The 67,377-nt window shown below is 39.3% G+C and overlaps 2 protein-coding genes and 2 long non-coding RNA genes across 11 annotated transcripts in view; 2 read left to right on the top strand and 2 right to left on the bottom strand.

The window, feature by feature from the left end:
* Positions 1 to 643: 643 nt before the first annotated feature.
* LOC135300380 (uncharacterized) lies at positions 644 to 41,784 on the bottom strand. Of its 7 annotated transcripts, XR_010362265.1 has the most exons (11): positions 41,639 to 41,784; positions 39,823 to 40,605; positions 34,668 to 37,687; positions 34,046 to 34,126; positions 28,230 to 28,346; positions 22,523 to 22,678; positions 21,322 to 21,572; positions 16,129 to 16,182; positions 12,789 to 13,074; positions 7,954 to 8,088; positions 644 to 1,092 (listed from the first exon to the last, which is right to left on the bottom strand). It is a non-coding gene; the product is annotated as an uncharacterized LOC135300380 (long non-coding RNA). The 7 variants fall into 7 exon arrangements; XR_010362264.1 differs by lacking the exon at positions 16,129 to 16,182 and having other exon boundaries at positions 12,894 to 13,074; XR_010362263.1 differs by lacking the exon at positions 16,129 to 16,182.
* Positions 29,583 to 34,209, top strand: LOC135300383 (uncharacterized). The gene is made up of 3 exons (XR_010362272.1): positions 29,583 to 29,689; positions 31,113 to 31,386; positions 34,060 to 34,209. It is a non-coding gene; the product is annotated as an uncharacterized LOC135300383 (long non-coding RNA).
* A 53-nt stretch (positions 41,785 to 41,837) lies between the features above and the next one.
* Positions 41,838 to 59,282, top strand: METAP2 (methionyl aminopeptidase 2). Its single transcript, XM_064419766.1, has 11 exons — positions 41,838 to 42,095; positions 42,861 to 42,962; positions 46,312 to 46,377; positions 46,702 to 46,804; positions 52,075 to 52,236; positions 53,908 to 54,089; positions 54,172 to 54,266; positions 54,352 to 54,448; positions 54,980 to 55,083; positions 57,259 to 57,374; positions 58,490 to 59,282. Exons 1-11 carry the CDS (start codon positions 41,939 to 41,941, stop codon positions 58,740 to 58,742), a joined length of 1,437 nt encoding a protein of 478 aa, XP_064275836.1. The 5' UTR covers positions 41,838 to 41,938; the 3' UTR covers positions 58,743 to 59,282.
* A 4,384-nt stretch (positions 59,283 to 63,666) lies between these two features.
* Positions 63,667 to 67,377, bottom strand: part of USP44 (ubiquitin specific peptidase 44) — an 18,559-nt gene continuing 14,848 nt past the window's right edge. For both annotated transcript variants that reach the window (XM_064419765.1, XM_064419764.1), the window contains exons 3-6: positions 67,056 to 67,254; positions 66,481 to 66,589; positions 65,462 to 65,667; positions 63,667 to 65,072 (exon numbers count right to left, since the gene is read on the bottom strand). In XM_064419765.1, coding sequence (XP_064275835.1) covers positions 64,873 to 65,072; positions 65,462 to 65,667; positions 66,481 to 66,589; positions 67,056 to 67,254 — 714 coding nt within the window. In that variant the 3' untranslated portion in view covers positions 63,667 to 64,872. The remainder of the gene's footprint in view (positions 65,073 to 65,461; positions 65,668 to 66,480; positions 66,590 to 67,055; positions 67,255 to 67,377) is intronic.

The following is a 67,377-nucleotide window of genomic DNA, read 5'->3' on the forward strand; positions in this document are numbered from 1 at the left end:
GGTTATTGGCAGCTAATCAGAGCAGAACTTGACTCAACAGGGTGAGCGCTGTTAGCCCATGTTACACTGCCTGTATCGGACACAGGATTCTGAAAAAGACTACAATTTACAAGGAAAAGGTTTCTCTGTTACAAAGTGGCTTATTGTAAAAGGGTTGAATGGGACCAAAACTTGAATACTTTCATGTGATCAGCATATTTTGACCCTTGTATCTTCTCAGCTTTAAATCTTAAAGGTCTCGTGGACCTTCAGTTTAAAGTTTGCTTTAGAGGATGCAGTTTTATGACAGCTTAAATCACTTCATGGCCATGAAATCCCAGTCCCTCCTCTAGGCTGGCTTTTGTAAGCACTCAGTGATCTAGGACATGGATAGGACTGGAACTGCATCAGTGCTTTAACTTGCAGCTGGCTTCCTCAATCCTAATGAGGATGATGCCACTCATTATTTTCCTCACTAATTTTTATTTCTTTTGTCCTAGAGGCCTAGGCTGCCCAAAGACCATTTGTGTCTTATTCCCCAAAGTTTCTAGGAACTGTTTATGATACTGCCAGTAAAACTGAAATTATTGTGCATGATTTTCTCTACTTACTCATTTCACCCTTCTGGACCCTTTGACACACATGGTCTTCTCCCTTTACCACCACTTAGGTTCAGATTTTAAAATAGCACACAAATTCTTTTTCCATGTGTTTGTAACAGAAATAACTAGATCTAGAGTTGTGTACTGACTTTCTCACTTGAGAACTGAAACAGAAGGCAGGCACCATAATGGGGAGCATATAGCCAAAACAGAAATAATGTATAGCAGCTCAAATTTATACCACACTTTTGATGCATATTTACTCTTATAAATAATTCTGGCTTACTGAAAAACATTTTAAAGTTACATTTTAAAAATAACTGCAATTCTATAACAAGGTCCCAAAATAAGTGTCATAAGTTGGCTCGATTTGTGCTCAAATCTTAATATTTAAAGATTGCTTCCTGACCTTCCAGCTGCATGGATGAGAAGTGAAAATAATCTCAGATTTCCAAAAGAGAGAGTGACCAATCCTTTCCGTTATTTTGTGCTATTAAAGAAAGGTCCATTCCTAAACAAACAAAAAGAAAAATGTCACTGCTTAGTATCTTCCATAGCCATTACTGACAGAGAATCATACATTTGATCTCAATAGAAGCACCATAAATGCAGGCTACTTATAATGTTTGATATCTGTGTTTCAATAATAATAACAATAATAATAATAGGCTCTAACTGTATTGTGGGATGAAAGCCAGAAATGTACAAACTGTCCGGCAGATCTTTCATCCAAAGGCACAGCTGGTGAAATTTAAACAAGTTCATGTTGGCTGTTCCTGCACTGCTCAGTATGACATTGCAGTCCAAACTTTTCATGTCCCAGCGTGGATGTTCACGGGTGGTCTGCAGGCACCTGTGTGCTTGAGGTCTGCAAAGCTTGCAGTGATCACAGAACAGAGCTGAGAGAAACCTAAATAGGAACAGGATGCTTCACAAGCATTTTGGATTTATTGTCTGTCTTCCTCTGTTGCAGCATCCCTGCCATATGCAATCCCACTCATGAACGTTTTCCTTCCCACTTTTCATAGGCCACACAAACCAATTGGGGAGGATTTTATAGTTTATTTCTCACCTATGGGACTATCTGTAATGCACCAGGTAAGTTATCCACAATTTAAACATTAGTGGCCAAACTGCAAAAGATGGGGCCTGGAGAAGCTCTTCTGGTTTGACCAATTCTGCAAAGGGTTCTCCTGAGGTGGGTGACCACAGGAGTGCTGAGCTACATGCAATGACTCTGCAGGTGTCTTTCAAAGCTCCAGCTTTTACTAAGTCTGTCCTTTTCTCTGATTCTCTCTCTCTTCCCTCTTAGCTGCCTTCAGCTCTTCTCCAGTATTCTCTTGCCAACTGCTGAGGAATTTGGCCACTTTTTTCCTTCAGTTCTGAGGCCTTTGTCTAAACTTTATTAAATTATAGGCTAGAGGGAATCCACACCAAGGTGCTGCTGTGCATTCTCCGTCATAAACTCATAAACAGAAGGGTTCTTAGGGCTGGTGCAATGTCTCTCCTGACATTCCTTCCAGGAAGCTCTGACCTACATTTCAACCTGGCCTCCTATTTCTTCCTGGACTTCAGAACATTCACTCCCAGGAATTTCCTTCCCTCCTTAATGATTGTAAGATGCTAATGCCTCCTCAGCAAGACTGACCCTCAAACACATGTTCCTCATTACATGAGCCTTACTTGTTCTTTCCCACAGGAGGGTGGCACAGTTATGGCTGAGTCTGCCTTCCCCTAAACAAGTTTGCTGCTTTCAGCAGTAGGGGCTGAACATGTACTGTCCAGCTGCTATGTCAGTGTGCTTTAGCTCCCCAGCTGCCTGATCCTGAGCTCAGGAAGCACTGGGATCTAGCAGTTGTGCTTAAACCTTTCCCACTGGTAAAGAGCATGTGTTTTCAGAATACAAGTATTACTAAATCTCCCTGAATTGAACCATTTTGAATTTTTATTGAGGAGCATAAACAAATTATTTCTTAATTTAATGGGTTTGAATAAGCTTTATAAATATATATATGTGTGTATGTATACATACATACAGATGTAGAGATATACACACACACACACACATATATATATACATATACACACATGCACACCCCTTCATTATGTAAATGTGTATTGCCACATATCCCACTGCAAGGCTTGTCTAGCAAAGAGTTTGTATTTTTTTCATAGCAAACTATCCAGTTACTTACTTGAAAGGTAAACAAAAACTTAATTCTTGTTATCCAAAGGCAAAAGAATTGCATTCTACCAAGCAAACTGTGGAAGTATTTCAAACCTGATTTTACATCTTTTATAGAAAAGCTGCTTCACTTTGCCTTCACTTATCAAGTCTTTGCACCTGAGCTGCTGTGAGTGTCTGTATGGCCATTTGCCCTGTCTTAAACATGTAAACAATACATGTTCCTCAACATCTCCTGCCTGCTAAGTCTTAACATTTCCCAAAACGGGCCTAAAGGCAGCATAGACTGTCAAGGAACCACAGGGAAGGGAAAGAAAAGAATCTTGATAAGCTGCTGCTTAATTGGCTAATAAATGAGAGCTAAAATGTAAGAGGAAATGTTCAAAAAAACAAACTGCAGCAAAAGACTTCTGGCAGGGCTACAGAGGGAAATCACATGATACATTCTGAAGTTTGCAGACACTGGGAAGGATCCACAGTTTCTTGTCCATGTGGAGACAGGAAACACTCACCAGACTGGTAGTCTTCAGCAGCTTTTTTTAAAAAAGCCTCTATTTTATCTATGTTTCGTTTCCACAGAAAGACTTGCTGCTTTCTGTGCTGTGTGTAATCAATCTGTGCATCTCTTCCTTTAAGTTCTGTGTGAAGTCAGTCTCCTTCCTTCCTTCCACTGCACTGCAAACCTGTGTGCTTTGGCTCTGGAGTCTCCCCTACACCTGCCCTAACCGTTGCTGATGCTGCTTTAAACAGGGTTCATTTGATCAGCCTCAAGGAGGTTTAGATCAGCAGGTCCTTAAAGCAGGAATGAAGCCTAGGGGCTGGCTGTGCTAGGGCTCCAAGAACTCCAGTTCTGGGTTGGATGTAGGCAGTAGCAGGAAGACATTCCTGGATGCTGACCTTTTGTTGTGATAGGGTTTCCTGCCTATGGTATTTTCCCAAATTATTTTGTTTCTCTTTTTTGTACTTTCATTTACCTCCATTATTTTTCTGGATACACAGAACCTGAAGTCTTCTTTACATATTTAATAGTGTACATCATTAGGATTATTTTTAGGCCATTTTAAAATTTGTGCCTGGGTTTCAGAAGTAGCTTTACCTCAAGTGTAATGCTATAACCACTTTTAAAGACTTTTTGGCTGCTATTATTTCTTCAGCATCTGTATTAAAATTCTGCCTCACTAATTCCTGTATCATTTTTCTCTTTATCCTGTATCCCTGACAGTTGCCTAGGTAGAGTAGATGTGGCTTATCCATCCTCCAATTAGTAATGATTGAATGGAATAGAGAATGCTTATACAGGGATGCAAAAATGCTGTATGAGCACTTTGCTTGATTTTTTGTACAGAATTTTATTTATAATTCCACTTTCATCCTGAAGATGGAATTAATTTTAAGCAATCCTGGCAATGGTTTCTGCAGTATTTTTTGCTGACTCCTTGGTACAAGCACTTTAGTAATGAGCACTTGTTACTCTCTTCTGAGTAAGTGATGACTGAAGAAAGAATGTTTTTCTGTGTGTCGTATGCTTCTCGTTGTACCTTCCCCTCATCCTTCAAAGACCTCTGTGCTGTGACAACTGTAAAACTCCTTTTAGCATCACGCAAATGCCTGTGTAGGTGGGGCTTTGGAAAGAAAATAATGTGTCAGTTGAGGACACTGGGAGCAGGTCAATCTTTAATCCAGGAATGGGGCTTAGGTGCTCTGCAGGAGATTAATTCTATCTATTGTGTGTGACTCCTAAGCACAGACTTCCTTTGTAGGCCTCAGAAGTGCCAAAAGAGCAGCAACAGGACAGAGTCACTCCTTTTATCTGGAGCTTTTTCATTCCCTGGTAATGCTTAGACTTTTGTATCAGAACTTTTCAAAGGCTGTTCTGCCGCTGTTAGGAGTTGTGGCTGATGCACACCTCTCCCTGTAAACATTCCCTGATTTGGTTTTAGGGTTAACAGATATTTACCCCTCTTCCCACTTAGGTATGACCCACTGTCACCTAATTCACATCCCCAGGAAGGCAGGCTTAAAAGGTTACTGGGAAAAAGGGAAATAATTTGATAATGAAAGGCAAGAGGTGAGGCAGGAGTATTTTTTCTTTTCTTTTGACTCTTGCTTCCAAACTGGTGCATAATTTGTTGTGCAAAAGGTCTTGCTTACTGTTTGCTGTTTTCAGGTTTGTGTCTTTGTTTTCATATGGAATACTGAACAGATCAAATTGCTGCTGTTAGAAGGAGATGTCTGTAAAGGAAAGTAAAGGAACATCCTTTAATGTTTTCCTTTACTTGGAGACTTCTTGAATGCTAATTGCCTGTGTATACTTCATAATGTACAATATGCAAATATTCTTCAGGAATTGATACTACCACTTCAGTCAATATTTTCTATGTTAGGACTGTATGTTTCCTATACTGCCAAGAATGTATATATATCTATGAAGACTTAAGATTGTATCTTTTTGAGCAAGCCTCTTTCTTCAGCCATCTGAAACTTTCTTCCTGTTTCTCAAGTTTTCTGCTAATTTATTAGACTCTTGTGTTATATTGTGTACTTTTTGTATCAGTTGTATTGCTGTATTTCTTCTTTCTCTCATTAAAACCTGTTCTTCTCATCCTTCTACTGTGCTGCTTCATATTTGAAGTACTCACACAATATCAAGTAACCAGATTTAGTGCAGTGGGCCAGCCTGAGGTGGATCCAGACCAGTCCTAAAAAGCCAGTCGTTCAGACTTCTATTATATTGTTCCATTGATCCCAACATGTAATCCACTTTATTGTATTAAGCTTAATTTTGCAGCATAGTCTGTACTTTTATAATATAGTAAAGAAGAAACCTGGAATGGGACTCTCAAGGTATAAACAAATGGACAAGACACAAAAAATGTACTGAATTATGAAGCCCATAACTCTTATGGATGGATATTTCTGCTTACATTTGTTAAGATATTGGTGGACTTCCTGAGGGAAGGAAATTTTGAGGAGAGATTTGGAAGAGGATCCCAAGGGCTATTTTGTCCTAGAAATATGGCCATCAAGTTAATCAGTTATCTGTGCCATCTCCATGCTTAATTCATCTTACAGGTAAATTAAGAGGAAAAAAATGAATGCAGGTTAGGACCTGTTTGCTTACTTCCATTAAAGAAACAGCTGATTTACAAACAAGAAAATGCTCTCTCACAAGAAATCACTCCATGAACAGATAGAGAAATAGACAGACAGTGCTTTTTCATCCTCCCAGTAAAAAGCAAGAATTTCAGTGTTTCACTGGTGCTAATTCCTTTTAGCAGTGCAGTATCTTCCCTAACCTGGAGCTCTCAAAAGGCTCTCTTCCCCTCAGAATGGTATGCAGGAGGAAAGAGTTCAAAGGTCCTGTACAGTGGGCCCAAGGTATTGAAAGAAAGAAAGTGAACAGAACATGCACATGCACCTGTGTGTTGAGTATCTAGCAATTTTTGAGGTTAGGAAATCAGCTGTCAAGATGGGAAAATACCAGAAGCTTCTACTCTTGGAAACTTAAGGATGCTCATCTTTAGCACCATCTTTATAATTATGGTAGAGTATGTGGAAATAGCTATGTCACCTAGCCTTGGTTTTCACACAGACTCTTCGTCACCCTCTCCTTCATTAAAACTATTCCTGTGCCACAGTTGCACCTGTGCATGAAAGAACCCCATGGAGTGTCCCAGTCCATTTAAGGATTTCTTGTCATGGTGTTGTGGTAGCAAGAAGCAGAAACACACATGTAGAATAACCATGCTGGTTTTGATCACATTGTCATGGGTTACCTGTAGGTTTAGATTAGGCAAATGCCTGTCTGTGCAACTGCATACATTTGCTATTTGCTTCTGAAGTTGCATTTAGGGATGATACCACATTGGAAAATATTAAGGAAAATTCTAGTGTAGAGAAGAACTAGCACAGGGAATTCCACAGACCACTGCAGCCTATTCAATCACTCACAGAAGTGTTTGCAAAAACACCCAGCCTAAAGCTGATCTGTCCAGACTTCAATCAAGAATGCTTGACTTGGAGAGAAAGCATGACTGGCCAGTAATTAATATATTTGAAAATGCTACTGTTAATTATCTGTTATATTTAATCCCTGACTTCCCTACTGCTCCAGTAATTGTTTTGTGTGCACATGAAGTGACAAGCTTCCTTCAAAGATGAATGGACTGCAACTATAATATGTGCCATTGTTTGATATAAATGAAATACATTGTTTTGTTAAGTTAAAAAGAATTCAAAGAAAGGGACATTCCATGACCTGTCTAAGCTAGCTGAGTGCAGCTCAGCAAAAGACTGCTCAAATCATTTTGGCCTATATTCTGTGTTCTTCTTTGTTGTCACTGTTAACACCTGCTTCCTAGCTATTAACAATAGCTTAATAGATCAACACCATCATCATCATCGCCTGCATGATGTATTGGTTAAACCAAGAGTGGAAAACAGTGACCTTTGCATTCATTCCAGGCACTCTTGAAGTTTCAGTTTGATTACTGGCTTGCATCAGCTTTAAATTGAAAATAAATATATGGTTCCCAAAAGCCAAAAGTTGCAATTATTTCCTTTTCCTGCCTGTCTTTATTTCTGCTTTGAAAACTTCTGTGAGAGAGCCAGCTATTGCAGGACATGCTTTAGCTCCTGGGAATGCTCCCTCCAGGAGCTGTATGCTCAGGATAAGGATGTGAGGTATTTGACTATCTCCTGCTATTTCTCTAGATCATGTTTCTAAAGCTTCCCTGTACTATTAATGCAATGAAGAAGCTAATTGCTAGAAGACAGCTGGCAAAAGTAATTGCTCCTTTAATTGTAATTAAATTTTTATGACTAGTGCCAAAATGTGTATATAACAGCCCATAACACAAGTAAGTCTTGGTCAGACATGCACAAATAAACAGGGGATGAGCCCAGGACCTTCCTCTCTTTTCTTGTTTTCCCCTTGACAGTAACCACCAGTAAAGATTCTGTGACTCAGCAGCTGGGTTTAGACAGCCCAAACTGTTGAATGGGACAGGAAGGAATATACAAGATGGAGAACTTGTAAACACACCAAAAATGTCCAAGTACTTTGATACTGAGACTGCTGTACTTGCTGCTCTGAGTCACAGTGCTTTATATATAAGAAATTAAACAAAGAAGCCAAAGGTCTCAGAATGAAATTATTAAAACCAATGCTGATGGAAAGTAAAATACCTGAACGTGAAATCACTTGGAAGTAACCCATGTGATAATCACTCTTTGTCTTAGCTATTTTTTAAAGTCTTTAGTAGAATGGCTGTACCAAATGATAATAGAGTTGGCAAAGAGCAGCTTTCCTTGGATGTACATCTGCCAAAGAAGAGAACAAAAAAAAAAGCTGAATTGGCAAGAGCAACCTCTTAGTCTAAATGAAGATGATAGACTGAAAAACAAAGAGGATTGTTAGGTAGCCTGACTTACTTTATTATGGCTTTCAGCTTTCACAACTTTTTTTATAAAGTATTTTATTTTATTTAAGAATTAAAAAATAAAACTCAGATTCTTCTGATCCTTCCAAAATTTCCAAAGAGCATACGGGACATTTTCCATACAAGAGCACAAAACAACATTTTCCATGCTGTTTCAATGACCATCAAAACCCACCATCCATCCTGGTAACATTTCAGTTTAAGTGTGTCATAATACAATGTATTTGAAGATGAACACAGGAAAGTACCTTAGACATAGGAAAAAACAACTGTTTGTTTGGGTTTTCTCTTCATATGTTAACAATTTTTTTTGCTTTAATTTGTTGTTGCTTTATCATTTTACCAAGAAGGAGTAAAGTAGGATATCCTGCTTCTACACTTTTGTAGGTAGCAATTAACTTTCCTGTTTAAATACTGCATTTCTTAGGAAACTTTTCTAGAGAAAAAAGGTGACCAAGGTTATTTTGACAAGTGATTATAAACCTATAGTAATTAACTATGCTTGATATTCAAAGCCATAAGTTTTCAAAATGTGGGCAAAATCTGAAACTTTAGTAATTTTTTTCTCTCTAGAAAAGTGAACCACAAAATTAAAGCTAATTCAGGGCTGTTCAGAAAGATCCATAAAAATTTCCCTACTCTTATTTCCACAGTTTTGAACTTGACTTTGATTCTGAAGTGAATTTCCTGATATCTCAATCATTTGAATATTTCCTGAAGCTGGTATTTATAGATTACTCTCACATCATGACATTCTCAACAAAGCAGATGAGTTAAAAGCCAAATTTTGTTTTGTGCTAGAATTCTTAAACAAACTGAGTTAATTATGTATATTGTAGTAAGATGTCAACAAATGAGAGGAGGCAGCCTTCTGGATTTTTAGAGTGTTTCTATTCTCTTTGGGTTTTAGTCACAATATCACACACTAGTCTATGTCCTCAGATTCAAAATTACCAGAGCAAGTTCAAATAAGATAAATAATTTTCCAACATATGGCAAAGACTGTTCCACATATATAACATATGGATAGATATAACATATGGATGATATGTCATATGGATGATAGATAAGTCAGACTTCGGGCTTGAGGAAAAGCCTGCTGAAATACTAGATACAAGAAGGAAGGTGAGAGCAATAGACTTTTCTTGGTCAGTGACATAGTTGGGCCAGATTCATGCTGACATGAAGGCCCATGTCATTGTTCTGGCAGTGTAAAGGAGCCTTTGTTTCAGAGAAAATTGGATTAATTGAATTTGAAACTGTAAGGGTCATTTAAGCTGTTGTACTATCCAAAGCTGCTTGTGTTGTGGGATGTTCCTGGTGTTAAACAACTGGAAACCTCTGGCTTACTTCAGGGAAGCTCAGCTTGCAGGACTCCATGAATACTTCAGGGTAATGCATATTCAAGCAACAATGGATGTATTGTTCACTGGAAGGAAATCCAGAGGACCACTGAATTTCCTTCATCTTTCACTCATACCAGTATGTGTTAATCTGTGATACAACCAGTAATGAATGTAACATAGAACACTGCTTTTACTTATGGGTAATTGAGAGTGGGGAAAAAAGCATGTTTCAGTTTTATAGGAAAAAAATTATTATAGCAATGTTTTACTCAACTCTGAAACATTTTTCTTTCAGCTGAGAAGCATTAGTCTCATTACTGTGAAGAGCTTTATTTACCTGTGTGAGAGCAGCACTCAGAGCAGCACAGATTTGGAAGTGATGAACAGTTACGTCAACATAATACATGTCACATTATAGCAAAGGTCCTCATTTCCCTGTCCTCTTGTTTGAATTCACTGCTGGGAGCTGTGTCAGCATCCTAACAAAGGGAATCCTATAAGCTCTCCTTGGGGTATAGTTTTGAGTGTACGGCAGCAAGTGGAAATGACAACTAGCACTTGGCTTCAGCTACTGATTCTCTGGCTACATGGACCCTTTTATGTCTGTGTTCTTTCCCTTGAGGCAAATTCTTACTCATTTATTCTAACTTTCCTGACTCTGTCTTGATTTTCCTATTCCTATTTCATTCTCTTCCTCATATCTTGTACTATGTTTATCTCCCTGCTTTTTTTCCTTTTTGATAATGCCTCATCCTGCTTCCTATAACTTCCCCTTCCCTGCCCTTCCCTATCATGTTTTTCCTTACACAGATCATCCAGTCTCTTAGTTCTCTATCCCTCTTATCATTCTCCCTCAGTTCTGCATGTTCTTTCCTTGCCTATGGTGGGAGCACAGAGAACATGACAAGAAACCCCCAGCGACTTCCAACCCAGCCTGCTGCCCCTGCTTCACACACCAGGGATTTGCACTCTGGCTTGATCCTTATGTGTAGCGCTGTCCAACTGAGCCATTCACTGCCACATGGATGAGGAAGCCCCAGCACTGCTCCCATGTTGGCATTATCCATAACCATGGGCATTATCCTACTGCCAAAACATGGTGGGCTGCACACTGGTTGTGCTGTTGCATTCGGAGCTCTGACAGTGTGGCTAATGACAGAAATGATAACAAGCAGGGAAGCAACCTTTGCCACTGTGGGATTGCCTGCAGAGTGCTTTGCAAGTAGCACTGCTGTTCTCTGGTACATGGGGTCCATAAATGTACAAAATGAAGAGGCTGATAGAAGGGGTAGGTACCTCTGTTCCAAAAATGATCTGATGCATGAATGCACACTGCATTGAAACTTTTCTAAGTGAATATGAATGAGAAGGCTGCCTCTGGCAATCATCATTGCTGTCAGAGGAATGTAACCCTTTCCATTACAATTCACCTGGTTGATTCTGTGATGTTATGACATTGAGGAATTTCATTATTCTTTTCACCACAAGCAATCATTTTGTGCCTTCAAGCATAAAATTCAAGTATGCTTGAAGCTTTGCTTTGCTTGCATGGTACATAAATGTTACCAGTCAAAGTTTTCCAGTGTTGTTTAAACTCCTGTCACCTTTATTACAGCCTTCTGTAACATATGACTATCACAGGCTGGCATTTTAAGGCATAAGTAAAAGTTTTACCTTCTACAGGACACCTTTCTGGCTTCCTTCACCTCTAAAACACCAGGAACTTATAAGAAGATTCATTAGCAAGCAGCTCTCAAGGTCAACTTTTCTCAGTAAGTATAAACTGGCATAGCAAAGCTTTTACTCCCACTGGGATAAATTTAACCCAGAGTGTTTTAAACCCCAGGTCTTTAATAAAAGCTGAGAGATAAATTTGGATGGTGGCATTTTGGAGAGGGGGGGAGATTTTTTTTCTCCCCTCAGAGCTAACATAGTTCTGGCAAATAGCCCCAGACTGAAATTCTTGAGAGAGTCATAATAAGCAAGCCAGGGCAAAGAGGAATATTTTTTTCTCCCTGACTAATTCTTCCACATAAAAAGGTGAAAGGTCAAAGATGAACTTTAATACTAATGCAATTCTGAACTTCTATGCAGTAATATGTCAGATCATTAAAAAAAAAGAAGTCAAAATAAAAAGTGTTTTATTGTTGGCAACAGTAGGTTGGTTTTATGAGCATATATATCTCCATCCTGATTTCTTTTAACCTTTGGGAGAATGGGAACTTTGAGATATTAAATGCAGACATTAAGCAATGCACAGTAGGGGTTTTGTGAGTTCAGCCCACCCCGTACTTTTCCTCTTATGTGCCCTTCTCCATCATTTTGACAAAAGGAGTCAATTAAGGCTGTCTTCAAGTTATCACAAGTTCTCTTTCCCTAGCGTTTTTTGACCGAGACAGTTATTCTTGAGGTTAATTTCCTTCTGTCGAGGAATATTTAATGTGGATTACCAAACTTCACATGCTCTTATCATAAAAACAATTCTGTTAATTCAAACTGCCCCTTAGAGAGGCAACTGGACAAATATATATGTGGATGTGCATGCACATTCAGATGTTCAGTTAAAAAAGATTTGCTCATGCTGAAACTTATTTAAATTTAATCACTATAGCTGAAATACATTTAATGAAAGCTTTGTTATCTCTTTGGGTTTGTAGTACCACCCTTCTTGGGCTGGTAATGTACAAACAAGATGGTTGAGCTGTCCTTTTCACATTATAGATTATCTGTGCTGATGATGCTGGTGATGATGGCATACAACTTCTAATCATTGTGGAATGTGCAAATAGCAATCTAACCTGGGAAATAAAAAGTATAACTTTTAAGTTCAGCACTGCTGGAGTGGCCAAACGCGTATCAACCAGCATGAATCTGCAGGAAAGTGAGGGGAATGGCCAGAGCTCCAGAAGATATGACCAATAAAGAAGGGTTGCATAACCTGGGCTTGTTTAGCATACAGACAATGAAGACTGAGTGAGGGAGTACAGTTATGGGAGACAGAAAAGGACATAAAAATATGACCTTCTACAGAAAGAGAGAGAACAGTCTGTTCTCCATGTCTATGTAAACAGAGCAAGAAAGAATGGGTTTTAACTATAGGAACTAAAACCAGATAGGAAAATCTGCCAAGCAATGAGAGAATAAAGCATTCAGATATATTTTAGTAGAGACATTGTGGCTTCTCTATCACTGAATCTTTACAAAACGCTTAACCGGAGAGTGGATTTCAACTCACCTGAGACTGAATCCCTCAGGAGAGAAACAGGCATTTCCAGCATGTCATTCATTTGACCCATTCCCACTGTACATTGGAAGGAGACAAATTCCACAGCAAAAGTACCTGTTTTCCTTCAGGGGCTGTGAAGGACTCTAGAAAGTCAATTCAAGTCTAAATGTCTGTTTTGTAGATGTCTACAGCACTGTAAGACTGTACCATCTCTTGTCTCTGTAATGCCACTGACAGTTGATTTTGTACTGGCAAAAACAGCAAGGCTTGATGACCTCTTCAGATTATTTCTAGACTGTGGAGAAAGTAAAGAACTGTCATTACAGGTTTGCCTAAACTAAAGGCCTAACTGAAAACCAAGCTGCCTGTTCAGTAGGATGACAGTAACAAAAATTTGTTATTGATTAATGGCCGCTTGGCTGAATAATTGGAATGAGATAGTGAAAAATGTAATGGTTATAAGCAAACAAGCACACTATCACCACAAAATAAACAAAATGCCTTTCTTAATCAAAGAAACCAAGAGTAGAAGCAGCATAGATTTTCCTCTAAGTTCCTGACTGGCCTTTTCAAGATACCTTTTGTGAACCGTAAAACTGTACAATACTGGGTGTATTGCTAGGTTCCCTGTATAAATAGATGATTCCACATCATGGGCTTATTTCTTAAGCATTACTTTTACTAGAGGAAAATAAATAAAACCACTGTCATCTTGATTATCTGCAGCAAAAAATGGCAGAAACTATTTTGAATTATATTCTCAGAAGACTCCCATTCAACCCTTCAATCCAGAAAAGTCCACATTCACTGCACAAATTCCTTCCATGCTATTGATAAGCTGCTGAATCAGCTCAAAGCATTCAGCCTGTCTCACAATGAGTGCACTTAAGAAGCTGGCAAGGCTGGAAGGCAAATGCAATTACAGAACCTAGCCTTCCTTTTAAGAGTTCTGGGTCCTGAGAATCAGCTGAAATAAAATGAATTGGTGTAATTTTCCCTCACCTTTTTCAAGGCAGTACTCTATTTTTCAAGGGAAAAGTGTCACGAAAACTTCACCTATGAAGTTCCTCATGCTGAAAAATTAGCTTGGCTGGTACAACCAGTTATAAATGTGTACTGTGCCTTATCACTATGCTGTCTCCATATTTTCAACTTAGACTCATGTAGGAACAGCAATGAAAAGTTACCAGTGGATTTAATGAAATTTTTGTTAGGTTTCCCATCTCAAAGCTGCTGCTAGAACACTGGCTAAGGATGGGGAAGTTCGGGATTAGTTAAAGCCTGACTGGTTTCACGTGACCTTTTATGGGAATCTGGTACATATTCATATCATGGGGGAGAAAACCCATGCATTCCCCTACTCTTCATCCCAGGCTTTGCATCTATGCTTGGATGGCTGATTCCCCCACAGATGTCTGTTTATAGGTGTGTGGGGATTTCACCACTAATGGCAAATGCAGCAGGTGTTACTGAGAGCAAGCTTTCTCCTCTTCCTACTTTGTTTCCTGTTCATTTTTCCTCTTCCACTTTCCTCACACATTGGGTGAGCTTGTGGTTGGTTTTCACACTTAGCAGGTTGCCAGTGGCACAAACCAGGCACTCTGCTGCTTGCTGGAGAGGCCTCTGTCATTGTTTGAGATAAATGGAGAATCTGGACCAATGGGCCAAATCCATCTGTGCTTACACTAAGTAAACACTAAGTGTCAGTAACTTTCACAGACCTTGTTGCTTTCTTCTAGCATGGGAACATGTTTCCAGACCCATGGATATGGGTTAGATTTCAGGTTGCTTTCCCCTCTCTATCACATCATGGTGTCAGTTTGACATGTTCCAGAACTGGAAAATACAGTTGTTGAGAATTGTGCTGCTAGAGATGAGTCAGTCATATCCAGAGGTGATTATACATCTAGAAATGTAATCATTTAATGCCAGTGCCCCTCGGCCAGCTCTCATGATGTTTAACCATTGTTCCATGCAGTTTGGCACTGATGGGGAAAGGGGTACCTTGGCTTAAGTTCATTCTTAAACTGGAACAGCACTGTGTATGCATGTAAGCACACCATGTTTTATTACTGTAGGGTTCATACGTTATCCTTGTCATTTCTTCACAAATAGCAAATGATTATCGAATTGTAAACTACACAACTATACTTTGGAAAAAAAGAGGAATGAAATCCTATGGTAAAGAAAAGTGAAGGAATGTTTGGTGGTTATTTTAACACAAACAATGCTTTTGAAAAGGCACTTTCTATAAATAAAATGTTGGTTCCCTTCTGCCTCCTACCCCTCAAACACACAGCTCCCTAACATTCTGAAAGCACGGGAATTAAGTCCTGGCTGAAGATCTTTAGATGGGGGCAGGGGGAGAGAGTGGGATTGTCCATATGGCAGGAAGTACATGCCACAATCAGGAGAAACAACTGCCCCTGGGAGCAACTACGTTATTGTGATGCTTCTGTAAAACCATTTCCTTTAGGCATCTAAGAGACTACATGGAAAGCTGTCTAAAGGCAAATGTTTAATATCATACAGCATTCCCTTCTTGCTTAACATGTTCATTAAAACTTGAACCTAATTCTTTCTTTTTTTTTTTTTTTGAGGCCATGAATTCCTTCTCTCAAACTTATTTGTATTTATTTAGCTGAACAATAATTTTAGTAGGAAATTAAGGATAGACTCTGTCCTAAGTGTACTAAGGGTAGCCTTTTAAATTATTAGACACAGACACAATTGTGTTTCATTTTGAAGGGTTTTTTCCCTGATCATCTGAGGAAATTCCAAGGACCAGAGGAAATTAGTTATCTGCCTCCAGAAGAAAGTATGTAAAATTAAGTAGGTTTTTAATATTTTACACAGTTTGAGGGAAACATTCCCCTCCTGGGAACATTAGTTTTCCTTCAAGGCTTTAAAAATTAAAATATATACAAAATTGTTTGATATATGTTGCCAAGGATGACTTCAGAGGTAAAGAACCTTCTTCTCATGAACTCTGTGCACTTTCCTCCCTAATCCTAAAATTTTACTCCATTTAAAGCAAAAACCTTGCACATACTGGTATAAAAACAGACATGCAGGATTATACCAAAGGCTCATTTAACTTGTCCACCATCCTGTCCCTGTGAGTGCCTGGTAACTGGGGGAGGAATGGAATAACATTTAAAAGAAGATCCTTCTTTTTGTGATCCATATCAGCCATAAGCATTTAACAATTCAGTGGACTTCAATTACCAGGGGATTAACAATTGAGGGGTTTCCTCAACCAAAAATTGTGTCTGCACCATGACTTTTCACAGTTGCCAACAGAGCCAGCCCTCAGGAATGTATCTAATTCCATTTTGAACACACTTACACTCTTCGCCTCTGCAACATCCTGTGGCAAAGAGTTCCACAATTTAATGATGTGCTGTAAGAAAAAGAACATCCTTTTGTTTAAAATCTGCTGTTTATCTCTTCCTTGGTGCGTCTGATCAGTCTGTGTGTTCAGCAATAATCAATAATTATTTCTTATTCCTTTGCCACAACATTTTTGCTTTATAAAGCTCTCTTATCTCATCTTAGCCTCTTTTGTAAGCTACCTTATTTAGTCCTTCATTATATGAACAGCCATTCTATATTTACATCCCTTATTGAGATGTGATGAAGACAGTCACGTGCTGTGTACCAGAATCTCAAGAATGTTTTGTTTACCCTTTGACTAACATTGTGTTTGCATTACAAAGAATGATCAAAAGTTTTCAGGAATTAGTCAATGAATGAGTTTTAGACTCGTATTTCAGTATTAAAAGCTATTGTATCCATTTTGCATCTTTATGAATAATTCTGAATCTTTTTCCCCATGTAAATTACTCTGCACTTAGTGACTAGCAGACTACTAATTTCATACACCAACTGATTACCAATTAGTTAGTATTGCACAATGCTTCTGGAGCTGTCTGTAACAAGCTTTGAACATTCCAGACAATCAAGCATGACCAATTGATCAATCAATTTTGTCATCTCTGGCATATGAAAAATTTTTCAGAAATACAGAAAAGGGGAATTTTAGTCTACCCTAAATGTAATGACTTCATTTTTTATGACTATTACTTTTAAACTGCAATTGGGCCAGTCTCAGATCTTCAGCAGAGGCTGTGCTGTTGTCCAACAGAAAAGTACCATAGCCTATTTTAGAATCCAGAACTTCTGAGTATTATTTACTACTTTGCTTTTAAGCTGCTCTGGAGATGACTGTGACCCTTCCCAACTTGTGACTTCTGGCAGAGCTGCATTTGAAGCTTCTTATCTTTCTTCTGGTATTTGCAAGTCACTACTGTATGCAATAACACAAGGAAAGCTGGAGCTGCTACTTCAGGCATGTTTCCTTAGTGTTCCCCTATCCTCAGAGAAAGTCGGTATCCTGCAGTACAGCTTTGGTCAAGTGTAACAACAAGGCAGTCCTGGGAAACTGTTCTGAACTGCTACTGCTCTTGGTAGGCTAAAGCAGTTCCAGCTGAGCACAGCAACAGCTGGGTGAGTCTGTCAGGGAATTGTTTGAAGATGGGTTGAATACCCCCCCTGGAAACAGCAGAAAGAGCTCCTTTTGTATGGAATGTTCACTCTATCAGCTGAAAGGCCATAGGAGGGGTTACCAGGTGAAACAGGCTCCCGGGCTGATTATTTACCATATGCGAGACATTAGGAGTGTTGACAGGAAGGACTATTAACACATTCCTTCTAAAAACAAACTCCATTCTTCCTTAAACAACAGTTAGTTTCTTGTTGAAGCAAAAGAACCAGCCACCTTGTTTTCACCATTCAGCTTTTAAAACAATTAAGACCACGATGACAGTCTAATTAGGTTTTAGGTTTTACTCCTCATGCATCTTTTGTTTCTATCTGTATCAGAGGAGGACTAAAATCGAGCATGCATTGGTGGCTCATCTTTGTAGCAGTGAATTACAGGTAAAAGAAAAGTGACAAAACAACAGCAAAACCAAACTAAAATGTTGCCCATATATGAGAATGTCTTTGTATGAAAAAGTAGTTTGTAAGCTCTTCTAAGGATTAATCAGTTTATCAGCCAGAAAAAATTGCATGTTATCATGATCTTTCTTTCAAAACTGATAAATTATTTCCATATGGGAATGCAAAAAAGGTAACATGGGACAGAATCAAACTGCATCTCAGTAATTTGTTGCCTAAGACTCAGAGCTGTTCACAATAATTTTCATCAGCTGTGAATCATTCATATTAAAGCATGTCCTCTTAATGAGTTTGTACAACAGGCCTTCAGTTCATTGTGTATTTTATGGAGTATTTTCTCACTTTGTCTCCTTCAACCTTGTAAACTACATGTAGTCAGTTTGGAAGAGGTTTTAGTTTTTTTCCTGCATTTCAGTTTTCCTATTAATTTAGCTCACTTTTCCACCAGAGAGGAAAGACAATATTCCTAGTGTTACCAGGAAAAAAGCTCTGTGGTTAAATCTCCTGCAGATATGTGTTCTGTGGTGCTATGCACAGCTAGCAGATGTCAGATAGGCTGCTGGTGTCACCCAGTGGACAGAGAGGTTGATCACAGATAGGTGTCATGTAGAGAAATTTTTCTTTCTGCAGGAATAGCTTATTCCTGAGTGATAAAAACAGCGTTAATTTTGCTGTAGCAAAGATGACAGGATTTAAAAGTACCTCTGTTCTACTGCCATGGCTGGTACTAAAATGTACAGAGCAAAGACAGGAAGCAGTGAATGTTCCGTTAGTAAGAACTGAGCAAAGAATAACCAAACAACAATTAGTGGGTGCTCTCTCCTACAGGGAGAAAGTAATTTAAAAAAACCAAGCAAAACAGTATTTGTGCTGGTGTTTACAGAAAGGTGTGGGGATTATCAAAATCCAATTTAATGCAGTTCTGTGCAATGCAAAACACGATTGCATTTTTGTAGCCTAATGACAGCTTGCAAGAGAGGTAAACAGCTTGTCAACAGGGGTGAACAAGATCTGGAGAATCCTCTCCTCACAGTGTTACAACAGTAATGTATTTCACAACATGCAATGTACACCTTGCATGCAAAACTTCAATGGAATAAATCACCTAGAAATTAATCTCTTACAAAAAAAATTCTAGTGTTTCCAGATCATGTATGAAAACCAAGTATGTGCTTAAACTAACAGCAGTGCATGTTCCATCTTACACTTTTTCCTGATTTGCAAAGCGTACTTCTCAATGTTGGAAAATAGGTTTCTTATTTTTTAAAGACTAAAACATGCTGTTGTGTGCTGTACATCTTTTTGCCAGAGATGAAGCAGAAATGGGGTTAAGTGCATATAGATTACTAGATCATATAAATTATATTCCTTTTCTATTACTGTGGCAACTGGCTTGTGCTTCTTGCCCCATGCAGGTGGAATGAGAATGACCTGATGCATTGAAATTCCTGAACTGCTCACAGGTAAAGAAGAGTGGATGCTGCTGGGTCAAGCAGTCAGTACTCCTGAAGAGGAGAGATGAGCATTCTGCTCTCCTGACAGCTCAAATGCTCTTAAAACGCAGTCACCCATTTGTAACCAGACCACAGAAGTGGCACTGAAAGTTAAATAATGACTGTAACAGTTTTAACATCCCAAAAACCTGCCAGGAGCTATGTCAGGTCTCTTTTCTAATAAGGAACCATTATGATCTGTAAATGCACCTGCAGGACATCATGTGGGAGGGGGCGAAGAGAATCCAGACAACCCAGAAGCAATAAGGGAAGTACAATTATATCTAATTAAGTAGGTGGTAAATTTTGCTTGACCAATTAAGCTAGTAACATTCCTTCTAAATAAGCCCTTATGAACTCAAATTTCTCTTTCAGATCAGATAGCAATGGTTATTTTACATTGTAAGTTTGAAGACAGGGGCTTCTAAATGTCTCAATTTCTTTTTGCTAATCTATTTAACTCTTTGTAGAATTAACAGCTCCTCTGATTTATAAAGCTGGACTTCATAGTTGCAAGCACAGGGGAGGTAGTTAGAACCTGTGCAACTTTCTTATGGATTTGCCATAACCCTCTGGAACCCAGGCTTTCAAAATCTTATGCTCCTACCATTAGTGGCCAGGGGCCAACTGGACCAACAGGACCCGCACTGTGAGTTGAGGAGGCAATACACAAACTGTTTTTTCCACTTACTTCCCAAAGTCAGGCTTTCAGGAGAAAGGAAAAATATGAAAATTTACACCTGAAAACATCCTTACTTTCTTCCTCTTAAAGGTAGATATTTAATTAAGATTTAGCCCTTGATTCTTAGGCTAAAAGTCCTGTTAGTGCTGAAATGTATGGGAATTCCCTCAATTACTCAATGAAGGCCAGGTCACTTCTTCTATGCTAACTTTCAAAAGGCAAATCAGAAATGATAGTTGTTGTGTAACTGATTTCTCAAGAACTGGGAAAATAAGAACAGTGAAGGTAGTAATTTCAATGCCTTAATTGGTACTGAAGCTGCATGCAGACTCAAATCCTCTTAACATTTAAATTTCAGTGCAGCTCCACTCATATCTAGTGGCAGGTGGAATATTTGAATACAGAAGTCACTGATGTTTATTGTTGCGCCCTGTGTGCCAAGATGATAAAAATGCCTGCTCAGTCTCTACTACCACTTCTACTGTTAACCCCATTAAGAAATTTTCAGGTAACAATGTTCCCATTCAGGGAACATTGACACAAAAAAAAAATCCCATTCCTTATTTTAAAGTGTTCATCATATTACTTATCTTTTGCTTTTCTGCCTTTCCAAACTCACTCATATTTCCAGTCCTTCTACATACAGACTTACCTACACAAATACACTATGTGTTGTGTATTTCTTTAGTACTTGGCCATGTGAAAGGAGGACGGTGTATTTTATTAAGTGACTGCTCACTAAGTTTATACTGCAAGGAAAATGATCTGGTTTGAAATTTTCTAGCAGCACGCTTCCGTGTGGAATGTTTTTCACTCAGTTTTATTAGAAAGTGCTGATTCCTGGAAACCAAAATGTTTCAATAGCAACAAAAAGATACTTTTTCACACTGCTACCAAATGACAGATTCCTGCTCAACTGAAGCAAAAGTTTCTTGTGGTTACAAATCTTTGGGCCCCACAATGCCACAGAGTTTCCTGGTACTCTGCCACAGGGTTCTCAGGTTTTAGGGCCCTGCTTTACCTTAAGCAATTGTTCAGGGTTACTCCCTCAGCTGTTTCAGAAAAGAGAATGATGTGAGGAATTAATCTAAGCTAGGAATGGCAATTATTCAATCTTCAAAGATATGGATTCAAGTAATATCTAGTTTTCAGAAATAGGATTTTTTTTTCCCAAACTTTTGTTCTCTTCTGGAATTTTTTTAAAATATGAATTTCCTAATTTCCTGTAGAGCACATATTTGGAATTGGTGTCAGTTAGATATTTCTGGTGAGACAACTTTATAGACAGTTTAGCAATCAGATAAACATAAAATTATTTTTTAAAAAACCTCTTTAAAGTTTTTTAACATGTGTTGGAAAACTATCTACCATCTGGTAAACCCCCCCCAGCACAAGGCATACTTACTGATTTTGTTCTTCCTGCACATAGCTGCTATGTTTTTTCTTCACAAGGGTCCTTGTTTGTTTTTGAAGATGAGACAGACTGTTTTGATCTGCTCCTTAGCGGACATTTGATTGTCAGTGAGGTGATCATACTCCAGGTGTGGCAGATAGGGAATCTGATGATTACTTCAGCTGCACATCTTTCCTTCCTTTCCCATAATTCTGTGAAGCACAGTAGATTAAGCAGCCTGGGATGTCACCCACAGTTTGTCCCTGCCATGAGAAAGATAAAGTATCAGAGAGAGTGTTACCAAGTTAGATTAACAAATAAATCAGGTACAGATTGAAGAGGAGCAGAAAATTGTCTCTATAAATGAGAGGCCTAGGCCCAGTTATCCCCTATTATTTAAGGTGTGCAGTCATCTCAGCATTTCAGGTGTTTCTTAAGGCCTGATGCAACCAGGAGTGCTGCAGATCTCCTGGCTTCTGCCAAAACAGCCTCTGAAATCCAGCCAACAGGAGAAAGAAGGATGTGCTTTAACTAGATGAGCTAACCAGGCGGGCTTTGGTAGCAGCCAAGAGCAGACTTCAAAGGTTACTCCCTAATTATTTGAAGGTCTAATAGGTACTTCTTATCTCAGGCAGTGATTGTAGGATACTCATTTTATATTCATCTGAATATGCTACGTGTGTCGGCATTGTTTGTCTTTTACAAGTGTGGTGAAGACTGATTTGTTTAAGAAGTCCATTGTAAAATGGGGGGATTCTGTAGGTTGTTTGGTCCTGTAAAGCAGGCAGAGGAATGCCAAATCCAGAGCCTTATCTTTACACCTCCAATGAAGACATCATCAATAAACACCTGCCACTCTGCTCTTGTTCACTGCTCTCTTGTTCCTTTAATTTTGCTCATTTTTAGAGATTGTGGAGTTTGTAAAATACCACTGCTGCTATTCACCCATAGGAAAGGTATCAATAAAAGCAGACTTGCCTCAAAGACACAAGGGAACCTTGAGCACCACAGAGGCAGTGAGAAATCATGTCACCTTGTCCTTTTAAAAGAAACTGCAGACACAACACGAAGGACAGTTGAGGATTGTTTAAGTTTGAAAAGCTCCTACTGCTCTTACCCACACACAATTCACCCCATGCAATGGTGTAATGGCTTGGAGGAACAGGTGAAGTACTTAACTATATGCAGAAATGAACTGCTTGTAAACTCTTACCAGCAGTGCTTGCATTGGAACCATCATTGTCCAGCCTTAGTTTAGATTTCTCACTCTGAATTAACAGCATACAGCACATTCCTTCTTTTATTTACATGGAGCCCAGCCAGAGGCAGCTTCTCTGATTTGATTTTACTATTCAGTAAAACAGAAAGCCTGCATGAGAAAACAACAGTAAGTAAGGGAAGGTTTAATGGCAAAATGAAACAGATAAACAACTTGCATTAGCAAGATGTTCCATGTCTGGGTGAAGTCAGGTTTCAGAGGATTGGCAAGGGTATTGCAAACCTCTTTGCTTTAATGGATTGGATGAAAAGACATTCATCTGAGACTAGCAGATTATTTAAAATCAAATACAGACCATCTTGTACTTGTAAAGGAAAGGACTCAGGAAAGATGCTGTAAACAATATTCCCTCTGTTTTTCTGGCTGCCCTTACACATTTTTAAAAAGGCAAACAAAGAAGTATGACTATGACTCTAAACAAACTCTGAGAAAGCAAGTCTGATGCTCAGATTTTCTATATATTACACTTGTCAGGTGGTGGCACTTGAAAGGGCAGAGCATCAATCAAGCACAAGATATATAGGGCTTGTGTCTTCATAAGTGCTGGTTTAGAGAAGCAGTGCTCTCAAATAGAGTTTTCTGGAGGCAACTACCACATTATGTGATATAATGGTTAATAATACAAAAAAAATATTTGTATAAATTTTTTGTATAAATATTTGCTAAAATACTATTTAAAGATCTAAGATGGGCATTTTTCCAAACCTTCACAACTGCAGCTTCATTGTTGTTGTTGCTTTTAGAATGTCGTATGAAGTACTGATAAAAACAAGTCATGAAAAAAAAGTATGAATTCTTACTGTGTGGCATAAGTAAGCAGTCAGAAAAGGACCAGTTAGTGACCAGGGGGATAACAGTTATTTTACCTCTTCTCCTTGTCCCACTCATTCACCTGACAGGATATGAGTATGGTGCCTACTACATGCTGTGAGGAGGAACATCTGATCTATAAGGAGAGGAGTTTCTTACTTGGGAGCTTGTTCTCTTTCCTCTTCCCTTGTGATCTCTGCATACCTGAGGTAATTGAGAGAGCATCTGCAGACTGAATTATGCCCTTCCTTAAGAGCTGCAGAGGAAGGTCAGACATTTTCTGAAGGTGTATGCAGCCAATTCCCAAAATACACCACCACTGCCAAAAGCAGTGACAAAGTAGGCCTCGATTTGGGAACTGACAGTGGTTTTGCATTTATAAATGTAATTCATCTACTCTGTGATACAAAATGGAGAGCTAATAGTGACCATTAATCACACAATTACAGAATCACAGAAAGTATAACTATTTATTGCTTCTCTTTAACAAAATCTTGGTTTGCATGCCAAGATTCTGTATTCTCTAAAAATGTTAGAGATTCTACCATGTGACAGTGTGACTAGTAATTAAAATCCTGCAAATAATAATATTTTTCAGATTTACATCTATGAATTACATCTTATATAAGTCCTTTCAGAAGAAATTAATGCAAAGATTCTGTGGCTAAACATACTTAAGGGCTACGTAGCCAAGAATCAGAAGAATTTTCTCATCATGAACTCTAATCTCCTCTAAATTTCATTTTTTCCAATAGTTTGTCCAAATAATAGCAGTTTTGAAGGAAAGTATTTTCTGCTAATAGAAAATATGGATGCAAAGAACTACTAAATGACTGCTAATGGCAATATATCTGATTTTTATGATCTCTGATTATGCTATGCTTCCTTAGGACAGAGGGAATTCAAAGGATTAGCCGGTATCTAAAGGTGCAGCCCAGAGCAGGGTATGAATTAAGTTGCCTACTGCCCAGCTCTTCATAATCATGACCATGTCTAGTGTGGGAGAGTCCTTGGGCTGCAGAACCCTCACAGACAGATGTGGAAGCAGACACTAATGGGACTCCAAAACAAAAGGTACTAATCTTAGAATCCACCTCTTGAAGAAAGACAATCACCAGCTATGTGTAAATTTAAAGAGAAGATTTATCATTCCTGTTACGGTTACTCACTGGTTTTATTGTAAGGTAATTAAATATTTGCTGGCTTATGAGTTTTGCTGTGTATTATCTTTGACTGTTTGGATTGCTGACAACTGAAAAAAACCCTAGAGCTATTTTATTGCTATAAAAAAAAGGATTATTTAATTTTTGGAATAGAAGAATATAAATTGAGAGAGTCTTTCTGACTATAAGTAAGAACCACTGTTTAAAATTCAAAGGGAAGATCATTAATAAGAAACAAAAGGCAGAGAACAAAGACAAATTCTGATTTATCACAAAGTTTAGAGCATTTTTGGTGTGTGCAGCTAATCAATCATGAAATAACAGTTACAAGTATTTAAAATGTCACTAACTACAGACAATATTATGATGTAAGCAAACATCACCTTCCATATCCATCTTCAGAAAACTAAAGTTTAGCTTACGAAATATACTCTGAATTTTTGTTTCCAAACAAATAGAATATAGGTTAGATTTTGAATATGTTCATTTACTAGTTTATCTTCCCTCATTTATACTGTTTCCTTACCCATACAAGCAGAAAGCTGTGCAAATGAGAAGTTGGGAGATTTTTAGCTAAATATAGTGGTGTTAGTAGTAGCTTCAAGAATTGTTACACATTGTGGACAACTTACAAGGTGTCATTTAATAACTGAAAAACTGAATTTCCCAGAAGTTCAGGAGTAAATCAAAATTCCTCTTCAAATTAATAAGATGCATACATGCTTCCTATATACAATGCATGCTTTTACCTTTTCTAGGCTAAATGCTTTCATGCATAACAGGGAGATGGAAATAAAATCTAAACAAACAGAATTCTATTTTTGTTCTACTTGGTTCATAGATTTCTTCTGCTTTTCCAACTGTTCCATAAATATATTTTTCCTGACAGGCAAGTAACTCAAAAAATCTATTTCAACAAAGCATGTTTCAATCTAACTATAAGACAGCCTTTGTCATAAAGATGTAGACTTTTGGCTGGATAGTTAACCTAAATGGACAGACAGCAAGCTGCATGAAAGTGAAGACCAGAAAGGTATCAATCAGGATTTCTTGGAGCTTCATTTAGTACTCACCTTCTACATCACAATAAATTATAGCTACCTCTGAATGGGCAGCCAGTATTCTTAGTATTTTCTCTGGCGGGTCAGAGAATTCTAGATAAACTACAGATAATATTTAACCATGCTTTCAGAGGAAAAAACAATATTCAGCTGTGTTCTGGCTGCACCTAAATATACTGGATGTAGGGTGGTAAAGACTTAACCAAAAATTGTGACTAGAGAATAATTAAATAATCAAGGAAACTAGACTGAAAAAAGGCAGGAATAGGAACCTAACTGCATAAAAATAACTGTCCCTTTGGGTCAGACCTGTAGTAGGTGGACACTGGCATAAATCCACAGGAGTTTATATTTAATCTCTAGAAGCTCTTAATGTCATCAGTCAGTGGCAAGGCAGTTAGCACATTTAAAAGGAAATAAACCTGGGAGGTGTATTTATGGGAAAGCTCATCAATTCCAGAGTTTGCAGTGAAAATAATGTTTTTAAAGGGCCTTCACAAAATGCAGTCCTGTAGCAGTTACAACACACCAACCCTTCAAACTGGAAGAGCCGCACCCAGCAGCGCTGCCAGAGAGGAGCACACACCTTCATGTTGCTACTTGTGGAAGCTAATTGCAAAGCACCCTGCAATCCTCACTGTGATGAATTCATTAACTTTAAAGGGCAAAAAGGATTATCTGACTCCAATAAGCTTTCATATATATGTTTGCATGGAAGAAGCAGACTGAAGTCTCAAAGAGTGATCAAAGACAGTTGGTTATAGGTGAGGAAATTATCAATTACTCAAGGCTGAAGTCTATAAACAAGTTTTAGTGCTCTCATTCTCATTTAAATCCTGCAAAGTTAGCTTGTAGTTTAAGAACTGTGGACAGAGACAGCTCCCAGACCTTTGTCTGATGACTTCTGCCTAAAGTAAATGTAGTGAGACAGTGCATGTTTTGGAAGGTGTGCTGCATAGCAGGAAGACCTGACCTCTCCTACCTCTCAAGCCAGGTACACTTCTGAGGCAGAGGCTGTGGAGTCAGACATGGACAGAATTGGGAAGCTCTAGTCCTTGCTTTCCCTTTAACTACAGTGGGAAGGATTTGGACAGTGTTTAGACTCCAGTAAAAAAGTAACATCTTAGTGCATACAAAGTTATTTCTTAAAATTGTGGGCACTAAGGCCTTTAGCACTGTCTGTGCACATGGACCATGAAAAATGCCCTGGTGACACCAAGCAGGGGTCTTGGAACTGTTGCCATTTAATCCAAAAGTCAGTTTGCATCAGCCTTTCCCAGCCTCTGACACTCCTATCCATTCAAATATTGTGTTCAAAAACTAACAGCTTTACTAGACTCATTAACATTTATATAAGGCTTCTGAAAACATCAAATTAATTTGATATATTTGTTAAATTCTATGATCTGTAGCATTCTGTAATTTGTATTTGATAACACAAATGCTTTCAATAATTATATGCTTCAATTTTGCAGACTTAGTAAAAACCAAAACTGTAGATGCAGCATGGTATTTTGGAGTATCATGAAGATTTGAGTATGCCTGCAGATTTTACAGAATAAACAAAAGTCAGTTTATAGGGAAAAAACCCAAAAAAATAAGTCCAAGTAAGAATATTTGCCTATATGAAACAGTCATGGCAGCTCTTCAGAATTTTATTGCCATTTATTTGAAATTATTCCTTTGTATCAGCTGCCAGCCTGGTAATATGAGCCAAGTAAAAAATTGGGCAGAGGTTTGGATACCTGTCATTCTGACAGGGCCTTGTGTAGGCCTTGTATAAACTGCTAGGCAGGGTGCCAGTAGCTCTGTAGTGGATAATAGGAATTTAAAAAATCACTGATCCAACCCCTGTAAATAATGGGTTTGTTTACAAACTCCATGCCTGAAGGCACACTTACTGACCAGGGTCACAAATGTTCTACCTCTGTTTCTGGAATTCTTGCAGCATGTTAGGACCAGCCGTGGTAACTAAAAAGCAGTGAGAGCCTTTGCACAGACTTCTGTGGAAAATGGATGAGGCCTGAAGTAAGGCAAACAACTGCCTGCTAGTGAATATGCCCGAAAGCAAAATAAGGAATGGTTCATTTTCCTTGTTCATTTTCCCAAGCTCGGAAAAGACATTTACAAGATGCTTCCAGCTGGGAGGATGGACCTCTCTTGAGATTCTGAATTAAAACAGTTCCAGGCAATTTGCTTTTCCTTCTTCTTGACAAGATGCTACTTGAGTAAAACAGAAATAAAGATACCCACTCATGTAGGTGCTGTCAAGAGAGATGTTTGTAAAGAATTCTTTGTAAAGAACAAGCTGACAAGAGAAGTTGTGGATGTCCCATTCCTGGAAGAGTCCAAGACTGGGCCGGATAGGGGGCTGAGCAACTAGTGAAAGGTCTAGTGAAAGGTGTCCCTGCCCATGGCAGGAGGGTTGGAATTCAATTTTTAAGGTTGCTTCTAACCCAAAAAATTCTCTGATTCTATGACGTGCTAAAGAAATACAAGCATCATGTTCCCTGCAATTAAGACACCTTAGAGAGGACAGAAGATGTGAAATTGAAAACAAAAGAAAGAAAAAAAATTAAGAAAGAAAAGTAAAGCAATAAATCTTACCTGTGCTATACCTGGCTGGGCATGCCTGCCATCCCAAGGCCATTTCCATTCTCTGACCATTCATTTATATTAGTCACCAGACCTCCTTCCTGATTAAGCATCACTGTTATGCTGCTGCTGTAAGCAAGCAGAAATACAAAACCTGTTTTTCCTGGTGTAGCTCAGTGAAGCCACAAAATCCAAGAAGCTCTCTTTGATCTACAAGTCCTTAATTAAAGAGCAAGAGTCACTTCACATATCTGCTCCTTCATCTGACTTTCCTCATGGTACAGGCCTGTGAGGAAGGTATCAATTTTATCCCTGTGATACAGACTAGAGTTGAGTTAAATTCTTGGTTTAGTAATTCAAATTAAAAATGAACTGTGGTTAAATGCTGTGATATTAATCCCATTTCCAATTCTAGTAAATTCCTGGGAGTTCTAAAACACTAAAAAATCTATTGTAAAATTTAAAGAGAGAAAAAATAAGGTCAAATGGCATGTAGATGTCATGCATGTGTGAGCACTCAGCTGGCCATTTCAGGAACATTTTTATGTCTCTATATTTAATATTTATTAAGAATAATATGGATGCTGATAACATTATCCAGAAGAAAAATGCTGATGTTCAATTTAGAAGGTCTGGTGGGCCTGAATCTGAAGAAATCACCTGTGTGCTTGCTTTCCCACAAGAAGGGATCTGTTTTTACAGCTGCATTTGAAATTGACACAGAGGATATAGAAAATATCAGTGTTCATCCTGCAGTTTAACAACAGACCCTTTTAGATAGGAGATCCACCCTTAAAATGAAGAAAGCTGTATAGAAGGATAAGCATCCAAACAAATCCTTGCAATTGTTTTAGCAAGATGGCTTAACACAAACCTAGGAGAATTAATGAAACCCAGTGGAAGAAACAGAACCAAAATGAAAATATAAAACCATGAGCAACACTTATTTAAATGGTTTTTTTTAAAACAGGTATCTACTAAGATCTCAAAAAGACAATTACAGACTTAATTTCTATCCTTATTAAAAACAGACTGGAAAAAAGAGCTGGAAGAGGTCAGATGCATTTAACTAGAAGTCAGATGCATTTAACTAGAGGAGCCAAACAACTACAAGTATTTGGTAGTGGTCACCCACAAATGTCAGTTCCTTGTTACAAGTAAACTTTTCGGGGTTAGGTCAGTAGCTTCACTTTCTCTGTTACGTTATGCCAATTATTTTTAATGTGAAAAATCATAATTATGATTGAAGAATACATAGAACAAATAGCATTTCATCAGCTCTTTTTATGACCTGTATAATGCATTGTGCCTCACTGCATTGTGAGGCACTAGGAAGTGGTGAAGGAGACAAAAGTGTGCCTTCAACTTGCCCCTATGAAAAATCCATCTGCAGCTCATGACACGTATTCCAGGCACCCAGAAGGCTGGCTCCCAATTGCCTGCTGGTCTCCTTTGCATATTTAAATTTTCTAGTAAGCCAAAGAGCATCCTGTCCTTACAACAAATGGAAAGTTCAATTTTCAAAGTGATTTCCATCTAGCTTAGCAATTTAGATAACACAGTGCTTTGGGGCTGCATTTGACTAGTAGAAGAGACTTGTAGAGGGGACAAGGTCCTTCACCTCCTTGTTTCTTCTCCATGGTCCTTCATCTCCATCTGACTTGCACACAAGACAGAAGTGGTGTTTTTCCTCTTCCCAAGTCAATATTCTACAATGCCAAACTCTCCATGGACTATTCATCTGTTTGAGCAAAATTCTGTCCTTCAAAGACTGTGCCCAGATTTATGGTTTTGAGTGAAGAGGGTAGATGAAAACCAATCAACCAAAATAAACCCAGCCCATTGTTAGACACTCAACTAAAATATGACTCCAGGCTGCAGAAAAAGTTAGGTTGCACAACATCTCACCTCTCTCATGTCCATTATTGTTCACATTGTTCATATCCTTGTATAGTTTCATGCTCTCTGCACTAATTTGCAGTTTCAAGGAAGTGCTCATAGTGCACTTCCCTGCCTGCTAGGAAGGCAGATGCTGCCATGTCCAAAAGAGGTGCAAGTTCCAATTATCATCAGACCTGGATAAGGGCTAAATATGCTGCTATAGAAACACCCCATGGGAGTTTACAGAGCTTTGGCAAACAGCAAGATGCTCAGAGGACAGCTAAAAGGAGAGTCAAGGAGTTCTTATTCTCCACTTTTATGGCTTCTGTTACATGCCTCTGCAGAGGACACAGGAGCTAACGCTCTCTATCAGCTCTGTATCCTGGGTATTGGGTCCAGGTGCATAGAGATAAGAGAAGCCACTAACCCAGTCATGTCATTCCTTGAACAAGCAGGTTGGGAGAAATGGAAGATGAGCAGAGCCCTCAGGACAAAATCCACCCACTTGACTAATCACAACTTGCTGATCACCCAACTCCCTCCACAAGCAGTATCAACCTTAAGTGGCAGATTTCTGTTTTGTTTCATAATTATCCTTCCTTAAGACCTCTCTACAGGGAATCATATGATTTTGCAATCTTTTAAATTGCGTTTCATGTGAGAATCCTGAGGAGCTTTGTAAACATTGATGGTAAATATTATTCAATACATTAGTCTCAGACAGAAGGGGATCTAGTAAGATGTCCAAGATCATGTAAGTTGCCTGTGGTTAAGCTGGCACCAGAAATGACCACACCAACCTACACAGGAACATAGCAGAGATCCTTTGATGTGAGGAGCAGTCAACTTTGAAAGACTATTGGATTTTTTTACTTCACCTTCACCATCTTATATTCCATATACCTGTTGTGCAGCTCTTCATTGCTATTGCTTACTTCATCCTTCTAAGAAAGAACAATAATTTAAATATCTTAAAATTTCTTTACGTAACAGCCAAATTTATATCTATTTCAGTACCCCAATTGATCTTGAGAAGGAAGCAGAGAGAGTTTGAGGCTGGCTAAACTAACCCAAACCTAGGAGGCATGTATTTAGCCCTGCCTTTGACTGACATCTTTTTCAATCAGCCACTCTATGTGCACTGTTCTACATGTATATATGGGCACATGCTTCCAGTACTTTTATCTGGTCCTGAAGCAATTATAAAAATGTGCAAGTCATCACAGTAGTATTAGGGAAACAAAACCACCAAAGGAAAAAATGAACACAGAAGCTGATCAATTTTGAGGTAAGCTAATTAGGTAAAACATCAGCTGATAAAAATCAAAGTGATGTTATTTTTTCAAGCCAATCTTTCTTGCTGTTCCAATTTTGCCATAAAATATTGCTCAGTATAACTTTTTGCTGACCAGGCTAAGCATAAATATTTAAGAACACTAAGCCAACTCTCATGGCAGTAACACAGGACAGCATCAGCATATAGCACTAATCAGAAGCAGCATTTTACTTCCAACCTGATGGGCCAACAGGGCCTGCAAATCCTTGCAAACATGCTCAGGTCCTATAAAAGGGAATGCTCTGCTTGTAGGGAGACCTCATGATCTATTTGTGCCATATAAGTTATCTTCAACGAGATGATTAAAGCAGCTGACTGCAGAGCTTTGGGGAATGTGGTAATATGGAAGATCCCAGAGCAGCTGCACCACAGACAGTCTCAGGTGTTCTCAGTGTTTGGATGAGCTCTGTGCTCTTCTTATAACAATTGCAGGCCAGGATCCAGATTCCATGAGGGTAAATGACAAATTTCAGACAGTTCTCTAAAACAGGCAATGGTATGTCTCATAGGTGGGAAGGCAACAGCACTTATTTAAATAATTAGAAAATATGATGTTTCCTGTGCAAGCCCTGAACAGTAAGTTTTTTTGTTGCTCTTCTTTTTCTTGGCTTTGCAAACATATTACAAAGCAATTGGAAAGTTGATATACAGAGGCCAGCCAAAAAATATGAACTCCATGTTTTGCTGCAGCATCTAATCTTTTGGACTTCAGGCTACTCAGTTCCCCAAGGAGTCAAGCACTGATAATACCCCATTTAATGAGGAATAATATGCCAGTGTACTATATCATACAATACATTGTAGCATATACACTTCACCATGGAAAACTGCTTGATTTTATAAAGCCACTTACTACTAAACCTACTATTATGAATGATGATTGTCCACGTAAGATTAAATCTGAATATGTTTATAATTTTGCTAGTGTACAGGAACTGTCAGTTAAATAGCAAGATATAACAATAGAAATTCAGAAACTGTGCTGCAGATACAAAATTATACAAGTTAGCTGTAATAACTTGTAAGTAATTAATACTTACAATTACTTATCAGCAAAGACTTTTTTCATTTAAACCAAGCCTGCTTTATAAATTTCAATGTTTGCTCCTTGGAGAATTGATCAGGCAATGTAAATCTTAACTATCCTATACCTCCTCCATTCCTTTATACTATTTAAGCACTCTAGTTGGTAATCAGAGAATGGATGATGTATTTGGAAGCTACCATACATTTTAAACACTTGGCCAGTTCTGTATGGGGATCCTCCAGGGTGTTAAGGCTATCTTGTACTATGATAGAAGGCTTAAATATAAGCAGCATGAAGAAGTCTAGAGCCTGTCCTATAAGACAACTGTGGTTGCAGCTGCACTATGGCAGGTATATTTTACTTAATAAATTATTCAGAAACAAGATCTTAGTGGGTAAGAGTTGTAGACACAGAAATCTATGACCTGCTGCTGGTCATTCCCTTTACCAAATCAAGAAAATAAGCCTGTGATGACAGACCAAGCAAATGGGAGCTCCCAAGAGACAAGAAAGGGTATGGACAGGTTAGTGGAAGCTGTTGTCTCAAACCTTTAGGTGTTCATCTGGGACTAAGAGAACTCCAACAGCTGCCAGACTGTACAGTGCACTTGCAGATGCACTGGCAGAGTGCTGAAAAGAAGTGTGTACAATCTTGAGACTGCTGACACACAAGAGTAAGAGGCTGCCTGTGAGCACAAGAGCTAGCAGTGGAATCAATACTCTTGCAAACTTAATAGCTCAAAACAGAGACACCAAGAGCATGCAACTCTACACCAGAGCATTTCAGAAATTATTTGTTACAGCCAGAAAAAGGTGGATGCCACATTTTCAGAAAACAACAGAAGAAATGGTATCATCTGTTCAGTGCCCATTTATTTGGTTATGGAGCTGATCCTCCATGCGTGGATGCTGGATGTCTCTGCAGCACTTTTAACCTTCACCAGCCAAGGAATTTCAGTTCTGCAGCCCCAGTGGCACCTGACCAACTTCATGGCCAGCACTAGGAAGAAAATGAACAAATGCTTTTCTTTTTTTTTTTTTTTTTTACATGGCAATGTCCTTAAAGAAATTAAAAGATCAGTGCAGAGTAAGCAGTTTTTCCCTTCAGATCATCAAATCTGTCCATGTTTTAGGCAGAACTAAACTAAGATATAATACCTTGTGAAGAACATTTTAGTTAGTCCATTAGCTCTCCCATTCAGAGCAAAAGTGGAATTATGTCAAATATATGTGATCAGATGTTTTCCAGTAGGAAAAGGCTTAATATAATATCTGAAAGCAGTTAGTCACCCTGTGTTCTACTAGCAAAGAGTAGTGGATTGCAGTGGCTCTGTAGAAAACCTTGTTGGCAGATGATCAGAGAGAATCAGAGAAAGACTGGATATTTTTTAAAAAATTATATCCAAAACTCAAGGAGAATTGTTGATTGACAATTTCTCCCTTATGCTAATCCATACTTCAGTTACATTCTGAATAGCTATTCTGAATGTCTGAAGTATGCAAATCCTTACTTCAGACATTCAGAATAGCTATTCAGGTATTGCATAATTCTAACCACCTCTGCTAAGAGCCATATAACTCTTACCTCTTTCTTCACAGATGTCGGATGAGAGTGAGAAGCTGATTCTGATGGGTGCCTGACTGGCATCAGTTTGCACAGCAGGAGCTAGATGGGAAGAAAACAGATTGCAGTGCTTAGGATCATATATTAAAGGGCGAGTCTGCTTTCAAAAACATAAACCCAAAAGTGTTTTGGGGTTTTTTTTTTGTTTTGTATATTTTTAAAGAGGAAGTAGCACCTAGAGAGCTAGAATGGGCTTGACCCCAACCTGTGGTTCTGCACTGAGGATTACTTACACTTGCTGAATGAAACGCTCTGGATGCAAATATTTTTGCTGGCGCAATATGTTATGACTCTATCACTCACCTTGAAAGAGGAGACTAAAAATGCTTTGATAAATGGTTTGAAACATTGCCCAGTTTCACTGGCTTTGTTCTTCTAAGTGTTTGTACCGCTTGCTTCAGCTGCAAAGTTATTTCATCATGTCCTAAAACACTGCTATGCAGAGAACTGCAGTATAACAAGCTATAAAGTGGAGCATGTTGGATTAAGCAACTAGCTGAGAGTATAGACTTAACAGAAAGTGCTTTCTACCCTTTGGAGGCCAAACATTACAACACAGCACATTTACACAGCATGACCTTACCTTTACTTCCGAGAGACATGTTTGGTGCCGTCTCAGGTTTTCTTTTTTCCTTTGAAGTGCAGGCTGGTAAAGCAAAGCTTCTTTTTCATTGTTCTATTCAGATGGCAGTGATTTCACACTCTGTACATTTGGATTCAAGTGCACCACTTTTAACCTCCTCTGAGACCTGGCTTCACCTGGTTCCCACACTTTTGTACACTAGTGACTTCGTGGGTAATTATGGTAATCAATCCCCTCACTGAGCTCCCTCCAGCAACAGGTTAGCATGTCACCAGTCTCACACCCAGCAAGGAGCTGCAATTTCTGTCCAAGTTCCTGCAATATGCTGGCAGCCACGGCCTTACTCCATATGTTCAGTGGTGAGCTCTCATCTGCCTGTGGGATCAAAGATCCTCGGGTTTGAGCCCTTCATAGTGGTTTTACACACGGACACATCATAAAACTGGACATTTTTCTTTTCTTGTTGTAGCACTCTTTAAGTAAGCATCTTCATGCCTTTTGGTATGCTTTTCTGTACAGATCACACTTCTGCCTTGAATTGGGCTGAGGAGCTGTATTATTCAGTGAGACCAGTACCAGTTGAAAACCCCAGAAAACAAACTGGTTATCTTTGCTGGCACAACACAAGCTGTGCAGTATGCCCCTGCACAGCTGAGACTGAGCCACATTTCCTCCCAAGGAAGAAGACACTCCTAGATCATGGTTAGAAACACCTGTGCAGAGCAGCATGAGGAGATGTAGTGCAGCCACTGCCAAACCAGGACCCCTGCTGAACTGCAATGCAATGTCATTTAACATGCTTACTGATTTCTCCTCTCCCATGTAAAATTATTTACTCTTGCTCCAGAGAATGATAATCAAATAAAAAATCAAAACAAATCCAAAATTTTCCTTTCTTAGATGTTACATGCAAAGAACTTTTCGATGTAATAAAACTCTGAGTGTCTAAAAACGTTTCCTCCAGTAGCTACTGACTCTATCTATCCTATTTTCTGTTGGGTTTTTGGAAACTGTGATTTTCTATGGTTTTGAGAGGGCCATATTTATTATAATTAGAGGCCTGCCAACATTGAAAATTTCTTAACAATTTTTTTTGTTTTAAAATCTAAAATAGAAAGAAAGTTTACCAAGAAAAGTCTTAGTCTTCAAGCCTCTAAACACAAACAAACAAAAACAAAAACAGTTACCCTTTCCAGTCTCAATGGTAGCTTCTTTCACTCTCTGAATGCATACAAACACGTTCATAAACTGAAACAATCTGGAGTAAATTTCTGAAATTCCAAAGCAAGTTCAGCAAAACAAGGTCTGTCCTTGGAACAAACATATCAGTTTAAAGAAAATGTGATGAGATCTGAACTTAAAACCTAGTTATCCTGGGGAGTCACACCCAGAGGAATGCTGTGAACACTGGCTCCCACTGCATTAGTCAGAAGACATGAATTTCATGAAATCCACAGAGCTCTGCACCCAGCAACGTGCCATTGTTCAGTCCAAGCCAAAACAGTAGGACAAAGCTATTCTGTGGCATTATGTAACAAACTGTTTAAAGTTTTTAAGTTGAATATATTAAACTCCTGAAATGCTGACAGCAGAAATGAACATTAGGTATCACAGCTCAAGGAGTAGGGTTAGATGTAGGACACTGCCACCTTCCCACTTCCCTCTCTCTGCATGGCAGAGTGCCAGTTCTGGCCCTGTGCTTCTCCCCCCATCTCTCGTGCTCTGTCCTGGCCACATCTGCCTTGGGGGTAATTTTTGAGCTTTCCTTGAAAAAGTAGTTGACAGAAACTTCGTTGCTCCCACAACTAATGGTGTCACACCATTACTTAGCAGCAAAGCCAGGGGGAAGATCCACAGTGAAATACAAGAACAGTTCTGGTTTCTTGCCTTTCTCTTTTACTCTAGTTTTCATCTACAAAATGAAAAATGAATGACTGTTTCCAATTTAAGACGGGAGGAGGTGTGAAGGTGAAATAGAAGACTATCCTGGATGTAAAAGAAAATACATGGTGAAAGAAATATACAGGTACTGCCTCCAGCACTGCAGCTGTAAACATTACTTCCATTATTCCCCAGAATGAAGAAGGGGTGGAGCAACCCCAAGGAAAGCTGCTAGGTCAGCCGGCTGTGGAAGGGAAATTGTTAGTGCTTTTCACGCTAAATTACTTTCTGTGTGAGGTCTTGAAAATTTTCTTCTGGTAAGAAAAGAACCTTCACTGTGTGAATGGGAATACATTAATATATCAGTGCATTAAATTATATAAAATTGATTACAAATATCGAGTTCAAAATATAACTTTCTGATAATTTAAGTTCATACCACTCTAAACTAGGGTTTTCAGGAAATATGACCTACAATTATTTCTGAGGCTATACAATGTCTCAGTTTGTTATCTGAAAAAGAAGACTACTTCTGCAGTTATGGCTGAGTGAGTACATCAAGAAAGATGTTTTTATTATAAAAAATAATTTTTATGACTCCATCATAAACACCAAAAAAATTATTTAAAAAGAGCAGTCTAGGATCTTGGCTCCCTGTAGCCTTTCATCCCTTACCAAGACTAGGCACAGGCACAGAGGTGTGCAGTCAGGGAGATGCTCACTGCAGCATGTCTGAATGTATGTTTCTGCATACCTGCCTAATGCTACAGCTCCTTGTCACAGACACTTAAGGAGCCTTCCTGAGGCACTGACTTGTTTTGTTCACATGAATCTTGTAGTTTAGAAGCAGCTTTTAAAGTAAGCTCTAAAGAAGGCCATAAGCTGACTTACTTTCATATTTCACAGCATGCAGCTATTGATGCACACTGAGAAGCATTTGCTTTGTCCCAGGCTGAGTACACACAGCAGATTGTGCTTCTCACGGTGACTTTCACCACTCAGAGAGGTGAAATTTGCTTCTTTTCAGAAGAAGCATACATCCCTTGAAACCTGTCCTGTCCTCTAAGGGACACTGATGCTGGGACAGCAGCTGAGGCAAGGCAGTACGTTTGGATTACAGCTGACAGGCTGTAATCTAACTGATGTTCAAAAGGAAAAAAAAAAACAAAAAAACAGTCACTAAGGAATGTGGAAAAAGACCACAGTGGACATAGTTAAATGTGAATTTTTTGTCTGATTTTGCCATTTTGATCTCACTACTTCATCTAGGTCATAAGAAAATTTTAGAGATGGCTGAGGAAGTACAAGAATCCTTGTACTTATGGACTCTAGAAGGAAAGATATTCCTTGTGACCCATTGCTAGGGTCACAAGGAATATCTTTCCTTCTAGAGTCCATAAGACATATTTGCTCTCATGCAGAAAATATTTTCCTTTTTACTTCCAGCATTTAGACCTAATATTAAACCTCTAGTCATAAAAATTTTCCCATTGACTTCAGTGAATTTTTACAGCTGAGTAAGGACTATGAGTTTTGGCCCTCAGCTAGGAAAAAGAGTATTAAAGTGTCATAAACACATAAATAATGGCATCAGTCCCAGAAATACAAACAGAAACAAATATAACATCCCGCTGTTCAACTCTTCTGGGGGCTGATATGGGCCACTTGCTCCCTAGCTGTCCTTGCACACCCTCCTTCCAGCATTAAACCACAGCTGTCAGAGACAGCTCCCCCACTCCATTCCATGCCATTTCTTGACACTTACAAACGATTTGAAAACAAAACACGAAATAAAACACAACATGCCCTAAAAAAATAAGTCTTTTTCTGAAGATCATAACTTTGCTCGGAAAATAGTGCAATTGGAGCAGACTCCTTAGAGGAAAAATAATTGGAGGTGACTCTTTGTGTTGCCTTTCAGGAAAGTGTTTCAAATCCTGCTGAATGTTTTGGACTGCATTCAGCCCTTCCCTTAATTCCCCAGCCACTGCCTGCCTTTGTTTGGGAGGTTGGTTAAGAAAAACAAAGAGTGAGAAAACAAAAACCTCCAGCTAAAAGCAGTACTCACAGGTCTCTCCTGGCCTAAGGCCTGGCCGGTGCTTTCACCTTATCATGCTGTCTAGTACAGCATGCAATTGGGGAAAACAGCACCCATTAATATAATGTGTATTTGTCTTGGTTTGAAAAGACAGGAGCCTGTGAAGGAAGGCAAAAGCCTCCTGTGAAATGGAGAAGGTAAACCCCCTCCCTCCGAATTATCACAACTTCAGAATTAAAAAGGGCTCTCAGGCAAAGATATGGGAACGGGAATAACAGTTCTTTACTAGGAAGAAAAAAACTAAATAACAATGTAATTTAGTACAAGCAAAACAACCACTGGCAAAGTGAGAAAAAACCTGACACCCTGAGAAGTCAGGGTGCTGATAGCAGTCCAGCCAAAAGGTGGCTGCTCCTCCTGGAGCGGCGATCTGCAGAAGGGTGTAGATCCCTTCCAAAAATGCGGCGAAGGAGCAGCTGGGCCTTGGTTCCTGATTCCTCTCGGAAATCCAGCGAAGAAGGCTGTCTCAGAAATGCTTGTTTTATGGTGTCAGGGATGCTTGGCTCCTCCCTCTGGGTGGAGCATCTCCCAATGGGATGATGTAACTGATCTTACCAGCCACAGTGAGTAATTCAATAGCCCATCATCAGGAGATCATCTTCCTGGCAGTGTCATTGTTCTTGAAAGAGATAAGAAAAACTGCCCAACCCCCAACAGATGGCAAAAAAAGAATACATGCCTATTTTACAGGCCAGGACACCATATAGCCCATTATCAGGAGATTATCTTCCTGGCAGTGTCATTGTTCTTGAAAGAGATAAGAAAAACTGCCCAACCCCCAACAGATGGCAAAATAGAATACATGCCTACTTTACAAGCCAGGACAGTATTAAATGCTAGCAACAGCTGACTGGCAATAATAGAGGAAGGACAAAAAACTCTGAGCTGGTAAGAGCATTCTACAAGATGTGTCTCACTCCCTGCATCCATGAGCTTGGTTCCTCTCAAAAGCAGCCAGGTGGGGAACGTGGAACCAGTTGTCAGCCTGTTCACATTAATGTTTGCTTTGTCAGTGCAGTCAGGCCAGCTTCTTACTCCCACTTTGCTAATTTTTTTATACAGCATTCCTATTTTTGCACATTGGTTATCATGCTATCCCCCTCTTAGTTATCCATATTCTCTTATATATGGTGCTAATTCTGGGTCTGGAAGTAGCATAACCTGGAAAATGCTTACCTTTGCTTTGTCCAATGTGCCCACTTCCCTGAGAGCCTGATGAACACAGCCTGGGTCCAACACCACCAACAACACCATCTCAAACTGCACAGACAATTGGTTAATCCTGCTTCTTCTAGCTCACTCACAGTTTGCTTTCTCTCTGCTGGGGTTTATTATATTCTATGCTGAGTTAAGTGTGACACCACTCTACAATTTCGTTTCAGCCTACTTTTTTAAAGAAAGAAGGTTTACGTGAAGGTTCATTTTCAGAGAAAATTGGTGGAATAACACACCCAAACATAGTGATGCCAGGACACACTTTCTAAAATCATCAGCTGAGTAGACAACAGCAGCTCAAAGAAACGTCCCCCCTAAACAGAGACAGGCCAAACTGCTGAACCACGGGGCACAAGCCATCTCTCCCTCTCTGCTGGGGTATCACAGTGACTGTGAATGGTGCCAGAGTCATTCTGGGGAGGAAAGGAACAAGGCTCTGAGAAAACTGCCTTTGTTAGTTCAGCTGACCACAGAAACATTTATTCTGCTTGTGATTTTTTTTCCTCTGATGCATTTCCAGATCTCGTGTTTGCAGCTTCTGCAGGAGATGTATTCTTATTTTATCTATCTCTGGCCAATATCCCTCCTTCTGTCTTCCCTGGGCTTCTGCAGACTTTATGGACTCCTTTATCTGTCACTTCACTTCTAGAGTCAACAAAATCCACGGCCTGGCAACCTGTTTTGGCACGCACCAGATCGAATGGAACAGGAGCACAATCACTCTTTTTCAAGCTTTCAAAGGCACTAGAGGGGTTAGAACAAGGGGTAGAGCAGTCTGATGTATGAGAGACTAATGGATTAAAGCAAACCACAAAATCACTGCTGTCAGATATCCTGGGACCATTACAGTGCCCAGCTACAATAAAACAGGAAGATGTAAGATGACTCAAAATGGAGAATTCAGGGAATTTGATCATTGATGCTCCCCCCTTCTCCTGCCACCATCCACAATAAAACCCCAAACCAAACCAGCTCTGTAGATTCTGCTTCTACCTAATTAGAACACTAGAGTGGAAAGTAATAAATCCTGAATGTTCTAGGCAGCATTAGTGCCCATGCTTTCATGTCATCCATTGTCAGTGTGAGAGCAGTGGATGGAAATCACACTTGCCTGGAGCAGGATGGACTCTGATCAGTACTGGAGCATTAGCCTAGTCCTTTTGAGCTGTGTTCTTGCTGGAATTGTACCAGGTCAGGAGTGAGGAGATGCCCATGGGTATGAGCCAGGGAAGGGGCAGATGGAACCAGCCAGGCTCGGCGGGGCCAAGGGGGCAGAATTTGTGCCCCATGAGGAACCAGGCAATACCAGTTTCCCCAAGCAAAGACCTGCCTGCAGCAGCATCTTAAAACATAGCTATGCAACACAAGGCCTGTTTTTAACCTTTATAGGTTATAAATTGTACTGGCACTATATTATACCATGTTCTGTTCAAGTATACCAAGGAGGAAAAGTATTTGTCAGTCAGCAAGGATATACTAGTAGAAAATCTGTGAAAAATATAAACTTTGTAAATGAATTCTAAGGATTGGGCTGATTTAATACTTCATTTGTGGACGCTGGCAAATTTGGCATTTTGCCTCGGTTTTCTACAGAGTAGTAGAAATGGAACAAGGCAAGGTCTTTTTTAATGTATTAGAATCTTCCCTTTTTTGCTGTGTGACTTGGAACAAGTGATTTTTTTTCCCCTTGTATTATTTTCTTTCTGTACACCAGTTATCTCTCGTGTTAGTCACGCTTCCTCAGTGCCCTCCAACGGTAAAGCCCTAGCAATCTCACGTTGTAAGGGAACGTAGCAGCTGTTCCTCCTGAGGGAAAGGGCTGGTTTTGGAAGATTTCTTCCTCCCATTTTTTATCTCCCGGCGCAGCCGGGACCGGCCCCGCCCCCGCCCCCTCACGGGCCCTCGCGCGCACTCCGGCGGCTGAAGCGCGCGTGCGCGGCCGAGGCCCCGCCCCTCCCGCCCTCCCGGCGGAGTCCTCCGCCGTCCCGGCGTGCCCCGCGCGCAGCCCGGAGCGTGGCGCCGGCCCCGCCGCTCTCCCCGGCTCGCTGCGTGCGCGAGGCGGCGCGGCCGCGGCGACATGGCGGGCGTGGGGCGGGCGGAGGAGCGGGAGCAGCACCTGAACGGCGAGCTGCCGCCCGAGCCCGAGGACAGGGACGGCGCGGCCGGGCTCGGCGCCGAGGATGGCGCCAAGAAGAAGCGCAAGAAGAAGAAGAAGGGCAGAGCGGGCCCCGCGGGTAGGGGCCGGGCGGCGTGAGGGCCTCGGGCCGGCGCTCCGGGAGCGGGCGCGGTGTGGGTGGCTCCGGGTCCCGGCGTGCGGGTGCGGGGCGCCCCGAGGCCGCTGTCCGGCCCCTGGCAGCGGTGTGGGCTAAGGGGGCTGGATCCCCGCGGCTCGCAGGGGCTGGCCGTGCCCGGGGGTGCTGCTGCCGTTCGGTGGGGCCGGCGTGTCCTCCCCGCTCCGGTGTGAGCAGGAGGAGCCGCCGCTTCCCTCACGCTCTCCTATGCCCCGAGGGGCGGTAGGTGTGAGAGTGCCGCTGTAAAAGTCATGCCGCCTGATGGAGGCTCTGCACCCCTCCCAAGTTCTCGGAGAGAGCTGGAGCAAGTCTGGGCAAATAGCGTGAAGGCGCGATGGTTTGGGTTTGTTTTAGCAGGCCATCAGTTAGCCATGATCGTGCTGTGCGTTTATAATTATCTACTTCACGCCCATATTATCTCATAAGAGCAGGCTGCTGCTTTGGGAAGAAGAATTAGTTACCCTGGCAGAAAAAAGGAATCGGAAGTGTCGGGCTAATCTACCTTTATATGTAGGTTTCATTAATATTACCTGTCACTGTAGTGTCCTACAGCCTTACACTCTGGGGCTGCTTTAAGACAGAAAAGGCATTAGGTGCTCAGCTGTCTGTAGGGTGAGTGCAGCGTAATGTTTTTATAAAGCTTTGGGGGTTGTTTACTAACGTGGAGCTAATGTTTTACAGTAAGTCATACTTTAACTTTACAAACAGGACAAGAAAATGATAAAGAAATGGAAGGTGCTCTTGATGATGTAGCAAAACAATTGGACAAGCAAGCCCTGGAGGAGAAAGAAAAAGATGATGACGATGATGGCAAGTATAAATTACATTTTCTCTTAACATTTCCAGTTTCAGCTTCTTCCGAGACTCCCTTTTAACAGACTGTTTACAGATGTCTTGGTTTGATTTTGGTTGGGTTTCTTTTTGGAGAGGTGAGATGCAACTATCTATAGTTTCTACTTTTTTGTCAGTGGTTTTGCTGTCACACAGGTGTACATATACAAATAACAGCAATACAGGCTTTGTTAAAGGTTTGTGTTTTCAAGGATCTACCTACTGAAGGGGAATGTTTAGTTTGAGATAATATAAGCTATAAATCATTCTCACTTGCATTACCATGGCCAGTACATGTTTATGTTCCAAATTATGTCTCTTATTCTTGGCTTAAAACATACAGAGAAAATTTTAGGGGACTATTTTAATTAATGGGTTTTACAGTCTTTACCAGTGACTTGAAACTAGCTCACCTGTAATTATAATTTTTCCTTAAAATTGAACTGGGGGGAGATTAATACATAAGCAAGACACACACCTTGGATGTTGCTTGTGCTATGTGGCTGATTTTCTAAGCCAGAACCTTGAAAGTGTCTGTATTGAAATCCAGACCAAGTCCATCTTTTCTGTAGGAAGATCCAATAAAGGTGCTGTATTTCCTTTGGTTGATTCTCAACAGAAATGGATGTTTAAGAAAACACATTTCTTAAAGTGGTAATTCAGTTTCATTTTCCTGAATTATTATATAAAGTTGGATCAACACTTTGAGCAGTCTACTTAGAAATCTTCTTAGTCCACTTGCTGGAATTTGTCCTTCTGGAATGTAATTTTAATGAATTGGGTATGGAAGTTTTAAAAAATTAAGTCAGAGTGCTGAGTTGTATTAAGTCACAAATTTAACTTTGACCATTACCAATCTGCAGCATCAAGTTTAATGCAGGTACTTTGCATAGAAGTGTATTCTTGTGGTTTGTTTTATGGTGTCTTTCATGTGATGGAGTTAAAATTAATGCAATATGTGCTTTGCCATCATTGCAGCTTGGGCAGAAGATTGAGGAGGGTAGTGAAAACTGTATACAATGGAAAGAAGTCTTGGAATATGTATTTGAATATTAGAATAGTTAGAGTTTATCTCAGGAGAAATAACAATGATAGTTGCAGATCAAATGCTGTGTTCTCTTATCCTTTTTACAGTATTAGTAATTGTACTACAGTATTAGAAAGCATAAAAATGCTATGATTGAATTAATAATCTCTTTTTTTCACATATTAGACTTGGATGTGTTTTTTGTAAAACTGATAGTTTTGCAGAAAAATTATAACTAATTGAAGTGTTTAGAAGACAGCTTCAAAACTGTCCTGGATCTCACTATTCACCATCTTAATTGTGTAGTTTCAGACTTGTTGTTATAAGGCATGCTGCATTAGATTAAAATCAATAAAATACCTACTCCCTTTTTCCTTTTTTTTTTCCCCTTGATAAGCATGTAACTGGGTAACTTTTGAACTCTAGGAGAGATTAGGAAGTGCTCTTTGGATTTCCCTTGCCATGTTAAAATACGCTGATATGTAACATTTTTGCATGATACTGTGCTACGTTATTAAATGGCTTATACCAAAATGGTACAAGGTTGGACTTCTGTTTTGCAAAGATCTAAAATTGCTTTCCTGGTGACAATTTTTTCCTTAGCAGCTAAGTAACCTGAAGACAGACAGTGTTGGTAGATGCAGTAGCTGTGTTCTGGCAGCACAGTCAGTCTGCAGCAGTCCTCAAGGACACGGAAGCACAGACAGGGTTAGTTTGGCTCGCAGCTGGCAGTTTCACGTGCAGTGAGGTATGAAGAAGCTACAATACGCACATAGCAACAACAACAATATTTTAGAAATGCTGGGTTTTTTTTTTTTCTCTTCAGTTTAGGCCTAGCCTTTGAAAAAATAATCCAGAAATCTGTTGGTGGATGAACTGGAGTATGTGTAATTAATTTCTTTATGAATGGTTTGGGCACTGCTCAAGGTCAAGACAAATGTGATAAAATTATCACATTTTAAGGAAATTTATATGCACTGGTAAGGATTTTTGGTTGCCTATGAAATACAGATTAATGAAGAATCTGGTAGGTTTGGAATATGTTATAGATACAAAGTATTTATATTTGCAGTTTTTTACAGAAACTTAAGATACTTAATGCCAAAATGAGCTGGGGAGGGGCGGGAATGACACTACTGAAATTTGCCCCAGCTGCAGAATTACAGCACTCATTGTGGCATAAAATTGGTGATTATATTGACCATCATGAGAGGCTTGAAATCTAGTGACTGGAGCAGCTGGTCAGTGTTTTGGTTTGGTTTTTAAATACAAGCTTCTGCATAAATACACTCAAAATGGAATGCTTTGACTTGATTCTAAAAGTTCTTTTAATTTTACTTCTTGCTGTAGTTGAAAATGTTCAATATGTAGATGAGTAGTACTTGTCTACTTTGAAAAGAGTTTGTGTTTAGGACCAGAAGGTTTAGGTAGCTGATAGCACCTGAAATACTGAGTATGAAGTAAGTAGGGATTAGGTGTAGCCAGATGTGAAATCTGCAGGGTTGTTGTTGCCTCCCAGATGTGACTGTAAATGGTGTGGCTGATTCTTGGTGCATACCTGCTGTGCTCCCTGGAAACCTCCCACTGGTATAGATTCACAGAAAGTTTTGGGTTGGAAGGGACCTTTAAAGGTCATCTGGTCCAAGCCCCTGCAATGAGCTGGGACACCTTCAGGCAGATCACATTGCTCAAGCTCCATTCAGCCTGACCCTGACTGTTTCCAGGGATGGGGCATCTTCCACCTCTCTGGGAAAACTGTTCAGTGTTTGACCACCCTTGTATCTCACACATTCAGTGATTTTGCTGAGAGTGTTGTTTGTGACCTTCCCTGTTATCTCAAGATTAAATTTACCCTGGCCTCATCTTTACTTCTTTGGGGTCTTTACCTTCCCAGACACAGCAAGTTCTTTTAGCTGAGGCATCAGAGGATGGGGTGGAAGCAGTAGTTTCTAGCTTTTTGTTAGCATTTGTGTCTAATGCAGTTGTCTTGTATCCTTAAACAATTCCAGGCATCTATTTGCCTGAATTGAGAACAGAGGAGTATGAAGTAGGACTTCCTGAAAACACTTTACCTGAGCTCTTTTTTCCTCTGTTTGGTGATATGTTTGTTGTCAACTTTCAAAACTATTTTCGTAGGTTTGTGTTTGGTGTAGGGACTGAAAATGCTGATGGTTTGTTAGCATCTGGATGTTGTCTTTTAATCCATTTGTTTCCAGATAGTCCAGATGTTTTTGTGTTTTATTCAAACTTTGGTTCTTTTAAGATTATTTTATGTTCAGCTGAGCACTTTCTTTCCTATAGATGGAGAGGGTGAAGGAGATGGAGCAACTGGGAAAAAGAAGAAGAAGAAGAAAAAGAAGAAAGGACGTAGGTATCAAGCACAAAAGTACAGATTTGGTAGTGTGTGCAAGTGCTGTTCTTGCAGCTGAAACAAATTTAGGGGTGCAGGTTGTATTTGTAGGCTAAGTCTGGGCAAGTTGTCTTTTTTCTGGTATGTTGAAGGCATTCATTGGCCATGGGCATTGGCTAAATAAAGTCATATGAGGGCGTTGTGATACAATGTTGTCTTGGTAGAAGCCCAGATTCTCGTTAAGGGGATCTTAAATAACTTCTGCTGTTTAACTTTTATGGTTGAAATAAGGTGGTTGGTATTTCCAGAGTCCCACGTGTAACACTTTCTTATATCAACAGCTAAGGTCCAGACAGATCCACCTTCTATTCCAATATGTGAGCTATTTCCCAGCAATGTATTCCCAAAGGGAGAAGAATGTGAATATCCACCAACACAAGATGGGTGAGTGTTTTAAGGTGAAGACATAAATACTTTCATTTTGATGTGCTGAAAAAAATATTAATGTGCAACTAAATGGACAAAATGAGTAATGTACTTTGGGTTTTGCCCTTTTTTTTCTTTAACTGGATTATCAAGGAACTCAATGAATACCAGTCTTCAGGCCAGAAATGTTTGTCTTTCCCTACCCTTTTTAATTAAGGTGTAGCCAGTATAGCAGAATTGCTGTGAGGCATGGGGCCCTTGAGACCCAGGGTGCTGACAGACTTTCAGTAGGCAGCTTGTAAGAAAAACCTTGTCTGAATTAGAAGTAAGTGAAGGTTTAAGATTAAGGGAGATGAGATACTATTATGCAGCAGTTTTGTGGCCATTGAGATGCCAAGTTTTAGTTACTTATTTTTTGGTAGAGACATGTCAATCTCCATTTCATTTAAAAGCCTACGTGGTATATTCTGTCCTTGGTTCTCTCTTTTGGAATTAACATGTGGTTATTGTAACCTCACCTGTTTTTGTAACTCATAGTGATGTGGGAATAATGTGCAACTGCACTAAAACAACAACTTCTGGTGGCTCACTGGAACAGAGCTCTGTACCCTTATGTTTTTACAGGAGACTACTATTTCTTTGGGCATTGTTAGAAACTAGGTCATACCAACTTGAATGAGTTTTCCTGATTTTTTTGCTATGTTAGGTGTTGTGAAAGGTCGAATTTTACCTGGGAGAGACACAGGATGCATGGCCCAGAATTAGCTTGAATTGTATGCAAACTTGAATGAAAAGACCAGGTATTACTGAAAATATTTAAACTTCCCAGGAAATATTGAATCAAAGCTCTGAAAAAATAGTTTAAACCAAAGGGAGAGAATAGGTAGATATTTGTATGTCTGAAAGCATTGTCTAGTTTTCAATGACTTTTACTTCAGAATGAAAGTTCTCTGGAGTGTTGTTTTTATTGGTTATTTAACGTTAATGCCTCTTTCTCATGAAATGTAAGTAAAATAAGTAAGGGAAGTAATGCTTCCAGTATCCCCTATAAATTGTGTTCAGATAATATGGTTTCATTTTTGAGATGAAAATTTGCTTTCAAGGAAGCTTCTTCTTTTTCATTACTTTAGTTTGAGCACAGTTTCCAAGATCAGCATGCTGATGAAGTTCTTGCACAGGATAGTCCTGACAGGCTGATCCAGGAGTGATTCTTTAATGTATAAGAGTTAAATAATTAACCTGGGCCATGTTCATAAGAATATTATTTATGATAGCCAGGAAATTAGATAATAAACAAGCATATACATAGTTTATTAACAATTAACACACTATATTTACAACTCTAGTACATATTCAGCTATTGAAGATTAAAGTATTTTCTCTGGTTTAACTACTACTTATTGTAAAGAAAAAGGACAAAAGCCATAAAAACAAACCTCCTTTCATAACAGGATTTAAGTGGGGCATCTTTTCTGTACCTGATGTTCTGCTATGGAGGAAGAATTTGTGCTTCTGAGGAACCTGAAATAGTTTCCTCATGTAATGTGCTTAAGCAAATATGTGCTTCGTTTTCTTCCTAATTTAAATATTCAAATCTTACTATGCTACTTTAGTAATTCCTAATATAAGCCACTACTTAAATTAGTAGCTGACATTAATGCCAGGATATTTCATATTCTGAGTAATTCCTTCGTTTTATATATTGGTGGAGCATTTTTGTGCCATGTCTTATTCATGCTGAGGTCAGTAGGGTTTTGCCTTTGATTTTTTTTTTAAGAGTTGCACTTCTATTCTTAACTGTTAATGTCATGTGCTTTCTAAAGTTACTTCTCATCAACCCACAATTATGTCTTTTGTGTGAGAAGTTCAGCTAGAAGTGGGCGTCATTCAAATTTCAGCCTAAAAAAAAAGCAGTTAATCAATACTTCCATAGACAACAGACTAACAGGTTTAACATTTTTATATCTGCAGTTTTTTGGAGGGTTTTTTTGTGTTCTTTTCTTGCAGACGTGGGAATTTGAAATGATGCAACTGGGAGGGCAGAAAATAAATAAGCAGTATTTCATGATACACCAATTTTGTTAAAGTAGAATTAAGGAATTCTTGACCCTGCCTACTTGTTTCTGTCTCTTTGCTGTTAGAGTGTCACTGACTGGTTTGTTGCAGAAGGTACCTTAAAGTTGAGCTAGTTCCAACCCCCCTGCCTGCCATAGACAGGGACACCTTCCACAACTCTTCTGGGCAGCCTGTTCCAGTGCCTTAATACCTTCACAGTAAAGGATTTCTCCCTGGCTTCTAACCTAAACCTACCATCTTTCAGTTTATAGCCATTACCCCTTGTCTTGTCATTACATGACCTTGTTAAAAAGCTCTCCCTTTCAGGTTCTGGAAGGTGCTATGAGGTCTCCCCAGAGCCTTCTCCAGGCTGCAGGGCCCCCACCTATTCTCAGCCTGTCTCCACAGGAGTGGTGCTTACAGCCATGATCATCTTCACAGCCCTCCTCTACACTCACTGAAAGAGCTCCACATCTTTCTTACCTTGGGTGCCCCAGAGCTCAGTGTATCTCTGCAGGTGGAGTCTCACAAGAATGGAGTAGAGGGGCAGAATCACCTTCCTTCACCTGCTGGCCACACTGCTTTTGATGCAACCCAGTCTATGATTTGGCTTTCTGGGCTCTGAGTGCCCATTGCTAGCTCATGTGGAGCTTCTTGTCCTCCAACATCCCCAAATCCTTCTCCTCAGAGCTGCTCTCAATCCACTGTTCACCCAGCCTGTATTTGTGAGGGGATTGTCCTGACCCAGGGTGCAGAACCTTGCACTTGGCCTTGTTGAACTTGATGAGGTTCACACAGGCCCACCTCTCATGCCTATAATGGTCTCTCTGGATGGCATACCTTCCCTCCAGCATGACTGGATTATCTGGTGAAGATAATTGGGGAAATTCTTTTCTAGGTTTCTTTGATCACTATAACCTAAATCACTGTGTGATCCTGTAAAAATTTGTACTGGTGAAAACTGCAGGCTGTGAACTGGAGTGAAAAGCTGGACCAAATGGCTTGGAGCAAGACTTGCATTTCTTCAGCTGACATGTGACAGGCAGCACATTAGAGGGGAAAAAAAAAAAGCTTGTTAGCTCATGTACCTGTGGGAGGACTTGATGTTTGGTGTGAGGCCTTCATCTGCCCAGCTGATTTTTTATGTGTCCTGAAGTGCTCAGGCCCTAGCACGAATTCTTGTTGTTGCCTCCCTTCCTGAGCTCCCAGGTGGCAGGAGTGCAGCTTTTTCAGCAAAACACTTGGAGTCTGATACAGTGTTTTTACATGTAGAGGCAGTTCTGTCCCCCAGTTGACTTGTGTGAAGTGACTATATGCTGAAATACAGTAAGACAGAGTGAGGATGGCTTCCTGCCAGTTTGCTGGAGTTTGCACTCGAGTCTGTGACAGATGGCAGAGCAGCTGCCCAGACCCTGTCAGCAATTCTTGCTACCAAGGGGTGTTCGCTGCTGGAATCCAGAACAGTCTGAAAGGATCTTTGAGTCTCTGTCCCCGGTGTTTTTCTGCAGTGCACCTTTTCCATCTTCAATGACTTCTGTGCTGGCAGAAGTCCAGTTTCCTAGTGGCAGTGCAGGGGCCCAGGTTTTACAGCACGTTGCTTTCTTTTTTTGGCAGAATTTGCCAGATTGAGGCAAATTGTAAGAGTAGTGTGTGTGTGTGATGCTTGCTATTGGAGCAAGAAACTGCTCAGAAAGTAAATGTGGGATTTCTGCTTTGCACTTTTATCTGAAAAGGAGCAGAAAGTTCAATGGAAACAAAAGGAAATACAAAATGGAAATACAAAATATTTCATATCCTCTGATCATCCTGAGAAAGATTTATGGAATAGCCTATTATCCTCCTTTATCTTTTCAACTCTTTCAAAATGTTCGGTATAAATATATATACTTATAAATTTACATGCAAGTATATATTCTTAGTTCAAAATGCAGAAAAACTCAAGGGCATAGTCTCTTGGTTCACTTGTACCTGTTTTTTGGCTGTAAGGAAAACTCGAAGTGGAACTAAGTTATGTACCTATGAAACAGGTAAAAAGCTACACCTTTGGATTTCAAAACCTAATCCTTTACCCTCTGTGTACTCAGTTGTTTGCTTTGAATCAACTAATTTGCATTAATTTCTAAATTTTAAAATCATTGTATTTCAGCATCTTTGGTCCATCATGTCCACCACCCATTTTCTTTGAAGACCCACATGCCAGCCGGTGTAGCTGTGTATTGTTCTTAGTAGTTTTTGTCTTGCACAGCATGTACAGAGATCTTTGAGGCATCACTAGGGTTCTTTGCACTATTATGTGGCTGCAGCTTCACCATTTAAAGGTGAAGCTGCAGCCACATAAGGGTTATCTCTACTTTTTAGTCAGAGTTTTAAGGGTTATCTCTACTTTTTAGTCAGACTAGCCTTCTAGCTAAGTTCTGACTGTTGGAGTACTTTAATTATGTTCTTGTTTGTGTGCTTTCATGGAACCTTTGTTGCATTGGATTTTTGCATAATTCAGAATATATTCAAAACTGATCTTATACTTAATCCTGTATTAAAAAATATTTATGTATTTGTTCTATGAACCTACCAAAGAGCCAGAGTGAGTGGTGCTCTCCCATAACAAATGTTAATTCACCACCCAGCCCATTTAGAAAGTAACATTCTGGCATGTGTCATACTTACCATGCACTGTGTTAGGTGTTATTACCTAAATATTCTGAGTGTGACTGAAAATAATGCTGGAACTGCAAGCTCTTAAATTTTGAAGATGCTTCTTGCCTGTGTCAGCAACAGTTTGTGGGCCAAGCAGCCACACTGCAGTGCTGAGGTTCATCTCTATGCAGGAACAACACTGTCTGAATGAATAAGATTGTGAAAAAAATAAACTTTTTGCAGGAGTAGAGCCTGTTGCAGTTTTTTTGCACAGCTAAACTTAAGGTGGAATTGCAGGCATTAATATGAATTCTATGTGCCTGTTCTGTGTCTTTGAAAACTTGGGCATACTTCAAGCACCCTGCTTCTCTGGGCCTTTGGTAGGATGTTACTGCCTTTCACAGCTGCTAGTCTGTAGTATTGATAGATTTTTTTTTTAATAGGTTTCCTTTATTCTGAAAATTGTATAAATCAGGATCTTTTCTTACACAGGGGAATGTGGACCTGACTGGTTAATAAACTTTTCAGGCTTTAGACAGAAGTTGTAATGACTTCTGTGATTACAGTAACTTGTCTGAAACATTTCCTTTATTTTCAAGGCGAACTGCTGCTTGGAGAATAACTAGTGAAGAAAAGAAAGCACTAGACCAAGCCAGTGAGGAAATCTGGAATGATTTTCGGGAGGCTGCAGAGGCACACAGACAAGTGAGGAAATACGTTATGAGCTGGATAAAACCTGGAATGACAATGATAGAAATCTGGTGAGGACACACATCTTCTGGAAGACCTCTGCTGTAGATTTTTCTTCATTTTCCAGAGGAGGAGAGATTTAGTCTCAGTTTTGTGTGCTTAATTCACTGTGTAATGAGTGTTGGGGAGATTTGTGTTTGAGGTACACAACCAGTGTTGTGCAAATTATTTCCTTTAAGTTTCTTCTTGCATTTTTAGCTTCTGCAGCCTTACAGGGTCTGGGATTATACTGAATTTTAACTAAGCTTTCAGTGATGTTCACTTACTTTGATTATATGCTTCATTTAGATTTCAGTGCCTTTGCTGCTCTGCAGCAGTGCTGGGAGAAGCAGCAATGGCAGCATTGCAGCTGCTGCTTGCCAGAAATGTCATGAAATGCCATGTGGGCAGTGAGGTGCAGTCTGTGCCGGGGACTGGGCAAGGAGGCATAAAACCAGCATGGCTGTGTATTCAGTCCAGGGCAGGAGGCTTTGGACTCTGTTTAGTCTTCACTGACTGACTGATGTTTCTGGTGGAAACACAGTGGGGTTTTTTATTATTCTCAGTAAGAAATAACTGAGCAGGTAGATTCAGATGAATGTGAATTTGATTTAAGTTTAAAGAAAGAATTAGCCTGGAAATTATTTTGTGACTCTTCCAACTATTACTTTTTCTGTCCTTCAGTTTATCTAGATTGAATATCTACTGTCCAAGTACTGCACTGATCCAGAACAGTTTAGCTTCCAAATTCAGGTGCTTTCAGCCTGGTGTGACTGAGGACTGTGCTGACAAGAGTAGGATAGTAAGAAAGCTAATGAGAGCTGATCCCCAAGGTAACTGTGCAAGGATAACAGAAAGACATAATGTGCCATGAGGGAAAGTAGAAGAAAGGCAGCTCACTAGTCTGGGTGAAACAAATCTGTCTTTGTGGATTATACAGTTTGGCTGTTCTAAGCAGTCATTTTCTCAAAACTTTACTGTTCTTCCTAAAGTACCTTGGACTGTGGGGCCTTGCTGATTAAAATATGCTCTCATTTTTCATATTTCTCTGGCTTTCTTAAAATCAGTTTGGTGCACTGCAGTGAGCTGCAGTTTACCTCATTCACTGACACTGAAGGAGAATGCACTGTTGGATGTGTATTTGTGGATTTGCAGCAGCTAGCATCTTGAGATTAGACAAAACCAAAACACAAATGCTAGTCTCACAAGGTTTTATTTTATCATGTTTACCACTCTTTTTTTTTAAAAAAGGTCCTTTTATAATCCTTTTATAATTAGTTTTTTTAATAAATAAGAGGCTTTACCTCCTTTTCCCCCACTTTCTTTTAAATCACAGCAAATTTAAAGAATGCATGTAATTTGCCTAAACTTTGGTTGTCTAACCTCTGCTGTTCAGGAAGGATGGGTTAATGTAGCTTGTAAGGATAAATATTTTAAACTTAAATTAAAAACAATAGGGAAAGACTCATTTTTGCCCAAGAAAAGGTAGAGGAAACAACACAAAGAGCTGAAGATGGTTGTGTTGTGCCTGTTTTTCAGCCTAGGGTTGTCTGTCTACTTTGCATACAAATAGCCTGTTTTGATATAAAAACATTTATTTTAGTATTTTTCTGAGGTTTTATTCTTGCATTGATTTATTTGAAGTCATCATAAGAAATACTAATCCTGTTCTTTTTTTTCTTCTCCCTCCCCTCTGCTTTCAGTGAAAAACTAGAAGACTGCTCACGTAAGCTGATAAAGGAAAATGGTTTAAATGCAGGTCTTGCATTTCCTACGGGGTGTTCTCTGAATAATTGTGCTGCCCACTACACTCCCAATGCTGGAGATCCAACAGTCCTGCAGTACAATGATATTTGCAAAATAGATTTTGGAACACATATTAGTGGTTAGTTTTCATTTATTAAATAAAACTGAGAATGTTCTTCAGTGCAAATACTATGAAGCTAACTAACTTCTGCTGATTTCAGGTCGTATTATTGACTGTGCTTTTACAGTCACATTCAATCCAAAATATGACAGACTATTAGAAGCTGTAAAGGATGCCACAAATACTGGAATAAAGGTATGATCCTTATGTAAGTAATTTACAAAGTCTTTTTCAGTAAATGTTGTGGTTATTTTCCATTTATATTTGCATTTATTTTCAGTGTGCTGGAATAGATGTACGTCTCTGTGATGTGGGAGAGGCCATACAAGAAGTTATGGAGTCTTATGAAGTTGAAATTGATGGCAAAACATACCAAGGCAAGTTATTTTCTTCATAGGGATGGTTGTTTTAGAAGTGTGTGCCTGTATATAGATTTGTACAAATATTGATTTCAGCATAGGACATTGAAAAGACTTTTCTGCCAGAAGTATGGTGTGAGTCTTGTGTAAATACATGTGTATGGCTGGCTTGCCTTTCCTTTGGAGAAATGTTCTTGGCTTATACTTCCAGGTATTGTATGTCTAGCAGATAAGATGATAAGATGAATGCTAAACAGCAGTTTTGAACTGTACAGATAATTTGATACTTGCTGCTTGGCTTTTTTAATTAGCATTTATTACTGTTGGAGTTGCTGCTCTTCACTGATGAAGCCTTGCTACAGCATACAAAACTAACTTGTGTCGTGGCTGTGTTTGTACAAGATACGTGGATAGTTCTGTGTTTGGTTCCTCTGCAGTATGATGACTCACTATTACACTTTTAGTATGGGATAACAAACCAAATTGCCTTAAAGGCTTTACCATTTGTTAGGAAATTGCCTGTAATATTGTTGTTGTTCTCTTCCAAAGTGAAGCCAATCCGCAATTTGAACGGACACTCCATTGGGCCGTATAGGATACATGCAGGGAAAACAGTACCCATTGTGAAAGGAGGAGAAGCCACAAGAATGGAGGTAAGATGAGTTCTTTATTCCTTCTGTTAAATTTCTCCAGTATCATTGCAAGAATAGTATTTCTATGCACTTCTGATTTGTAGTTTTTGTGATTCTGGTGAATGATTGCAGTGGAGTAACTGCTGCACTGTGTAATGCTCCTGTACAGGAGTAGTTCTTTCTCAGTGGCTTCTTGATTTTAGCCTGGAGTGTTCAGGTATCAAACACTTCCTGAAATTGAAGACTTGGAACACTGCTATTTAAAAAACAAACCACCAAACAAGCCAAAAGAAACCCACCGCTGCTGAAATCTGAATGCTGCAGTAATATTGCTGAAACTGCTTCATATTTATTTCTCAGTGTGTATATGTTATTAATATTTAGGGGTGAACTGGAATTCAGGAAATCAGAGTTTTCCTGAATGACTTGCAGGTCATTCATACTCCTTTGTTTGTTGCTTTTGTAATGAAATCTTCTCTCACTCAGGTAATTCTTGATAAATACATCTGAAGTGTAGTTTTGGATAACTTTTTGTGAGTACTGTTGGATATAGTATTTTTCTTGAAAAGCTTCCAATGTAGTTTTTCTCTGCAGATACAAAATAATTAAGTGTATTTGTAGTTAATGTGAGAGGCTAGTTGAAAGATGTTGTTTGGATAGTGTTCTGGTGCAAGGGAAGGGCAATGGCTGTACATGATGTGACAAAGTACCAGTTGGGAAGGCAGGATTCAAACATGGAACCTGTGATTTAGCCGTCGTTTTCACTGAAGCTCTTGTTCTGATGAGATAAGATTTAAAAGATGGGTGATGAGACAAGAAGCTTTTAATTTTATTCTAATGCTCATCACTAATAATCACCAGTAAGTCTGTTAGGATAGATAAGACTTGTAAGAGCTGAACAGGCACAGGTCTGGACAGGATTTTTTTTGAGGTAGGCTCACTCATCACCCACAACTTGTATCATAGCTGTTGACCTATGATGTGCACAAAAAGACAAAGTTTAAACTATCTTATCTATGAGACTGTGCAAAGGGATTAAGAGTATTGGAAAAGGAAGATAGAAAAACTTGCATCTTCTTCTTAGTTTGACTTAGTTAATGGTTTGGTTTTGGGGAGAAGACATTTTTTAATTTCTTCAGCTTTTGTAGGTTACTTAGGACACAATCCTGCATCATTAAGTATGGTGAGTTTGACAATGAAGAATGTGGAGCATAGCCAAGGTCTTGCTGTACTGTGCTAATTATAGTATCAAACTGCAATCCAGGGAGTTTTTTGTGACTAACTGAGCCTCTGATGGTCCTTATTCAGAAAAACTGGGGTTTTGAGTGAATCTCGTGGCAGCACTGTGTGGTGCTTTTTGAGGGCTGGTTTTTATAAATGAGTCAGTTGAATATTCAGAGACATCTTCAAGAGTTCGTCTTGAATTTGGAGCCTGTTACTGCTTTTCATATGGCTTCTTATTTTGGGCCGGTGACTTTAAAAGTAGCTTAATAAAATAAACAGTACAACTCACAGTGTCTGTCAGTGTTTGATGTCCCAGCTTGTTAAGTCCCTATCACAGTCCTGCTGTTAAGGATGTGTGAATGCACTTGGCAGAAATGAGTTTGTACAATGGCGTTTCAGTTTGTTCTTGGCTGGAATTTTGATAATGCCCTTGCAGATATGTATCACCTTCATTTCTTGAAGAAATTCATCTTGTGGAATAAAAATGAGCAGGTTAAGGGTATGTACTAGCACCTGTTACCAGAAAATTCTTGCAGAAATTGGGCAGAAAGTTCATCAGTGCAGTAAGTGTCTGTAATCAAGATCTATGTGCTATGTCTAAACTATATATTTCCTAGGACTTAATCTGAGTAGCACAGAAGTACTTCCAGCTAGCAAATGTAGTTTCTTAGCTATGTTAGATGTATGCCTTGACAATGTTTTAACTGCAAGGACAAGAAATTGTGACTAGAAACATGCTGATGCTTCTGGCTTGAAATAAAATGCTGCTAATGTAAATAGTTGATGATTTGGAGATACCTGTAACTCCAATGTCTGAAACATCCATGCTGAATTTTTTTCTTCATTGATTTGACAATTGAATCTGTTCACATTTAATTACTTGTATTCAGAAGTGTAATACTGAGATGTTTTATCAGAATGACACAATGTCACATTTTCATATTGCAACATGTTCCCTTTTTCTCTCCTTAGGAAGGTGAAGTGTATGCCATAGAAACCTTTGGTAGCACAGGAAAAGGCGTGGTTCACGATGACATGGAGTGTTCTCATTATATGAAGAACTTCGATGTCGGGCATGTGCCAATAAGGTTGGATTTTGTTGGTGTATTTTGATAAAGCTGCCACCCCCTTGGGATTCAAATTTGATACAGTGCATGTTCTTCACTAATTAAAAGGCTGTCAGAGGACTGGAAGAGCAGTACTAGCAATATTTTTACAAAATACACTCTGATTGTTAATGTGGAATAACATGGAATTATTTCCAAGAAACTGAAAATGGATAAAATACATTTTCAGAATACAGTCTTCCTACCATTATTTTAAATGGTTAATTACAGATAGATTATATTTGTGTATTCACTGTGTATTAAATGTATGGTGGGTTTTTTAGTCAGCATCTGTACTGTAGTTGTGTGCCACAATCTTTGTCTTCTGCTGTTCCCAGAATCTATTATGCTGTTTGCGCTGTTTTATTTTATGGATGTTTTGAGAGTTTTTAGTTTTTGTTTTAGTGCATTGCTGTAAAATTAAGAAATTCCTCATTTTTAGTTTCACTGAGTTTGCATTTTGTCATTTCTAGAAGTGCAACATATTTTCTGAAACAAAGACTACTCTGGTCAGAAACATAGCAGGCAGACATGCTTTTCTACAGCACATACATGGAATGTGAGAGAGGATGGGAAGAATTAGACTAAAGATGGCCGAGGAAATTGCTTGACTGCAGCTAAGCTTAGTTCTTAGAAGATCAATAAATAAATACTTTTTATGCCTGTATGTTGTAAGAAGTATGAATAAAAAGCTTACTGAGTATTTGACTTCAGAAGTGAAAACTCAGCATTTTAAACCACCAAGCTTCTGTCAAAATTATTTCAGATTACTGACTACTCTGAATCAGGAAGAATTGTGTTTTTCTTTATAAAATGAAATGTCCTTTTATTTTTTTTAAGAGATAGGGACAAAAATCTATGTTTAGTTTAGCTTGCAGATAGGTTCACAGTCAGTTTTGCAGGAGAAGAGTGCACTTTATTTTCCAAAGAGAACATGTGGTTGATGTAGAAAGACATCCCAAGCCTAGGCAGTCTGAAAAGACCTTGCAATCTAACCTTATTAGTTGGTGTGTTTTAATGAATGTATGAATAGTAGTGAATGCATGCTGGTGATACCCCTTTCTTCTCCAACACATTGTTTGGTTTTTCCCTCCAAGGCTTCCAAGAGCGAAACATTTGCTAAATGTTATCAACGAGAACTTTGGTACTCTTGCCTTCTGCCGCCGGTGGCTGGATCGCCTGGGGGAGAGCAAATACCTGATGGCGCTGAAGAACCTGTGCGACCTGGGCATCGTGGACCCGTACCCGCCGCTGTGCGACATCAAGGGCTCCTACACGGCGCAGTTCGAGCACACCATCCTGCTGCGCCCCACCTGCAAGGAGGTGGTCAGCAGGGGCGACGACTACTGACTCACAGCCACCTCAGCACCTTTGTACTCCAGGCTTTCTTGGAACATACTATACCAGAATTCATTTGCAACACATTGTCTGTTTTAACAGTGGACTGATGTTAATACTTTCCGTATTTGGAAAGGAAGGAATTTAATCTAAGGCAAGTCTTCTAATTGTAACTAACCATGGAAAAAGCTTTCAGGCCTTTAGAAATATTTCAAAAGTTACTTACTTTTTCTGTTCAGGGAAATACGTGCTATAAAGCTCAATTTTTAGTTTGGAATGAGTTATACATTTTGTTCTGAACATTTATGATAAAAGATGCTTTTCAAATATTTATATGACCATATTCCTACTTGAATGCTTTGAATGACTACACCTGATTTCTGCGCCCCGATTCCTCTATGATATTGCCTTTTAAACTTCCTGGAATCCATTTTGTAAAAAATAAAGATAAATTTTCAAATCTGAAAATATATATACTTTTTAGAAGTCTGGTTATGATTCTGGTGAGGAGTCCACTGGGAAACTGCTCTATTAAATATTTTACAAACTTGATTTGCCATTTCTTGTCTTGAAACTGGACCTTGTCTTACCCTTCATATGGAACTTGGCCTTTCATGCTTGTTTAATTAGTCTTGTCAGTGCTGGGATACAGGGCAAGAAATCATCAGCACTTTACAGGACAAAATGTGACAACTACAGTAGAGGTGTGTAGTAAAGGTTTTGAGTGTTAGTCTTTAGTTTAGACTTCAGCTGTATTAGAACATGTCAAATGCAGCTGGTGCTCTCTGCTGCTGGTGGCATCAACATGCAGCTTCGGGCTGAAGTCAGCTCAGTCTTAGTGTAGGTGCCTACATGATCTTTGCCATTGGCATACCCTCTTGCACAGGTCAAATTTCATGTGATTTCCTGTCTTTTTAAAGTTCACATATGATTGCACAAGTGGTGGGGACAAGGAGAGCTTTATTTTTGAGTGTTAAAAGTTGCTTTATGCAGGCAAAATAATCTGGAGTGTTTGATGTTTTCTTGATGTAAAAAGTCATTATCTGACTTCCTGCTGCAGTGAAATCTGACTGTTGAATCTCATTTGTAAAGGTAAACTAAATCCAGTGGCTCTGCAGGCCCATATGCAAAATGTCTTCCAATGCTGTATCTTTATCTCATTCCTTTCATATTAAAATTTTTAGTAGTTACTGGTGATAAAAATGCTCTGTTAATAGGCCAGTAACAGTGCCTTAAGCATGAGTGCTTAGAAAACAGACCCTTCACCTGCTCCTTTATAGTCAGCCTGTCTCTATAGAAGAGTTCATATTGACTTTAAAATATCAGTTGTTTTCTCCTCTTGTCTATGTGAGCTGCAATTTAGAGAGCAGTGTCATGTACTGCCTACAGTTTAAAATAATAGACACTGGTGGGTTTTTTACCCCTGTTACAAGTATAGTTCAAACTCAGTACTGGTTAAACTTGCAGAAATGGATGAAATGGGATACTCAAACGTGTATTTCTGCTGTTGCTCTTTGGGAATCTTGGCATCCCAGCAATGGGTTTTGATTTATGCAGCTGTGTGGTTATGAGTCTCAGCTTCCCAAGAAACAGTAGCTAGTGTGGGTGCTTGTGCATTGCAAAGCGAAAGCTGGCACTTGAAAGAATCTCTGCTGGGTACATTGCTGCTGCTATTTTTATTTATGCTAACAAGACCATACTCTTCTGCACTTCTGGATGTGACACAAGCAGGTTCTTGTAGCCTGGCTGGCTTCCACGTCACCTATTTTTGTACAGAGTTCGCTAGAAACAAGACAAATTGTTTTAGTTCTTGCCTGCTTATTAAAGTGGCAATTTCCAGGGTTTTCTCTCTAGAAGGTGCCTGTTTAGTAGTAACTCAGTGGACTTGGTATTGTTTCTACAGCTTAAGGCTTTCTTAACTTCACTGGTAGTAACTTTAAAAACATTTGGTTTTGCAAATCACTTACGTGTTTTCTTTTCTTTGTTTTTTGGGTTTTTTTACTTGAATATAATAGACCCAGACTAGCAGAGGTAGTTTGGACTATGGCCTCTTTAAACTTTTTAATTTGCTGGCTGTTTGTTAGTTCTCATGTAGAGGCTGATAATCATGTGTAACAAGTTGAAGTAGAAATGACTCAGAAAAATACTTGCAGAGCGTGATAATTATTGCCCATAAATTTAACTGGGTGTATCTGCATCCAAGCGTCCTGTGCTGCAGCCTCCTGCCTGGCAGTATTTAAAAGGCAAGCCCTATTTCTACCTCCTTAAAATAAATAAATTTCCTACTGCTCTCATGCTGCCTTTTCCTGCTGCTCTAAGTGTTGAAAGTCCTGGCCATGCTGTCTGGTAAGTGAAGCATGCTCTTGTCACTTGACAAAATCAAAAGTTTGCCAAAAGACTTTTGAGCCAGATATTGAGGTCTGTTGTCAAATAGCCAAATACAGGGCCTTGTTTCTTGTACATGCATTAGAGTATATAGTTTACCTTGAGTGACATGTCCTTTTGATGAAGGCATGGCCTAAGATTTTCCTAATTTCAGACTCAACTTCCATGCTTCTCCTCTTAGATGTGGGTAAGACAGGGCTGGTGGGTACAGCAAACACAGCCAGGTGAGGATAACCACAGCATTTGAAAGAGGAGGCTGAAACAGGGCATGTGGGGAGGCAAGTGGAGCTTCTGTTCTAGCAAGAAAACTGCTGCTGTGTCTTTCTGCGTGGTTGTGTCATGTTTGCTTCAGTGTCTCAAAATACCACTTTCAGAACAGTACCAAAACACAGTAAGATGGTATGCAAACTTAATGATGGGATGTGTAAACATAACTGGAATTTGTTAAGTTGATTTTTACAGCTGGTGTTTGAGGAGATAGACGAATTTTGCCAAATCCTACTTTCTTCCCAAAAAAAGAGAGTAAGGCTTTTCACTGTTATTTATTTCCCAGGAATATGCAGTGTTGGTACTCAGCCTCCAGTCAGCTGTCCAGCATGGGAGGTGGGCAGTATATTTTCCTCATTCCAAACACTTCCACAAAGGTGTGTTTAGAGATAAAGACATGTAGCTTGCCAAAAGCATGACATGCCCTGAAGCAGGTTATATTTTTTTAAGACATGCATAGTTGTTTGGGTTTTTTCTACAAGGATTCAAGAGGCTTTTCTGTTTTTATAATTTTGAATGCTTCAGTATTTTTTAAAGTAAAAGAAAAAAGACAACTCTGCTGTGACTCTTTTATCGCTTTTGACTTGTGTTTTTGCCATGACAGGTACCCAACTCTTATAACTTAAAGTCATACTCATTTTAGCTTTGCTTTGCATTTCTACTGATGCTTACATCTCCCTTCTTTTACAAAGGTACAGGGCTCAAGGAAAATACCCAAAAGCTGTGTAGGCTAGTCAGCAGTTCAGATAGAGAAACAATAAATTTTTTACCTAGTTGTTTTGGAATTGCCTTGTCCCTAGTTTTTGAAACTACAAATTTTTTTTCTTTCAGTAAGGCTAAATCTCTGAGTCCCTTAAATGGGAGAGGGCTCTTTAGAAGCCTTCTCTACCACTAGAGAAAAGTGAAGGCGTGTGCTGTCAGGATGCATATATCAATTACCACCTGGAACTGGAAACTGTTACTATTTTCCCGTTTAAAGTGAGGCTGCTTTGGCCTGTGTGCTGCATCCCTGTGACCTCTCAGCAAGTTTGCAGATGACACACAGCCGGAGGAGTGGCTGGTAGGCCAGCTGGGGGCACTGCCACACAAGGGGAGCAGGACAGGCCAGGAAAGGAGACAAGAGGAACCTCGTGCAGCTGTGCAAAGGGAATCAGCACTCCTGCTCCTGGGCAGGAATCGCAGGCTGGGTGGGAAGCAGCTGCCCCAAGAAGGAGCTGGGGTAGAAGCTGCCCATGAACCAGACCCGTGCCCTGACAAGAGAGGCCAGCAGCCTTAACCTGGTTAAAGGGTGCAGAGCTACTACCTGAACTACTTAAATACTAAGAACTGAAACAGAAGCTGTGGAGAAGAGCACCTGAATTAGCTCATCCTTGTGGTGGACTGTACTAACCATCTCTACTCTCCCCACTGCCTGCCGTAGGAGGACTAGGACTCTTTTCTCTTCCCTTTCTCTTGTTCTGCCCAAGAGGAGCAATGGGAAGAAAGCTGGATTTGCTTCTGCAGAGCTAAAGGTGTCTTTCAGAGAAAGCCTTGAGACTTGGCAATCTTTGCTGTAATGCAGGGGAATAGCTGGAAGCACAGCCTAGGCAATCTTTCTAGTAAAGATGGCAGGGTAAGATTCCTTCTGAGGCACTTGAGAATGTGCTTAATAGTGATGATTGAGACTAATTAACTCTCACACCCAAATTGCTCTCTACATGTCCAAAGACAGACTCTTCTGTTAATGCTTGGGTCCCTGAAGACCCCTATGGATCTCCTGAGAGATGTGCTTGGAGGAAGGAAAAGTATCAGAAGCCTAAAAGGCAAATTTTATGAACTACCTGTAAGTAGAAAAAGGTGTTTAAATTCCATGCATTTCCTCACCAGCCAGGACAGCAGAGGAAAGTATTCGAAAGACTGAACAGCCACAACAAATATATTTGTCAGATCACTCACTTCAGCACGTGGCTTTTGGCTAAAAAAAGAAAAAAAGAAAATAAAACCAATAACAAAGCCACAAAAAACCCAACTGACAAAAAAATTCCCCAAACCAGCACATGAACTGGTTTACACATTTAATTAGAATGAACACAAGCCCAAGAAGTTTGAGATCTGAGGCTGCTATGTGCTTGCTATAATATGGCATCTTTCAGAAACAGAAATGATGGCAAAACCAGCTGTTAAATCACTGACAGATGGCCAAAGCAGTTGTATAGTTAACAGCTTAACTCCTGTTAGACAAAATCTAAAAATATTTTTTAAAAATTCAATGATAATGTAGGAATTGATTCCAGTACACACATGCTTTTCTGTCCATATCAAGGCATTTTATTGAGGTATAAACTTCACAGAAGATGAGGTAACAATTTGCATAGGACTTACACAAAACTTCACAATTCAAATTTAATTGGCATTAACTACAGCATGTGGAGGATTGATAATTCATGCTTGTTAAATTCTCCTCACTGCACAGCTCTGTTAATGCTAGTGGTAGGACCATGTAGTATAAGGTACAGCAGTTGTGGGTAATGAAACCAGACTGAGAATGCTTTCATGCAAACACTGCAGCTGCTTTTCATCAGCTGTTTGCTCAGGGATGACTGAGACAGACAATGCTTGCTGCAGCTTAAGGTAAGCTGGTCCAATTCAAGGAAAGGGATGCTAATGTTCTTGTAGCAGTGACAGTGAGGTGAGTAAGTGTGGTGTTATTGTTGGGGGGTTACTGAGTTTTTTACTTGTTTGTTTAAGAAAACTTTCAAAATTTTTGGAATAAAAAAGCCCCTGGTTGTTAAATTACTTTGAATTTGGCATTTGGCACTTGAGTTTTAAGTTGTCAGGTTTGTTAAGGCTAAAACATGCAAGTCTTGATAAAGATACATTCTTGTGTTGTTAAACACTCCTGTTACATACTTACATGAAAATAATTTCATGCTCTCTTTTCCTCAAGTTCAGATTTTAAGAAATTCTATCAATGTATCTTTAATACAGCCATTCAAGCTTGCAAGATAATTTCACAGAAAGTTGCCTACAAAAAATTCAGTTACTACCTGACGTGTTTTAACATTCCTTGCTGGTGAATGTCAATATTCTAAGACCTAATAGCAATTCCTGCAAGACAGTAAGAATCACGGTATCATTAGAACTATACTAAAAAATGTACACAAGCATATACAGAAAATTAACCAGACAAATATCAGTTGCCCATTGAAGTAAATTTTCTAAACCAATTCAAAAATATTATCAAAATACAAAACCAGCTTAAAAAAATAGCCTGAGGTAAAAGTTAAATGCACATAGCAATCTCTTCCTTAAAAAAATAGCTGTATTGAAATTCTAGGTACTTTGAAAGTTACTTATTGTCAATAAAAACTTTTTCTAACCATTGTAAAGAGTACTTCAACTAATACAAAACTATATAAACATTGAAAAAGTACAATACTGTACTTCCTTTTAGAAATACATAGTTATGACAATTTAACCTTTACCATACACACAGTTAACTGGCTTTGGATTAGCTGCTACTGTTGTCCATGGAACAGCCAGCTAATTCTGTGTGCTGCTGACTTTCAGCTGTGCTAGGACAAGGGACTCTACCATGTCCATTTGCCTGAGTAAGTCGTTGGCTGTAAAACAAAATGTAGGCTTGAGCCTTGCATACTTCTTCCATAGTGCACATGTTGAGTTTTGAATCATTGCAGTGTACCCAAAATCCTGCAATAAGGAAATATACCAGAAAAAAAAAATCATCAGGACACTGATTTTAAGTAATTGCATCATATTTAATAATTAGTTAGTGTTTGGTCCCATTTAATGAGTTGTGTACAAAGAGTAAACTGTTTCAGTTGATCTGGTTTGTTTACTTCAATGTTTCAAAAGCCCAGCTCAGCTTCCTCAGATTTACAAGAGAATTTATAGCCAGAACACATTTAACAAGGCAATACAAAAACTGAACTGTTGGTCTACAGAGCTGCACTTCTCATTTCAGGCAGATCATCTACAATGGATTCCCTTTTGCTTTTGAGAAAAGACACTCTTTGTATCAGTTTAGAATTAGGAGCACCCCTTTCTCCCTCACTGCTCATTTCCCAGCTGGTTCCTACCTCCTTCAGAATTGTAGCAGTAGGCAGTGTAGTGCCCTGAGCCAAAACCTTTCCCGTGATGCATGACCACAGCAGACAAGTCGTAGATGAAGCAGTCAGGCAGGAGAGACTTGAGGGATTCCCTGCAGCAATAAGGCTCCATGTTTAGCATTTGATCAAAACTAACATGTACACCAATCTTCTCGCGGTGATTGCGTCCTGACCACCTGGAAAGTTAAATCAAATGAAAACTTATGGTTTTTTTAAGGAAAGAGCACAGCACTCTGAATTATGTTTGAATACAACATAATATTTTCACTATTATTCTGTGCACAAAATAAATGCTAGGGTTTGGGTTTTTTTTCCTGACCTTCCTCTTTCACTTCGTTATTTCAAGACCTTTTAAATGTGTCTATGGCACCTACTGTTATCTTCTGAAACATCTATCTTAAGACCCGTGCAGTGGTGAGTAGGAAGTATTCCCCACCTGTTATACCTCTTTGGTATTTCTCATTTATTCTATCTCATTTTCAGTGTCCTTTGTACGAGGGACAGATGGTACTGATGTTGTGCTATGAGCTCACAGAGATGCAGGGTCCACTTCCCTTCTCTGAGGCTAAATGTATTTATGTACTTGGATACAGGATAGTTATCTGAGACCTCCACTGAATACAGTCCAGGTTTGCATTAGTGATTATGAGCATCCCACTCTACCACAAGATTAATTTTTACCAATAGAGTTCAGAGCAAGGTTAGTAGGTTTTGACTGAAAACAAGGATAAAATAATTTTGGTACTAAAGTAGCAAGTATCTGAAATCCAAAAAGTTAAAAGTTAAAGCTTAAACTTATAACATATCCTACAGATGTTTCAAGTGAACAAGAAAAAGAAATTTGTAGTATTTCTAAAAATACTAGAACTATTTCTCACCATACTAGTAAAGGGAAATGAAACTGATGCTGGAAAACATTGATCCTAAGCAATGGTAGAGCAAGACTGAATCTGTCAGTTTGCAACACTTTTTGTTGTGGTACTACTTACCTAAACCGTTTAAGGTGTAATCTGAGAACCTGAGGTAGTCGACACACCATAAGCTGCTTCTGAGCTTCTGTGAGTATAACTGGTTTAGAAGAAAACTTCCTTCGTTTTGCTGAGGTCAAACACACAGTTACACAATACAAATCTTGGTAACAGCCTTGTATTTCAGTCTAAGATTTTTCCACAGAATATGTGCGGACCTAAATATTTATGGTACGTGCCTCCTTAAAAAGGATACGCTCTGAGAGCCGTTTGGCAATGATTATTTCATGATGCAAGGAAAATATACTTGTGGTCACTTACATTAGTCACCTTAATTTAAAAAGGTGATGGCTTCTTCAGCTGGGAGTACTAGAAACCCCATTAGTGTGCCATGAGACTGTATCTAAATGAAGCATCACACTTCAAAACATCTTTTGAACAATTTAATCCTCTAGGGGGCAAGTAACAGCTGTCAAGTGACCACGGCAGGACATAAGAAGAAGGTCTTTGATTGCAATATACTTTTAAGACTTCTATACTTGCACTGTCAGTTTACACAGAGAATGTATGCATGAGTACATACTGCCTTTACTCACTGTTGCACTGATCACATGCATATATCTTTCCTTCCAAAGCTTCCGTTTCTGTGAACTTGGCCAGCATTTCTGTCAGCAGACACGGATACTGGGATGACATCTCCTTGCCATTGCAGTGATACCTCTCGGGAAACTCCAGGGACAGGTCCCAGAAAGGTTCTATGGTATTTGATTTATTGTCACAGGCAAGACATGTAACCTGTAAAAAAGATATTTCACCAGTTGCTAACACTCAAAAATGTACTTTGCTAAACATGTACCATAACATGGCTCTAAAAAGAGATTCTTTTTCCTAGAGATAAGCAAGGGTAACCAAAGACAA

This window comes from Passer domesticus, chromosome 5 (assembly GCF_036417665.1).
Source record: "Passer domesticus isolate bPasDom1 chromosome 5, bPasDom1.hap1, whole genome shotgun sequence".
Taxonomy (NCBI): domain Eukaryota; kingdom Metazoa; phylum Chordata; class Aves; order Passeriformes; family Passeridae; genus Passer; species Passer domesticus.

Excerpts from the sequence above, each read along its gene's own strand:
- METAP2 (XM_064419766.1), top strand. The coding sequence starts at position 41,939 with ATGGCGGGCGTGGGGCGGGCGGAGGAGCGGGAGCAGCACCTGAACGGC. Across the intron at positions 54,267-54,351 it reads CCACAAATACTGGAATAAAG|TGTGCTGGAATAGATGTACG; the intron begins GTATGATCCTTA and ends ATTTATTTTCAG. Across the intron at positions 54,449-54,979 it reads TGATGGCAAAACATACCAAG|TGAAGCCAATCCGCAATTTG; the intron begins GCAAGTTATTTT and ends TCTCTTCCAAAG.